Source organism: Impatiens glandulifera, chromosome 5, assembly GCF_907164915.1.
Source record: "Impatiens glandulifera chromosome 5, dImpGla2.1, whole genome shotgun sequence".
NCBI classification, from domain to species: domain Eukaryota; kingdom Viridiplantae; phylum Streptophyta; class Magnoliopsida; order Ericales; family Balsaminaceae; genus Impatiens; species Impatiens glandulifera.
The window spans coordinates 24,930,708-25,002,796 of NC_061866.1; the positions used below are offsets into that span (position 1 = coordinate 24,930,708).

Below are 72,089 nucleotides of genomic sequence, written 5' to 3' on the forward strand. Positions count from 1 at the left end.
GTTAATTTGAGACTATCAACATAATCTAAACCCTAATAAGTTAGAAATAATATAAATAATATTGATAAGTAAAATAACAATGAAATAAGATTTTCTAGTGATAAAAATTGAAACAATTGGTGTTGCGATCAATAATAATTCAATCGTTATATTTGGGAAGAAGTAATTAATCTCAAGAATTGGTTTCTGATCAAATATGGCTGACTTTTTTTTGTGTGTATTGTAATATGTTGTTAGTATAAAATATTTAAATTATTAGGTTACATTATATGTTTCTCAATGTCCATTTAAACATAATTTGAACAACTAACATGTGTTTTTCAAAGAACATCTGATCACATTTTACTAAAATAATAACCTAAATAGTTTGACGCACAATCAAATAAGGGCACTGAGGTTAGCTTAAGCACACTTTGAACATTTTTTACGGTAAAAAGTGACGTAATCTAATAATTTTTTATTTTTTTTTAATTTCAATTTACTATTTGTTATCTAATTTAAAAGTGAAAGAAGATAAAACTCATCCTATTCACTAGTTTCATCTAAAAGTGAAGAGGATAAAATTCATCCCATTCACTAGTTTCATCCCTAGTTTTCTATTTATTTTATTTTCATTCCTAGTTTTCTATTTATTTTATCACATCCTTGAAGATTACAATATATGAATGTGATAGTAATCAAACCGGATCTTCTGCTCCCGATTTTAGTGTTCTCTTGTTGCTGACCAATGAAAATACAGGAGCATTATTTTAATAATAAATCAATGCTGGGTTGAAAGGAGGGAGAGAGTATCCGGAACCCGGATTCTATCCGGGTTTACCCCAAACTCCGTTAACGGAATGTCTAGTTAATGTATGGAGTGAAGCTCCCTTCCCCCATGTTCCATTTCAAAAGGTAGGCAGCTATAAGTTTAGAGCGAAGCTCATTTCGCTCCAGGCGCCATGTAATAACAGTGTATATAGATATGAGATACGGAGAGAAGTGTACTTCGCCAGTATCCATGTAAAACAGAATGAAGAGATCCGCATATCAGAACGAACCATATTTAGCCTTAGGTATTTTCTTACCCTGACGCTCATGTAAAACCCCCAACACCTCAATGAAAAGACAGTTTACCTTTCATGTAAAAATATTTACCCATGTATGTAAATACAAAAATTCACCAAAAGTATTTATTTTTAAATTAGAAAAAAAATTAAATTTTTTACTAATCTAAAGTCTGGATCGAAGCATACTTCGTTTTAATTACTTTATATTCTTATAGAATCGGGTGAAACTCCCTTCGTTCAGGAGCCATGTAAAACGGAATGAAGAGATTTGCCTATCAGGGCGAAACATACTTAGCCTTAAGTATTTTCTTACCCTAACGCTCATGTAAAACCCCCAACACCTCAATGAAAAGACAGTTTACCTTTCATGTAAAAACATTTACTCATGTATGTAAATACAAAAATTCACCAAAAGTATTTATTTTTAAATTAGAAAAAAAATAAAAAAATATACTAATCTAGAGACTAGATCGAAGCATACTTCGCTTTAATTACTTTATATTCTTATAGAATCAGGTGAAACTTCCTTCGCTCAGGAGCCATATAAAACGGAATGAAGAGATCTGCCTTTCAAGGCGAACCATACTTAGCTTTAAGTATTTTCTTACGCTGACGCTCATGTAAAACCCCCAACACCTCCATGAAAAGACAGTTACCTATTATGTAAAAACATTTACTTATGCATGTAAATACAAAAATTCACCTAAATTATTTATTTTTAAATTAGAAAAAAAATTACAAATTTATACTAATCTAGAGACTGGATCGAAGCATACTTTGCTTCAATTACTTTATATTCTTATAGAATCGGATGAAACTTACTTCGCGCAAGAGACATAGAAGGCGGAATGAAAAGATCCGCCTATCAGGGCGAAACATACTTAGCTTTAAGTATTTTCTTAACGTGGCGCTCATGTAAAACCCCCAACACCTCCATGAAAAGACAATTTACCTATCATGTAAAAACATTTACTCATGTATGTAAATACAAAAATTCACCAAAATTATTTATTTTTAAATTAGAAAAAAAATTATACTAATCTAGAGTCTGGATCGAAGCATACTTCGTTTCAATTACTTATTTTTTTATAAAAAGAAATTTATAAGTTTTCCGCGAAGCATCCTTCGCCCATTAGCCATGTAAAACCGAATGAAAGATGTTTTTCGAGCGGTGCTTCCATCGCCCAGGAGCCATGTAAAACCGAATGAAGAGACTCTTTTCGAGCGATTCTTCCATCGCCCAGGAGCCATGTAAAACCGAATGAAGAGACTCTTTTCGAGCGGTGCTTCCATCGCCCCATGTAAAACGAAATGAAGAGATTCTTTTCGAGTAGTGCTTTCATCGCCTAGGAGCTATGTAAAACCGAATGAAGAGACGTTTTTCGAGGGGTGCTTCCATCGCCTAGGAGCCATGTAAAACCGAATGAAGAGACGCTTTTCGAGCGGTACCTCTATCGCCCCATGTAAAACGGAATGAAGAGACGCTTTTCGAGCGAATCTTCAATCGTCCATCCTCCATGTGAAATAGAATGAATAGACGTTTTTTCGTGAAGCATACTTCGTTTGAAGTTACTTAGCGATGTTTACTTCACATGTATGAACAACTTTAATATATATAAACCCTAATATCATTATAATAATAAACACTTCCGTCCAAATCCTCTCTCTCTTCCAGTGTCCTCCTCCTTTCACGGCGATTCGAATCCGGCTTCTCCGTCTAGCATATTAGAAGGTTCTATCTTCACATCTCGACAATGGTACGTACACCAAAATAGTAATCTTTTCTTTTTCTTCTCGTTCATATTTAAGAAACCCTACTCCGAAATTTTCACGTTGAACAAAAATCATTCGTATTTAGGAAAATGTACAAGGTTAGGGTTAGGGTTTTGTATATTATTTCTACGAAATCCTAGTGACTGATGTAGTGAGAACTCATTTTTGATATTAACAAAGCATATTTTTTGATATGCAGGCAAGAATCAATGATATCATCCTAAACACTATAGGCAAAGAATGAATTTTTTTGCCCAAATACATTATCTAGTGAAGATATAGTACTATTCTTGACCTATAACCATTTTGTCCATATTATGTAAGTTTTCATTGAAATTACCATGTTTGTAATAGATAATATTATTGTTTTTACACAGCGTTTGATGGTTCAATACACTGACACTTGTGGTGCGACGGTGTCAATGAGGTGGAGAGACGACGTAACCCATGTCATAGCTTCCACTGATGCAAATGGTGGATGTTGTCGATCTATCAAATTCTTAAAGGCAATATTGAACGGGAGATGGGTCCTCAAAATTGATTGTGAGACTCTATTAGTCTTAACTCAATATTTAATTTCACATATAGGAAACTAAATACAAATATTTTTTGTACAGGGATAAAATCATCTTTGGAATAAAAAACTTACGTTGACGAGGAACCGTACGAGGTTCAGCAAGATTATCATGGGACCTTGGGTGGTCAAAGAGCTGGAAGACTGCGGTATTTGAATAATGTAAGTTTGGTCTGATTCCTCCTCTATATCTTCATTATTTTCCACGATAACTGAAATTGTTTTGTTTGTTTTGCAGCTACCGAAACTGTTCGACAGTTTCACTTTTATTTTTGCAGGTGAATTCATCCTAACTTACAAACAGGATCTCATAGGGTTTGTAATTGCTGGAGGAGGTACCATTAAAGAAATGGAGAATTCATTTTATGAGCTAGAGGACGACAAAACTATAGTAGTATACGAAGAGTCTCGGCATAATGTTAATGAAGTCATTTGGATATTTGAGGCAGTGAATCCTTTGTCGGCATATTTGGATGAATATGGTGTTCCTCACACAAGATTGCTTGAATCTATTGCTGCTTGTGATTTGCATCCTTTGTTTACTTAGACTTGTAAAATACTGAATATTTGCATTGGAATTTGTTTTATATATTTGTGATTTAAAATTTTGGTTCTTAGTATTGCAATTTTAAACATTATTCATTTAATATATGAACAATGGAATGAGTTTATGGAATGAGTTTTTAATATGAAAATTACCAAATATTAAATCTTTGAACATGAAAGAATCATGTAATGTAAAGTATACGCAACTTTAGTATTTACAAATCTCAATTAAATGTGAAACGATATACATGTTTTTCAATTGTCAAAAACTATGAAGCAATCTGTTACGACTTGTTTCGTAAGGTGTGTTATGGGTTCAAGAATCAAGTTCTTGATCTCTAGGACCGGTGTAAATTCTACAATCAAAGGGCAGCAGAAGATTTTCGATAGAGAATTTGGGGGGAGGGGATAGAAGAACCAAGGGTGCAAAGAGAAATATTGTTGGTCTATACCAAACAGTCCATAGTAAATAATAATAGATGAATAGGGCCAAAGTTCAATCTTCATTATTCCATTCATGGGTCCTTCGGGAAGAAAGACCAGCCTTATATATGTGATGTCTTGCCCCAAAATATTCGGTTACAACAACTACTAGAAAATAACAGAATTCAGTTTGTAAAATAGAAAAGAAAAGCAAAATAAAATAATAATACAACAAAATAGAAATCTGGCCCATGTGCACACTAGGACCGAGAACGGGTGCCGAGAAAGATTGCTGGAATTATTCTACGACCGAGGCCTTGATGCGTAGGCCTAACATTATCTCCCCCTTCAAAATTCGTCGCCCTCGACGAAAAAGACCGTGGTCTGCCGAGCCTCTAATGCGCAAGCTCAAAATTTCAAAGAATTCGGTCGGACTTCAGCAAGTCCAGGAAGTGTCGGAGTCTAGGACCGCATTTCTTAGAAGCCCTCGGTCTTCATGCTCCACAATCAGTCCTTCCTTCGGCCCAGCACGCCAGGTGCAGAAAAAGGGCCATTTTTCTTCCGGGCATACTCTAGAATGTCTTTAAACAACCAAGCCCAGTCCTTTATCTAGACTAGAAACACATGTGCAACAACATAGCCAAGTCTTCTAACTACCTTCCTGGCTGGTGGTCGATTGTTGGGTTGCTGGTTGAGCCCTTTGATTATTTGTTGGAAATTTTCTAGAGTGTCTTCCAAAACAAGTGAAACACCTTGGCATTCGTTTTTACTCTTTGTTTGTACCGTGGCAGCAACATTATGATTTCCCAAGGTCTTTTCTAGCTGGTTGCCTTGTATTATCTTGACCCGCGACCGAGGGGTACCCTGCTGGACCGTGAAAGTGTGCAAAATAATGACACGTTCGTCCCTTGTCTCAAGAAGCAAAGGTGGGTCGTAAAAACCTGATTCTTGGACGGGTTTTTGAACTTCTTGCTGATTAGCCAGGGACATGAACAATCTGGATTTGCACCTATGATTAGGCTCCCAATTATCATTGCAAGTATAGCGTCGGTCTTCCTTGGGATCGGTCGTCCGGTTTGTGTTCGACCAGACCGTGTTAACAATGCATGGTTTGGGCAGCAGCGGCAGCTTGGCGCTGTACAAGGGCATGCGACCGAATCGCAGCAAGAGATTCCTCTTGAATGCATCCCACGTCAAGGCTACCTTTTGGTTGCGATTCTGCAAATATGTTTCATGCCACGTTCTTGCCTCTTTTGAGACGTGAGTGCGGACAATGTCTAGCTTTGTGGCATCATTCGTCTTACTCACCCTAAAGACTTGCTCAGCAAATAAGAGCCAGCCCTCCAAATCAGTCCCATCAAATTCAGGAATATTAACATTTGTGAGCCGTGTTGGAGGAAGGTAACAAAAAGCAATATCATAGGGTCGGGTGCAGGAATCTTGGCCATTATTTAACGCACCTTTTTCAATGACTGTCAAGGTTTTTCCAGCAGCATACCTTCTGTCCATATTATTGCTCAGTTCGGCCATCTGCTGTTTAAGGGCCGCATGTATGGCAGCCTGTTCGGTCATGTGTTGCTGCAGGGCAGTATTCATGGAGGCATATTGTTGGGTCAGCCCTTCGAGTAGGGTCTTAATATCGTCCATCTTTGTTGCTATCAGGTTTTTTTCATTTGAGGATCGTCTTGCTCTGATACCAAGAATGTTACGACTTGTTTCGTAAGGTGTGTTATGGGTTCAAGAATTAAGTTCTTGATCTCTAGGACCGGTGGAAATTCTACAATTAAAGGGCAGTAGAAGGTTTTCGATAGAGAATTTGGGGGGAAGGGATAGAAGAACCAATGGTGCGAAGAGAAATACTGTTGGTCTATACCAAATAGCCCATAGTAAATAATAATAGATGAATAGGGCCGAAGTTCATATCTTCATTATTCCATTCATGGGTCCTTGGGGAAGAAAGACCAGCCTTATATAGGTGATGTCTTGACCCAGAATATTCGGTTACAACAACTACTAGAAAATAACTGAATTAAGTTTGTAAAATAGAAAAGAAAAGCAAAATAAAATAATAATACAACGAAATAGAAATATGGCCCATGTGCACACTAGGACCGAGAACGGGTGCCGAGAAAGGTTGCTGGAATTATTCTACGACCGAGGCCTTGATGCGTAGGCCTAACACAATCTTCGCTATCTAATCAAGGCTTGACATTGATTAACATTAATTTATAATAATAATGTTAATTATTTTATTATTATAATCCAAAAATTATCAAGTCACTTCACCCCACCTAACACATTAAATGCTGCCATGCAGCCATGCCTGCTAGCGTTGTACGATTATCTCTCTCTCCGGTGAAGTAGTATTTCAACTTTTCTTTGCCGGAATCCGCCCATCCTTCAAGATTAATATCTTCAATAATCCATATTCCAAAATTATAATCTGGGAGTAACAATGGTACATTTTTCACTGTCATATTCTTTCTCAAGTTTTCTTCATATCGTTTTGTTTGTTTTTTGAAAATTTGACTAGAAATGTTCTGTTCTTGTTAATTATCAGGATGGAATCTACATGAACGAGAATGATAATCATGATTTGAGGTATACTGTTGTGTTTGTTTTCTCTAATACTATAAGATGTTTGTATTCATATTGAAGTAAATCGCTCTTCACTTATAGAATATTTGTATTCATATTGAATTGAAGCGCTCTTCACTTATAGAATATTTCTATTCATATTGAAGTGAAGCGCTCTTCACTTATAGGATATTTCTATTCAAATTGAAGTGAAGCGCTCTTCACTTATAGGATATCTATAAATACTAGTGAAGTGAAGCGCTCTTCACTTATAGGATATATGTAAATACTAGTGAAGTGAAGCGCTCTTCACTTTTACGATTTCTATAAATACTAGTGAAGTGAAGCGCTCTTCACTTATAGGATTTCTGTAAATACTAGTGAAGTGAAGCGTGTTAGGATCTAGGTCGCGGCTGGGGAACCGGGGTCTGGTCGGTTATCGCGTCTCACTGAAAGGTGGTGATTAATCTGGTTAAAGATTAATACCGGGATTTCAATACTACACAAACTGTTACAAACCCTTGAACCGAGTTCAAGCACGGAAGTGGTTTATTTCAGGTTGAAGCAGCACACACACAAGATAGGCAGAACCGGATTTGGGTAGGATAGGTTTGGAGATTGCTGGGTCGGTTTTGTAACTCAGTAAGTCAGTTTAGGTAGTGTTGAATCGGTTATAGCACGGTATAAGTAGGTTAGTACAGATCGGTTAGAAAGTAGAACCGGCAGAAAGTAAATAACAAGACATGTTTTTATGGATGTTCGGAGATAAAACTCCTACGTCACCCCTTCCTCTCGAAACCGCGAGAAGGATATTCACTAAGGAATACAAACACAATCCGATCGAGACTTATTTCCTGCTCGATAACACCCATACAATTTTAACCGAAATTGTAAATATACTTCAAATACGCGTTTAAGTTTCTAGAGATAGAACACAATTTCTTACTTAGGCTGTAGAAAGTTCAGAACTTGTAACCGCATTTATTCCTCTTCAGCTCCTTCTTTTATAGGTGAAATGTGCCAATGGTCACATTTCATTTCCTTGAATCTGATTGGTTGAGCAGAGGTTCAGTGATTCAGACCTGGCGGTCTAGTCTTCAGTCCTGGCGGTCTAGTCTTCCAGTGTGTAGGTCAAACCGGCTAGGTTTGTCTTTTACTCAATATGGCAACTGTCGGTTGGACAATTGCCTGTACCTGGAAGATTGCCTTTCTGATTTATCCTGGAGTGGAAAGATCTTGTAGGACGGTCTTCTGCAGCCTGCAGACTATCCTCAGACTTGTATGAATATGACAATATTAAGTATGTTCCTTCGGTATCATTCTCAACAGATACCCGAAGTATCTATTTGTGCTGGTCGGTTGTTTATGTTAACCGGATGACTTCCGGTTTTTCCATAGCTTCTGATTGACCGACTGTTCAATGATTCTGGCCTTCTGATTTGACCGATCTTGTCTTTCTTGTTTGGTCAGGTTTTTGGTCGGTTTGATTGCTTGACCGGTTGAGTTTCTTAACCGGTTGAGTAATTTGACCAGTTGAATTCTTTGCCTATTCCTGTACAAGAGATTTGTTTTTGTTAAGTTTTATTTAGCCGATCTAATTTTATCTAACAAAGCGTTCTTCACTTATATTTCATTCATTTTACAAGCATCTTTATATTATGTTGAGATGAATGTTTATTTTCTCCACGTTCTATAATTGACCAACGAATCTGCGAGTTGTCAGCGTCAATTGAATTTCGAAGAAAACGGAGAACCTTTGGAGGACATCGCAACCAACTTGATTCCACATTTATGTCGGGAATTTGAGAGGGAAGAAGATGCCTACGAATTCTATTTAGCATACACTAAAATAATAGGCTTTGGTATAAGGTGCAGTTCAAATCATGATGACAAAGATGATTTTTTACTGGATAGAGTTTTTTTGTTGTAGTGCACAGGGTGAAAGGAGAAAAGACAAACGGGATATTTAAGTGAAACGTAGCCGTTCTTCAACGAGGTTCGGTTGTGAAGCGAAATTGAGGATAAAAAGGGCAGCAAATGGAAAGTTTGAAGTGGTAACTTTTATTAGTGAGTATTGTCATCCTCTTGCAAGTCCAAAGAAAACTCACCTATATAAATGCCATAGGAATATTTCAGTATCTACAGGCTTACACATTGAGATGACAAATAATGTGGGAATCCCTCCAAAGGCATCACATGCTCTAATGGCCAAACAAATCGGTGGTAGGGACAATCTTGGTTTTATTCCTGAATATTACAAAAATTACTTGAGATAAAAAAGAACCAGAGATTGTAATTTTGGGGATATAAGGGTGTATTAGAGTATTTGCAGAAAAAGCAATCAGACGATCCAAGTTTTTATATTGCTTTTCAACTTGATGTGAACGATTTGATAACGAATATTTTTGGTGTGATTCCAACATGCGATCTGATTATTCATACTTCGGAGACGTTGTTAGTTTCGACACGACCTACAAGAAGAATAAGGAAAGTTTTCCAGTTGCACTTTTTGTAGGTGTGAATCATCACAAATAATCTATTATTTTTGGTGCAGCTCTATTATACGATAAAACTGCTATAACTTTTGAATGGTTGTATGAGACTTTCACCACAACTATGCGTGGGAAAAAACCTAAAACAATTCTTACAGATCAAGACGCGGCCATGGCCAAGGCCTTAGCGTCTACATTGCCCGAAACAAATCATCGACTCTATATTTGGAACATATTTCAAAATGCAGCCATACATTTAAGCTCTGTGTTTCATAATTTCAGAGAATTTTCGAGGGATTTTTCTTCATTTATATATGATTTTGATAAAGAGGTAGAGTTTTTTGAAGCCTGTAATCAAATGTTGACAAACTATGGGCTTGAAAACAACGACTGGTGAGGCGTATGTTTAGCATTAGGCGAAAGTGGGCATTAGTGCATGGACGATATATGTTTTGTGCTGATATGACGACAACATAGAGAAGTGAGAGCATGAACAGTGTGTTGAAAAGTATTGCTCCTACAAACACAAGTTCTTAGAATATTTCAAACACTTTGGAAGACTAATTGACGATAGAAGATATGATGTGTTGAAGGATGATTTCAAATCAATTACCAGCAAACAAAGTCTGAACTATCCAGTTTTGATCTTAAAGGATGCACCAGTGTTTACACTCCAGAGGTATTTAAGTGGTTTGAACAACAATGGTTTATGTCGCATGATTGTGGTGTAGAAATGTTAGAGGATGTCGACACACACAGAAAATATAAAGTAACCCCCCACAATAGGAGATACCCGCATACAGTTACAGTACACAATAATGATGATAATATCGAGTGTAGCTGCTGTAAATTTGAATTTGGAAGGATTTTGTGTGCTCACATTCTAAAGATTTTCACGACGATTGACGTGTTGAAGATTCCTCCTGCGTTGATATTAAAGAGGTGGACAAGAACTGACAAAGATGGATATTTTGGAACTGATCCACTAGTGCACAATAGTAATGTTGATTCGAGTGAGCTTCAAAATATAAGATACAGAGATTTGTGTGGGTTGTCCATGCATTTATTTACAAAGTCTAATGAAAGAGATGACACATATAGGCATGTGAAAGAAATTATGCTTAGCCAGTGTAAGTATGTGGATAAAAAATTACAGGAGGATATAAATATGCAAACTCCACCAGTTGTATCAGGTTCTAGTGAGGGTGCCCCCACTCGAGCGAAAGGAATGAAAACTAAGATGACAACGAAGTCTGGTAAGAGAAGGAAAGGTGGACTAGAGAAGAATTCAAGAAAAAGAAAAACAACAAGAAAAACAATGGTATCACCAATAAATCCGGTATGTAATTGATCGCTTAACTACTTTACTAATAATTGGGTTATTACTCTTCATTTATTAACAACTTTTAAATTGATATACCGTTCTAGCCAAATGCAATGCCAACAACGACAACTACTCAATTCTCAACTCCTCAACAATGGGACGAAAGTTTCAGCATGGATGCTGATACTCCTTTCACTGTTCTTTTGTCATCTCAACTCTCGAATTCCAGTTTCATGTGAAAGTTGAAATATATTTGTTTGTAAGTTTGATTTGAAACCATTATATGCATGCATGGGGGTTGATGTAAAACAATGACCAAATTAATGATTTAATGAAAACCTATTGATCAGTTCATGTGAACACTTCATTTTTACGTTTGCCTCTGTGAAACCATGAACTCCGTTAAGAAAGTAGAGATTACGTATGGTATGCCTTGAGGTTCATGGAAAACCTCTAAGACATCCATGTAAGATCATTTGTAAAACATGCGAACCATACTTCGCTTCAATTACTTTATATTCTTATAGAATCGGGCAAAACTTCCTTCGCGCAGGATACATGGAAGGCGGAATGAAGAGATCCGCCTATCAGGGCAAAACATACTTAGCCTTAAGTATTTTCTTACCCCGACGCTCATGTAAAACCCCCAACACATCCATGAAAAGACAGTTCACCTATTATGTAAAAACATTTACTCATGCATGTAAATACATAAATTCGCTTAGATTATTTATTTTGAAATTAAAAAAAAATTAAACTAAGCAAAGGACGGGATCGAAGCATCCTTCGCTTCAATTAGTTTATATTCTTATAGAATCGGGCAAAACTTCCTTCGCGCAGGATACATGGAAGGCGGAATGAAGAGATCCGCCTATCAGGGCGAAACATACTTAGCCTTAAGTATTTTCTGTTTAGTCACTATTTGGAGCGAAGATTCCCTCTCATGAACAATGTTTTTCATGCGAAGCTAACTTCATTAATTTCTTATTTTCTGTTTAGTCACTGTTTAGAGCGAAGATTCCCTCTCCTGAACAATGTTTTTCATGCCAAGCTAGCTTCATTAATTTTTTATTTTTCGTTTAGTAACTGTTTAGAGCGAAAATTCCCTCTCCTGAACAATGTTTTTCATGAAAAACCTCCAGAACATCCATATAAACACATTTGAACTTCATTGTTCAAACTTTCGTTCTACTAAGTTAAATAACTTAATTAACAAAACTCACATTTATACTGAAACAATATGTATACATTTTCATTCATATACAATATCAACTTAAATTATTTTAAAATTATAATTTCACAATCTGTATACATTTTCAAATTAATCCACTGATCCATTTCTGGTAGTCCTCGTAGACGGTTCCCCTTATTTTGTTTAGATCCGACCCAATGATACGCCACATGTACATTATCCTCAAGGAATTTATTCGTGAGCACCGTGTGTTTTTATCGTAGAAGCTAGTTCTCCAACCCTTGATTTTACCTTCATATGACTCCATGTGTCTCATGCAGTAAACCCCGCAATCAATGACATTCTTTCTATCCTTCCATGACAATTCTAAACATGTCATTGACAACTTGGAGAACTTTGCACCAAGAACGGGGTCTACTTCGTCCATAAATCGTGTAAGGTAGTGATCCTGGTACATAATGAATAACATGATGTAATGTACAATAACCAAAATTTTATGGCGACTAAACATGATGAAAAGCGAAGTTTAGTGTATTACCAAAAGGAGGACATTCTTATATCTTATCTCGTAGGGCGATTTTATCACCTTCCTGTTGTCAATTATTTGAATTTCCTTTTCTATGATGTTATAACAAACCAAGTAAAAATGGCCCTGATCAATGATTGGGAAAAACATCTACAAATACAATTAAAGCATATAAGATTTCATAGAGGTGTACATGCTATTAAATGATATGACAACGACATATTTACTTACAAGGTCCGATTTCAGGTAGTCTACTTTTTTCATCTTGAAATTCTTACATTCATTATAGAACCTCGAATCGAATGCTTCTTTAGAATCATTCCCATTTACATTAAAAGTCTGTTTACAGCATAGTTTGTATTATAACACTAATAACGTCATTGATAAACAATAGTGTTAGTACAACTTACGGTGATCACGGTTGTGAAGAACAACTTATTGTGTGGGGATTTTACTTTTCTCCTACAAATGTCATTCAATATATACGACCAAACATCAACAATCATACTGTCTACCCCAACGATCAACAGCCAAGGAAAGCATGTTCGTGCGCGTTAGGTGGATAGTTAGTGTATCAGTAAAAAATAACATTGCACTGCAGAAGACAATAAAACATGTTTGAGAATGAGGTACAAAGTACATATGAAATAAGAATGTAGAGGAAATATTACGTTTGTCCTAGTCCCTTATTATATACGAAACCCACAATTATCTTCTGCATATTTGATATATTCTTGACCTTCCTAAATATGTTTTCGAAATAGGGGGTTTTCAATACTGGGGGCAATTATAATCCATGAAGCCAGTCGCATATTCGTTCATCATTATTTGGTAGAAGAGGCAATGTAGGTTCAAGTGGCGGTGGTAGATTATAGATGCATTCTTCTTCACTTTTTACTACCGACAACAGAGGAGATGCATTGTTGGTTTCGGTGTTGATAACCCCGCTTAACCAATCAGTTTTCAGATTTCGGGGAAGTTTTCCTCCAAAATTGAAGGACTTAGATGGACCAGAATCTGTTTGTGGAAAAATTAAGGTTGGAGAAATTGGGATGTTGTTGGCTTCGACTGTGGTGGTAATGATATTGTTGTTGGCATCGGTTGTAGGAGTGATGATGTTGTTGTTGGCATCGGCTGTGGGAGTGATGATGTTGTTGTTGGCATCGACTGTGGGAGTGATGATGTTGTTGATGGCATCGGCTGTGGGAGTGATGATGTTGTTGTTGGCATCGGTTGTGGGAGTGATGATGTTGTTGTTGGCATCGACTGTGGGAGTGATGATGTTGTTGTTGGCATCGACTGTGGGAGTGATGATGTTGTTGTTGGCATCGGCTGTGGGAGTGATGATGTTGTTGTTGGCTTTGGCTGTGGGAGTGATGATGTTGTTGTTGGCATCAGCTGTGGGAGGATGTTCTTGTTCTCTTGGTTGGCGATATTTTGTCTCGTCTAAGCTCCTTGCCTAGTCTTCCCTCAAGATTGGATGGTTGTTGACGGCCGTGGAAAGAGGCTCAAAAGCAGATTGTACAATTTCTATTGCGTTAACGTGGTGCACCTCATTTAGAATTTTAGCAGTTTGTGCCAAAACTTCTGCAACTGCAATAACCTTACTCAAACATGAGGCAAGATTGGATGTGTAGTCACTCCTAGGATGCTCAGTCTGAAGCTGCACAGTCTGAGGCATCTCAATTTTATCATTTAGAGGCTGCTCATTATGAGGCTTAACATTTTGGTCTAGTGGAGACTTCTCAATATGAGGCAACACATTCTTTGGATTGTCATCCCCAGCTTCTTCTGGTGGAGGCTTCACATTTTGGTCATTCGGAATGGCTATGCGAGCAATGACCCTACCATGTCCAAACCCCCCATGGGCAGCCTCATAACCAACCCTGTCGTACATCTTCTAGTCGTTCCAGCATCCCAAAATAGGGAAATTCCTTTAGATCTTACTGTTTACCTTATACTTAACAACTTGGTCCAAGTAGCACAACTAATACATTAACATTAAAAAATATATATTACGTAAAAGTACCTGAAAAATTATAAAGCTAGAATCTACTGCATATAATTTTCTACACTCACTAGAAGAAACGTTAGTGGTCCATGGAAATATGATGTCTTTTTTTCTTCCCACTTAAAAACACTTTCAACAAGACCGTCTAAAGTAAACTTGCACCAGTTGTAATCTTTAATTTTAGATACATCCTGCAGGGATTTCAATATTTTGAATCTGTATAAAAAACACAGGATAAAATCATTTTAGATGACAGTCAGGGTAAGAAAATACATAATTACTTCTAGGTAGTTTGGGTATACCTGCATTGTGGATTTTGCGAAGTCCACAAAAAAACTGAATACAACAAACACAACGAAGTCAATCTTGAAGTTACTGTCTCCGACTGTATTCTGTAAAATTATCTTCGGCATTTTATTGGTCAAAGGACCTCCACTATTCTCGAATCCCCATCTCCTTCTCCACTCCATGAGATTGTCCTTTCCGAGCGAATTCCAACACACTCTACGATTTCTAATTCCTCTCTAGAGATGTTCAATACACATTGAACATCCTCTTCAGCAATCTGAATCTCCTCTCCACTATGTAGGACGATGCTCCTCCTTCTGGGATTGAATAGACTCACAATGCACCGTGAGAATTGAAGTGAGCATTTTGATATGCCAAGTGAAAGAAGGGAACCAAATCCTATGTCCCTCATAGCATCCTTTTATTCTTCGGATAATCTGTTAACTAGGTAGTGAAGGCCCGATGGAGAGGTTTTTCTCTTAAAATCAACATCAGGATCACGAGTCTTTCTTCTTTTTTTCTTAACCTATTTCTCAATAAGTTTTTCATTAGCAGATGTCGTCAGTATGTCCAATGGTGTCGAGGGAGTACTTGATGCCTATACTTTTCTTTTCTTTTGTTTAACCCTACATTAACATGTGTGTAATACGTTTAGACAAAACAATCGATGAACTACATACTCATAAATCAAGCAAATATGAACATTTTCTAATTTTGTTCTCCAACCGAGATTAACAAGAAGAATCAAGACACACAAATTCTATTATATCCATAATGAGCTAGGTCATATGAGAAATAATGTACCACACATAGATAAAAGATAAAGCATCAATCATAGGTAACTTGTATCCATCCTATCTATCTTGACTTGTAAGTTAAGAATACCACATAGATTATAGTGTGTAATATTGAAATTAAAGATAAATAAACACTTCTAAAGGCATTTATAATTACATACAATCGATGAATTACATACTCAAAAATCAAGCAAATATGAAAATTTTCTAACATTAGTATAATTACCTCAGTGTTTTAACTTCCGTCGTCGATTCAGTATATGGAACTAATTGCTTATTCAAATCCTGATTCTAAAATGATATATTCACCTTTAGATTCAAACGAATAAAAATAAGAAAACGAAAAAGACCAGCACCTGAAACCGTAAACACTTCTTACCATTTTCGCAACAATAGAAGATCGAATCCGGAAGAGAAAAACCTTCAGAGGTGAACGAACGGAGACAACGGAGGTAGGCGAACGAGCAGAGAAGAGTAACCCTCCTTACTCAGAGTGAATGGATTTACGTTCGTCCGTTTATGTTTTTACAATAATGTGTTTGTGAGTTTAAATGAACTTTAGATTGAAAGAAGCAAGCTTCGCTCAGGAATTATTATATTTGAAAGATAAAAGAACCTCGAATAGGGGAAGAAAGCTTCACTTGTTACCGCTCGATTATGTGAAGCAAGCTTCGCTCAGGAATTATTATATTTGTAAAATAAAAGAAGCTCGAATATGGGAAGAAAGCTTCATTTGTTACCGAAAGCTTCGCTCAAGAATTATTTTATATACTTGAATATTGTGGATTGACAATTGATTGGATGGTAGCAGTTGGAATTGACATGAAGTACACATTTCACTATTTCCCACACTTTTTATTTATAATATAAAAATGTATTTCTCTTTAATCAATGTATATCCGTACAGATACTGCAGTACACATGTCTATTGAAGGGACAACACAATTTTTGGAGATCTCCAAATTTTGGCGCTTCACAAGCTAGCTATCAATGATGACATTGATGAAATTTAATTTCAATTTTAGTAAGAATTGGATGAAGCTTCGTTCCCTGGAATCATTGTGAAGCTCGATTAAGTTAAGCAAGCTTCGCTCGTAGAAGGTTATTTATAAGTTCATATTGCTTCAATGAAATTATATATATATACATAATTAATCAATTAATGCAGATTGACTGTTGATGGGATGGTAGCAGTTGGATAATAGATAAGTCAAAAGGACTGCAGACTTGTCCGCCGATGTGATAATTCATCACGAGAGTGAACGTAATATAATATGTTTCTTTTCTATTATAAAAAGGAGGGTCTTCAAATCTTTCCAACCCAAATGAAATTTTTCAACATGAGCATTGTGAGTGTGTTGCTTAAGATCTTTTGTTCAGATCTACTATACGGGAGATTCTTTGTGGTGGAAAACTTGTTCAATGAAGATGAAGAGTGTCCAGTTGTGGTGGAAAACATCTTCAGTTACTACGACATCTTCCTAGTTGAAGTTGAAACTACCGACCAAATAAAGATCATTCATGTCCACCGCTGGTGGGAAGAGCCAACTTTAGGAGATTCCCTGGGGTGGAAAATATTTGAAGAGATATCTCTATAAGTGGAAAACATCTGAAGAGATATCTCAACATGTGTATTTCTGAAACATTGTAATGCAGATGCCTATTGTTATAATGTAGAACTGTATTTATGAAACATTGTAATGCAGATGACTATTGTTATAATGTATAATTGTTTATCAAACGTAGTTGTAATGGAATGGAGTTCATCAAATTCGATAATAATAATAATAATAATAATAATTGTCATATATATTTTAATTCGGATTTAATTATGTCTATTATAAAATAATGAATAAAAAGGAAGGAATATATATATTTTAAATTGACAATTGAAGCAATATTCGTTCCCTAAAAACATTGTAAAATGTATTTAACAAGCGAAAAAAACTTCGTTCTCTATAAGCATTGTACACGGTAACTATCAAGCGAAGCAATCGTCTTTCTTTATAAACGGTAACTACTTACATGAACCATTTATTTGTTTTTTCATGAATGCATAAGGGATTTTTCATGAATTCATTTAGGGGTTTTACATGAATGCATCATGGTTTTTTTTCAATATATTGTACACAAAAACACAAATGTTTAATATTAATTTATTACTATTATAATAATTTAATAATAATAAAAAAAATGAAAATATAATTATTTCATTTATGAGGATTGAAGGTTGATGGGATTATGTCACTTCAACATAGTCATACATACTAATTACTCATCCTCCGAGGTTAAAACAATCATCACAAAAAGTGAATTGACGAAAAAGCGATGAAAGATTCGTTCTATATAAGACTTGTCAACGGTAACTATGAAGCGAAACAAGCTTAGTTCTTTATTTTTTAATGAATGCATAAGGGATTTTTCATGAGTTGTATAATTGTTTTTACATTCTAGTCTGAAAAGAAAATGATAATTATTCAAAGTGTAACTTGACAATAATTTATTTGCATTCATTTGGGTACACAAAAACACAAAAAGATTTCATAATCGTTATAGAAAAATTATACAGATGAAGCAACCAAATAGTAGTTCAAAAGCTACAACTTGTACATAAATAAATGAAGCCCTAATCGATATCAGTGCTTGACTCGTCATTCGGTCCTATCATAGCTAAGACTTCTTGTTCGACGACGGGTGGAATGTATAGCTGAACTGCTTTGTTCACAACATTGATCCATCGATTGGGGAAGAAAACTGTAACAGAAAGCTCCATTATTGATGCGTACTCGAGGTAAAGATCAGTAGAAATAGGCATCAAGTCTGCCATAGGATTGAGTGCATTCGAAGGTAGGGGATTCCGTAGGCCAAATTGTCGATATATGATAGTTGTGCAGTAGGAGGTAGATCCCTCTAGGCCCAACACAATGATGAATGGAGAACACATCACCTCGTACATCATTTGACTAAAGAGATACCAAAGAACAATGAACTGAATTGAGTGAATATTAGAAATATAAATCTCAAGTCCTATTCTAGCAATCCTTTGCAACTGTAGATTTGCAAAGGAAGGGTAAGGAATTGAAGGACGGGGCAACCAATGCAATTTGTCTAACAACTAGAGGTATAGAACTAAAGGTGATCCACGGCGGGAATAATTATTTGGTTTTGGAACAAATTCGTTGAGACCAAGGAGTGTCTCAACGAGTACAAGGCCAGCCAAACATTGGGCATTTCCCATCAGTGCAAGAACTACCTCCAGGAGCCTATCCGAAGGCCGTAGTCCTTCAGCCGGACACAAAAAAAATGAGCAATAACCACAAGCATTATTAGTTTGCTTTGTGTGTGGCTGATGGTCCTTTCAGCTCCCTGGACACGCCAAATGTAATCGTCTATGTGTGTCATATTGAGAAATCCATGTTGGAGGGTAAACAAAATAGCGTCAAATATTGTACAACCATATAAGTTATGGAAAGTTTCGAATGCAAAATGAGGTTCATGATTGATAGAAAAAACAATGAGTGCAAGACTCCCACACCTAAGGATTGAAGCGAAGTCCTCAATTGTCAAGCATATGTGCATGTCCCCAATAACAAAAGAACGAGTGTCCGTATTCCATCTGCTTTGCATGTGGTCCATCAGCCCGTCGTGAACGTTTATTCTGATAAAAGGTAGAATATCATATACATGATAGATACCAAAAGGGATAGGGTCATCATTGATCAGACTTAAGTATTGCTCCAACTGTTGCTGTGATAAAACTGGCATCTCTGGCTCCATCTTTACCTCCTAAGTATCTACTAAATGAATGAATGAGGTACCTGTTTGCCAGTAGAGACTTTGGAGGGAGAAAGTCAAAATAGAAAGAGAGCGAGAGAGAGACTAAATAGATGATGACACTAGCTCTCACTACAGGAATAGGCGAAATGAATCAAATTGTAGTGCCCTGTACTTTAGTTATAATTGATTTTTCATTCATGTATTAACATTTTTACATGAAAGGACCAATGTGAACTTAAAATCATAACTTGTGAAGCTATCTTCGTTTATGATATTATAAACTCAACCTTGTGAAGCTAGATTCGTTTATGAAATTGAAAACAAAAATTGTGAAGCTAGATTCGTTTATGATATTATAAACTCAAAAGCTAGCTTCGTTTATAAAATTGAAAACAGAACTTGTGAAGGTTGCTTCGTTTATGAATTTAAGAACAAAAATTGTGAAGCTTTCTTCGTTTATGAATTTATAAACAAAACTTGTGAATCTTTCTTCGTTTATGAATTTATAATCACGGGACCTTTCGAAGCTAGCTTCGTTTAGAATTTATAAACAGAACTTGTGTAGCTAGCTTCATTTATGATATTATATACTCAAAAGCTAGCTTCGTTTATAAAATTGAAAACAGAACTTGTGAAGGGTGCTTCGTTTATGAATTTAAGAACATAATCTGTGAAGCTTGTTTTGTTTATGAATTTAAGAACAGAAATTGTAAAGCTTTCTTCGTTTATGAATTTATAATCACGGGACCTTTTGAAACTAGCTTCGTTTATTTTTCAATACCTTTGTCCGGTTATTACGATTAAAAATATGGGTACAAGAAAAGCAAAATATGAAATATAATCAATTAAAGTTTTCTATTATAAACATAAATAAATTATAAGTGCATAATGTGAAAGTACACTAATTAAAATTCATTTACATACGACTCGAAAATCTTAATCTAATTAACTTCTTTATGTTAAACTTATTGACATTGTGGTTTGACATAAGAATTCGGTATAAATATTTGATCCTCGGTGTAATGATAACTTCTTCAACCTTCAAAACAACAAGATAAAGTATAAGAAAATATATAAAAAATTGTCATAGACTAACATATGTTTAACACTTACATTATCGCTATTGAAGTCAATATCCCACTTCTTCGTCTCTCCTTTATATGTTTCCATATGTCTCATTAAATATATACCACAGTCGACTTTGTTTGTAATATCTTCCCACTTCAACTTTGGAGCCGTTTTATTCATTTTATGAATTTTTTTAGCTACTCTGAATAGGCCTATACTTACCAAGAAAGCCCCAAAATTCATAATGTGCCAACTCAAATTGGTATACTTCTCCAGAAGTTTAACACTCTTAGGATGTCCGACGTTGTCTAATACTTAGATTTTTTAAAGAGACATATTGACACATACAAGGAAGTAATGACTTTTATGGAGGACCGGTAGGAATATCTGTAAAAAGAATACAAACATGAATTATTTGATATCATTGCATATATATAAGCATAAACGAAATTCGTTAATTGGAATGGTTCATAACATACCAGGTCAGCGTATCTTATGTGTTCTTCTGTTATTTTGAAGTTATTCACGTCTTCTTTGAGGCAACATGCAAACGATTCATAATCAAATTGCATACTAACCTGGAAATTAACTCTAAAGTATTAGAGTCATGAACATTGAGTAATACATAGCACAAACCCAAGTGAAGAGCACTTACATATGATATTGTGGAAAAACAAATTATTTGTTTTTCATGCCTTGCAAACCTATTAAACTTGAAGTGCAAATGAATGGCCCAAACGTCCACCACTTCGCTCGCAACTTCTGCTTCATCTTTCATTGATTGCAATTGTGCACGGTTTATATTACTTGGAAACCCTTCGTACAGTACCTCCTTACAAAATAGATTCATTTAGAACATAACTACTTTAATATTTAAAATTTATAAAAGCATGGTTCACTTACGTTGTATTAAGGCCTTCACAAAACACATAATCGACCAATCTATATTCCTTGTTCTTTATTTTATTCAACTTCTGCGTAACAACTTGCATGTAGGGGGATTGAAGGTACACCGGAATTTTTGAGATCTTCCTCTTCGGATGGTCTCTAATGTTGATGCGTCCCCCTGATCTTCATCTTTAGAAGATTCATCAACTTTAAAAGCTTCGCAAGCTTTGGTTTCCTCAACCTCATTTTTCCGTTCAACAACGGGAGGATCAGGAGATTCTTCATTGTGCTCATCTACTGCTTTCTCACGGGGTGGACTATTCATTTTCAACCCGTCACTCTCTATAGTGTCCCCAAGTCCCTCCTTTGGATCAGTAGGATCTTCATTGTGCTCTTCTGATGCATCCTCACGGGGGGACTATTCATTTTAAACCCCACACTCTCTAAAGTGTCCCCAAGTCCCTCCTTTGGATCAGGAGGATCTTCATTGTGATCATCTGTTGCATCCTCACGGGGGGACTATTCATTTTCAACCCCACACTCTCTAAAGTGTCCCCAAGTCCCTCCTTTGAATCATGAGGATCTTCATTGTGATCATCTGTTGTATCCTCACGGGGGGACTATTCAATTTCAACCCCACACTCTCTAAAGTGTCCCCAAGTCCCTCCTTCGGATAAGGAGGATCTTCATTGTGATTATCTGCTGCATCCTCACGGGGGACTATTAATATTCAACACGGCACTCTCTAAAGTGTCCCCAAGTACCTCCTTTGGATCAGGAGGATCTTGCCTACTTACACAAACCTCACATTTATTCACTTTCAAGTGTTTCAAGAACATTTTAAACTTTGTTAAGTTCAGTTAACCGGCCTCAAAAATAGCCTTAGGATTGATGTTACATTTCTCGAACTCATCTGATAGGCAATTCAACTGTTCTGCCTATCTTTAAAAGTTTGTAAGACTTTGGATGTTAACATCTATAGATTTTAAAAAATATAATTTATTAGTCTAAAAAACAAGAAAGTATAGGAAAATGTGAGTCAATTTCTTATTTCAATATACCTTGTCATTGTCTTCTAGTAATTCCAATATATTAACTAGAATTTCATGTTCTTCATCTGTTAGGCATGTCCTTTCCCTGCGCGTGCTTCTAACGTGGTAATCTCTAACAATGTGGTGTCATCCCAGCAAGAGATGATCGGTACAGACCTTTCATAAGGATGACGTACACCATCAACAAAAACACCGTCTAGGTAGCAAATCTGAACCAAAGGAATGGGAAACATTTAAGTGAATATTAAATATCTATAAATTATATACAAGAGAGAAATTATTTAGCAATAATAAGGTTAAGGTTCATAAAAATATGGTATTTTGTCTTGTTTATCTTTTTTTTGCCAACTTTCCACATTTTCAACTAATCTTTGTAGTGTGAATGAGCACCAGTTCAGATTCTTTATGTTATCAACATCCATTAAGGATTTGAGAATTTCCCTCCTGATTTAATATAATACATGGGTAAGTATTCACAAATAAAATAGATATATAATAGATATATTAAAAAATGATTACCTAGCTCGTGGATTTTGAACTGGACATAAAAAACTCGAGACAACAAAGACTACAAAGTCGATTTTGAAATTGTTGTCTGCACTTGTGTTACTTAATATTTTGGGTATCATATAAAGTGTTTCAGGAGATGAAGTTGATTCTTTCCCGGTCCATCTGACCTTCCAGTCCCTCATAAAATTAAAATACTCAGGGTCATTATTCTTATCCACCCCAGCGGCCCCTACTATGTTCATTGTCCCTCTTGGAAGGTTCAGCACAAACTGGACAAGGTCTTCATTGATAAGGATCTCATCACCGTTGGCCAATACGAGAGAGGTCTTCTCGAGGTCGAAACATCTGACTACGTGTTTCGAAAAATGACCAGGGTGATGCAGCGTGCGTGGCTAGGATGAACCTTTATCAAGATTCGTTGATTCTTACAAATACCGAAAGTTGATAGATATTGAGGAAACCTCGTTTTCTGATTAATAATCTTCCCCTAACAAAGTGTTTTAAGATTCTTTAAATACTCAAACCCTAGCTTGCAAAAGAAATAAACAACTTTTAATAAATTGCAAAAAACACCCGAAACTAATAAAAATGCGATTTTGAGCCCCTAAACGTCGTCAGATGGCCTTAAACCATCATACCTCATGGCAAAACCATGACTTCTTCACAGCACCACGTTTCCGCCCGAAAAACACTAGGCAATCGTCGAAATCTGACACTTGCGAGATATTTTCGGATGCTGCAACTTTCGCATAAACGCCTCTTCGACTCGCACCGCATCATTCCCCCCAGGGTAGAAAAGATTCGTCCTCGAATCTGGAACCGCATCATCCTCATCAGAAGAAGACTCACCCACAAAAGGAACAAGATGCTTCACATTGAACACATCAGAGGTACGCACATGGCTGAGAAGGCGTAAACGATAAGCATTGGGGTTGATCTTCTCCACAATCTCAACAGGACCAATCTTCTTAGCAGCAAGCTTGCTATATTCATGAGCTGGAAAACGATCCTTAGTCAGAATAGCCCACACAAAGTCACCAACTTCAAAATCAACAGCACGCCTTCTCGAATCAGCCTTCTCCTTGTACTTGGCAGTAGCAGCAACCAAACGGTCATGAGTGGTCTGATGAACCTGAGCCAACTGACCAACAAAATCCGCAGTAGTGGAATGAGGACGCACCTTGCTGGGCAGCGCTAACAAATCAAGAGGAGCACGCGGAGACAGCCCGTAAATCACATGGAAAGGACTGAAACCAGTGGAGCGATTAACAGCATGATTGTGAGCAAACTCGGCCTGAGGCAGATTCAGATCCCAAGCCTTAGGATGATCCCCAACTAAACTGCGCAGAAGGTTCCCCAAAGACCTATTAACAACTTCAGTTTGGCCATCAGTTTGCGGGTGATAGGCACTGCTAAAATTCAGCTGAGTATTAACCAAACGCCAAAGACTCCTCCAAAAGTGACTCACAAAGCGAGTGTCCCGATCAGAAACTATGGAGGCAGGAAGTCCATGAAGGCGATACACATCCCTGAAATAAAGCTGTGCAACAGCCACAGCATCAGAGGTTTTCTTGTAGGGATTGAAATGAACCATCTTCGAGAATCGGTCAACCACCACAAAAATCGAATCAGAACCACGCTGGGTACGTGGCAGCCCAAGGACAAAATCCATACTGACATCAGACCATGGTTGAGTGGGAATAGGCAGAGGCAAGTATAACCCGGCATTAGTCGAAGCGCCCTTAGCCAACTGACAAACACGACAGCGAGCAACAAAACACCCCACCTCTTTGCGCATCGAATGCCAGAAATAAGAAGCTGCAAGAAGCAGGAAGGTACGATCACGCCCAACATGCCCTTCTTTGTGGAGTTCCTGAATCATCCTCAAACGCAGGCTGCAATCTGGAATGCACAGCTGCACACCGCGGAAAAGGAACCCATCCTCCAAGACAAAGTCCCTCGAATCCCCCTGTTGGATGCGAATGAGGACCTGAGAAAAGAAAGGATCATCACGATAGAGGTCCACAAACGAATCAAAGCCGGGTACATGGACACGCATCTCCACCAACAGCCCATGACGACGACTCAAAGCATCAGGCACGCGATTAGACACACCAGCCTTGTGTTTAATCACAAAAGTAAACTGCTGTAAATAAGAGACCCACGAAGCATGACGATGAGAAATCTTGTCCTGACCACCAAGATGCTTGAGGGAATCATGATCCGTATATAAGACAAACTCCCGCTGAAATAAATAATGACGCCAGTGTTTGACTGCCTGGACAATAGCATAGAACTCAATATCATAGGTACTGAAACGAAGTTTAGCGCTAGACAGTTTCTCACTAAAATAAGCAACAGGACGCCCAAATTGGCTAAGTACAGCCCCAATACCCAATTTCGAAGCATCACAATGTAGTTCAAATGGCTGGGAAAAATCAGGAAGAACCAAAATAGGGGCTGAAGTGAGTCGGTGCTTGATCTCAACAAAGGCAGCCTCGGCATCATCCGTCCAGAAGAACTTAACCCCCTTCATACAATCAGTGATAGGAGCCGTAACACTGCTGAAGTGAGGAATAAAACGCTGATAGAAGGAAGCCAAACCATGAAAACTGCGAACTTCAGTGATCGAAGAGGGGCGGGGCCACTGATTGACAGCCAGTACCTTACTCGGGTCCACTTTCAGGCCCTCCCGAGACACCACATAACCGAGGAACTGGGTAGAATCAGTAAGAAATGTGCACTTCGAGGAAGCAGCATAGAACTTGTCACGCCGGAGAACAGATAACACCTCACGAAGATGGGAGAGGTGTGCTACCTCGCTGTCACTGTAAATCAAGATGTCGTCGAAGTAAACGACTACAAACTTCCCAATGAAAGGGCGAAGAGCCTGGTTCATCACACGCATAAAGGTGCTAGGAGCATTCGACAGACCAAACGGCATAACCAGCCACTCATATAAGCCCTCACGAGTCTTAAAGGCAGTCTTCCACTCATCACCCATGCGAGTACGAATCTGATGGTATCCACTCTTGAGATCCAGTTTGCTAAACACAGAAGCACCACCCAACTGATCCAAGAAGTCATCCAACCGGGGAATAGGAAACCGATAACGCACTGTAATCTTGTTGATAGCACGACTATCAATGCACACACGCCAAGACCCATCCTTTTTTGGGGTAAGAAGGGCCGGGACAGCACATGGACTAAGGCTCTCTCGAATGTGTCCCTTAGCCAGCAAGTCCTCCACCTGTCTACGCAACTCTTCATGTTCTTTGGGACTCATGCGGTAATGAGGACGGTTGGGTAGGGCAGCACCTGGAACCAAGTCAATGTGATGCTGGATATCACGCAAAGGAGGCAAGGCACAAGGCAGATTCTCAGGAAAAACATCTGCAAACTCCTGTAACAGCGGCTGCACTGGAATAGGCACCTCAGAACTAGCACCACAGGTAATCAGCGAACAAAATAGAGCAAACACCATGCCAGATTCGACCATGGCGGTCTGAAAAGGACCCCGAGACAACAAGGTGGCAGGGGGGGACGCATGATGAGTGGGGGCAGCACCCTTCTTGGGCTGATTTGGCATCAACACAATCTTGGTACCATGAAATAAGAACGTGTAGGTATTAGCACGCCCATCATGTATAACAGAATGATCAAACTACCAAGGGCGACCAAGTAAAAGGTGACAAACATCCATAGGAACCACATCACAATATACAGCATCACGATAATGGGAACCAATGGAAAAATTAACAAGTACGCGCTTGGAAACTGTAACATCCGTACCTTGACTCAGCCAGGACAGGCGATAAGGCTTGGGGTGAGGTTCAGTGGACAGACCCAGCTTCGAAACTGCAACCTCAGAAATCACATTCTCACAACTCCCAGCATCAATGATGAAGGTGCAAACTTTGCCACCGATGGTACAAGTGGGATGGAACAGATTATTGCGTAACCACTCGTTGTCAGGAGCACGAGGGGTTAAACATGATCGATGAATCACCAAAAGGGGGCCAACATCACCAGAAGCATACTCCTCCGCTGCCTCATCATCATAAACATCATACACTGGGGCTGAATCTGAAGGAAGAGCAGAGTCAGGATCATCCACCTCAGTAAAAAGACCACGATTGGTGGACTTTGGGTTGCGACACTCTGCTTGGCGATGGCCAACTTCACCACAATTGAAACAACGCAAGCCACCGGGACGTCCCTGCGGGGGGCTGTAGTGCCGCGAGGGGGGGCTGGGGTGGGATGGGCCGGCTGGGAAGAAGAACCAATGCCACTAGTGGGGACAACCTGTTTTCCAAAGCTACCCGAACCGCGCCTGGCTAGCTGTTTCTCAGCCTGTGAAGCACGCTGATGTGCCTCAGAAACAGTCAAGGGATCAAACATATTCAAAATATCCTGCAACTGGAGGCGAAGGCCACCAATATAGCGAGAAACCAACTGGAGAGGGGACTCAGACAGGTCAACACGAGCCACAAAGGTGTAAAACTCAGTGGAATAGTCATCCACGGAACGAGAACCCTGACGAAGATTCTGGAACCGCTGGTACAGGTTACGTTCGTAATTATATGGTAGAAACGCAGCCCTAATATGCTTCCTAAATTTGTCCCAATTCGTGAGCTTTGCCTTACCATGACGAACACGTGTCTGTTTCAACTGCTGCCACCATGCTTGTGCACGATCATGTAAGCGGATCGTAACAAGGGGTACACGACGATCTGCAGGAACTTCCTTGAAATCCAGAATCTCTTCAACCTGAGAAAGCCAATCAATAAACTCTTCCGGTGGTAGACTACCATCGAACTTAGGGATGTCCACCCTGAAAGCCTGCTCCCAGCGATGATTGGGGCGTTCAGGGGATCGATTCCGAAGACCACCGAGAGGGTTTTCATCTGTCACCGTAACATCATCTTCAGGGTGGTGCATGTGCATAGATGCATCCATCCGTTGCGTCAACCATTCAACCTGCCGCCTCAAATCGTCGTTATCACGGCAAAACTCAGCGTTTTCACGTCGCAACTCAGCAAGGTCACCATCATCAGCACCAGGGGTAGGGTTGCGCGGCTGTCTTCGGGGCGGCATACCTCAGGGTCGACTGGAAACTGATACCAACTGATGCAGCGTGCGTGGCTAGGATGAACCTTTATCAAGATTCGTTGATTCTTACGAATACCGAAAGTTGATAGATATTGAGGAAACCTCGTTTTCTGATTAATAATCTTCCCCTAACAAAGTGTTTTAAGATTCTTTAAATACTCAAACCCTAACTTGCAAAAGAAATAAACAACTTTTAATAAATTGCAAAAAACACCCGAAACTAATAAAAATGCGATTTTGAGCCCCTAAACGTTACCGCCCGAAAAACACTAGGCAATCGTCGAAATCTGACACTTGCGAGATATTTTCGGATGCTGCAACTTTCGCATAAACGCCTCTTCGACTCGCACCGCATCACAGGGCAATTGGAGACACCCAATGTAAGAAGAGAACCGAACCCGATTTCCTTCACAGCTTCCTTCTGTTCTACGCTCAATTTAGGAATCATGTGAAAAAGGCCATGAGGGGATGATCTTGTTAGAAATGCTACTTTCCTTTTCTTGATGGTTTTGGGGGGAGGTGGTGAATCTTCATCGACGGGTGTAGTTGTAGCAATATTAGTAACTTCTACAACAATTTATCAGTCGATGACTTCGTCTTCGTATTTCTTTTCCTCTTCCTTTTATATTTATTCAAGTAAAGCCTCCAACGGATTATTTTCAGTGAGATAACAAAAATCAGCATTTTACAAAATATATAGAATAAACGGGTGTAATATTAATCAAAATATATAAACACAATATGATTAACCTACCTCTTTGGTTTATTGCCGGGATTGTCGTTGGATATAGGATTGGGGGCAGTTTCGTTTATGTTGTTACAAACCGCCATGACGATCTCTCGAGAGTCGGAAGTAACCACTTGCATGTCGTTGGCTTCGTTTTGTGACATTTTCACAAAAAATGATTGTGGAATAGAAGAAAACTCTAGGGTTTCAGAGTTCACACGTAAATGATCGCTGTGAGAAAGAGAAAGAGAGAAGGTGAACAGTTTCTTATGAAAATTAAGAGTGGGATTTGTAGCGGGAAAAATATAAATAATCCTTCACAGAAATGAAGCGATTTCAACTTCACAAAAATTAAAAATTTAATGAAGTTAGCTTCGCAAGGTTGATTTTATAATTTCATAAACGGAGCTAGTTCCGCACGGTTGAGTTTTAAAAAAAATAAACGATGCTAGTATCGCACGGTTGAGCTTTTAAAAAAATAAACGATGCTAGTTTCGCACGGTTGAGCTTTTAAAAAAATAAACGATGCTGGCTTCGCAAGGATGAACTTTTAAAAAAGTAAACGATGCTAGTTTCACAGATTCTGTTTTTAAATTTATTTATTATATTTTGCTTCTTTAATTAAAACATACATTAATGATTAAATGTTTTTACACGACAATTAAAAGGTCTTTACATGGGTGTGCTGGCGGTTTTACATGAACGTTAAGGGATTTAAATGAATTGAAACGAAGTATGTGTCGCTCGAAAAGGGTCTATTCATAGAGTTTAAAATGCCGCCTGGGCGAAGGAAGTTTCGCCCAAAAGTATAAGCATATAAAGTAAAAGAAGCGAAGTATGCTTCGATCCAGACTCTAGATTAGTATAATTTTTTAATTTTTTTTCTAATTTAAAAATAAATAATTTTTGTGAATTTTTGTATTTACATACATGAGTAAATGTTTTTACATGATAGGTAAACTGTCTTTTCATGGAGGTGTGAGGGTTTTACATGAGCGTCAGAGTAATAAAATACTTAAGGCTAAGTATGTTTCGCCCTGATAGGCGGATCTCTTCATTCCGCTTTCCATGTCTCATGCGCGAAGGAAGTTTCGCCCGATTCTATAAGAATATAAAGTAATTGAAGCGAAGTATGCTTCGATCTAGTCTCTAGATTAGTATAATTTTTTAATTTTTTTTCTAATTTAAAAACAAATAATTTAGTTGAATTTTTGTATTTACATACATGAGTAAATGTTTTTATATGATAGATAAACTGTCTTTTCATGGAGGTAATGGGGGTTTTACATTAGCGTCAGGGTAAGAAAATACTTAAAACTAAGTATGGTTCGCCCTGAAAGGTTGATCTCTTCATTCCGTGTTACATGGCTACTGGCGAAGTACACTTCTCTCCGTATCTCATATATATATACACTGTTATAACATGGCGCCTGGAGCGAAATGAGCTTCACTCTAAACTTATATTTGCCTTCCTTTTGAAATGGAGCCTGGGGAAGGGAGTTTCACTCCATACGTTAACTAGACATTCCGTTAACGACGTTTGTGGTAAACCCGGATAGAATTCGGGTTCCGAATAGTCTCTCCATCCCTTCAACCCAGTTTTGATTTATTATTAAATTAATGCTTCTGCAATTTCATTTGTCAGCAACATGGGAACACTGAAATCGAGAGCAGGATCCTGGTCGGAAAGTAATGACATGGTCTATATGTCTACACTAATTATTTAATTATTAAGATAATTAATTTGCATTTGGAATGTAAAGATTTGAACTTACTTTAAAAACATTAATTATTGTGCTTTACTGTTTAAATTTACGCATCATTTTTTTTTAATACAAGTAAGATATATCATAATTAGTGTAGTCAAATGAGACCTAATTTCCATCTAACTTATCAAGTTATCATGGATTAAAATCATATATTTATATGCTTAACATAACTTTATTATATATATATTTTTATATGACTACAAAAAGAAAAAAATTATTCTAAAATAAAATTGCAATTCTTAGAAGGATCTTTTAAACGGTCAATCGACATAATTAGGTGAGTCAAAACTGATAAAAAAAAAAGTGTAAATAAAAATAATAAATAGTTCAAGTGTGGATATGAAAATAGACTAATATCCGATGGAATTTAAAATTGAGCAATTGACACATTTTGGATTTTGTGGCATGGAATGGGCTAAGGCTCGTCTAGCAACTCTGTTCTAAAGGTTTATCCGACAAGGTGAAATTGTACCAAATCAACTGGAATCTTGATGACTGTTTGCGCGAATTCAAATCATCAATGGCATTCGACAACACTCTCTCTGTTTCCCAAATGCAAAACACTAAGAGACGTCCAACAAATTCATGCTCACCTAACCAAGACCGGTCTTATCAACAATCAATCTCTCACCACCAAGCTCATACTCAAGTTCTGTGCTTCTCCGCACGCACCCGTCGTTCGATTTGCTCGTTACTTGTTCTTTCGCAAAACCCTTTTTGATCCCTTCATCTGGAACGCCATCATCAAGACATTCTCGCACGGTCATGATCCACTAGAAGCCATGCTCATCTTTTCCCTCATGCTAGAAAATGGTGTTCTTGTTGACAAGTACTCCTTTTCTTTGCTCCTGAAAGCGTGTTCGAGGATGGCCTTGGTAAAAGAAGGAATGCAACTTCATGGGTTGATTGAAAAGTTTGATTTTGGGTATTCTGATGATGAGTTGTTTCTAAACAACTGTTTGATTTGTTTGTATTTGAGGTGCGGCTGTCACGGTTTAGCACGCCGGGTATTCGACAGAATGCATAACCGGGATTCTGTTTCGTTTAACTTGATGATAGATGGTTACGTTAAGAGTGGAACCATCGATTCTGCTCGTGAGTTGTTTGTTCAAATGCCTGTAGAGATAAAGAATTCAATTTCCTGGAATTCCATGATCAGAGGATACATGAAATATGAGGAGGAAGAAGAAGCATGGGAGCTGTTTAACAAAATGCCTGAAAGGGATTTAGTTTCATGGAATCTAATGTTAGATGGTTATATCAAACGTGGGCGAATAGAAACAGCTCAAGCTTTATTCAACGAGATGCCACAAAGAGACGTCGTTAGCTGGGCGAGTATGATTGACGGTTATGGTAAACTAGGCTGGACTAACATAGCACGATCCCTTTTCGATAAAATGCCAGATAGAGACATAGTTTCATGCAACACAATGATGGCTGCATACTTACAAAACGGAAATTTCACAGAAGCACTAAAACTGTTCCACGACGTTCAAACTGAGACAAATCTATCTCCAGACGAAGCGACTCTCTCCATCGCGCTCTCCTCAATTGCACAATTAGGTCTCATCGACGAAGGTGTAGCAATCCACAATCATATCGTGGAAAAAAGATTCTCTTTGGATGGAAATCTTGGTGTAGCCCTAATAGACATGTATTCAAAATGTGGCGATATAGTGAAAGGCATTAAGATATTCGAAAACATTAAACACAAAAGAAGAAGAAGAAGCAATAATGTTGATCACTGGAACGCAATGATTAACGGTTTGGCAATCCATGGTTATGGTAAATCAGCTTTTGAATTGTTTATGGAGATGATGAGAAAACAGTCTATTATAAGGCCAGATGACATAACTTACATTGGAGTGATAAACGCTTGTGGACATTCGGGTTTGATAAAAGAAGGTTTAATGTGTTTTGAGATAATGAGAAGAGTGCATCGGTTAGAGCCGAAGCTTCAACACTACGGGTGTGTTATTGATGTTCTTGGAAGGGCAGGTCATATAGAAGAAGCTACAAAGTTGATAAGGGAGATGCCAATTAAACCAAATGAGGTTGTTTGGAGAACATTGTTAAGTGCTTGCAATAATTACGAGAGTTTTAAGATTGGGGAGCCGATAGCAAAGCATTTGATTGAATTGGATTCGTCTAAATCGAGTGGGTATGTGATTCTTTCCAATATATATGCTTGTTTTGGGTTGTGGGATGATGTTAGAAAGGTTAGGGAAATGATGAAACAGAATGATATTAAGAAATTGCCTGGTTCTAGTTGGATTGAACTTGATGGCCAAGTTCATCAGTTCTTTGCTGGAGATAAATCATCCTCTTAAGCATCTATACTTTCTTACTTATTAAATATGTATTCCTTAAGGGGGACTAGCTTATACCATTTTTTAGCATATTTTCCAAACTTTCATAACTTAATTAAATCCAAAGAACATCATATCTTGTTGCTTTAATTGATCGACTGGACTTCAAATTTAGTGCCAAAAGTGGGTTTGCCTGATCACTGTCCATTTTAAAACACTTTTTTTTAACAAAAAGATGTATACAGCCCAATGCAATTTGGTTATAATACAATGCTTAAATATATGTATAATTAAGTTAGGTTAAATAATATTATTTTATCCAAATCAATGAGATACTTCACACATAAAAAAAATGTTTGTAAGAAAATTTATTAAACATTTTTTTCCATATACACAATTCTAGTTCTAAAAAGTGTTTGCAGATGGACCCGGCCAATATGATTCGTGGTGTTATTATTTTTGGTGTGAGATACTACTGATTTTGCTCATGCCAAGATGAAATTTGTGATTTGTGCTCCTCCATTTTATAACCTCCCTTCTTATTTAATTATGTGAATTTTGTAGGCGTATTTTCATCTAAGAAAATCGAAAGCATTTTCAATCATCCATCATATTTTCATCTTAGAAAAACAAAAGCCATCTTTAGGCTCATTCATTGTACTCTTCAAGAACAAAGCTCATTCTTTTTTAAATCAAAATGATTTACGTAGAGCTTTCATGAATGGCTGAATTGGGTTTTGACAAAATTACGTTATAGAATCTCAAAACAACAAAACACGTTGCAAGATCTGTCAAAATCCAATCCAAGACAAAATCTATTGTAAAAACCTTGAAAAACCAGTGGAAATATCCATTGCAAAAAAGCATCATTGTAATTAGCAACATCCTAGAAGGATGGAGCATTTTATTCAAACCAAAACAAGACTATAATACTCCCAGGTGAACACCTATTATTTGAGAAGTGGAAAATGAAGCAAGATTTAACAGTCATAAACTACTCACTCAGCTCACAACCATAAACACAATGCAACATTAACCTGTGTTCTGCAATCCAGCAGCAATACCCTTCATGGTCAATATAAGGGTATCTTCCAGTCCAGGTGGGTATTCGCTTTTTGGGTTAAGTGTGATCAGTTCTGCAGTTTGGGGTTTTGCAGATTCCATCACTTCCTTTGACAGATGTGGCCTCAGGCTCACGTTATAGTTGGAGTCCCGAATTCTCTTCAATGTGTAGGCTTGGCACACATTCAGGGTTGTTATATATGCATCTCGAAGTTTCAGTCTCTGTTTCAGGTACGGGTCACCTTCCAATAGGTCTTTGTGTCCCGCTATCTGTTTTAAAAAAACAAATGTTTTGTTACAATTCACTTTTGTCACTTTCCAAAGCATTTTATCAGCTACATGTATTTAAGGGCTTATCTCTAGGTTTTTGTTTATCATACCTGAAGGAGAAGACTTTTAGTCTGTTCATAATTATCCCTCAATTTTTCTCCAAATTGCCACAAGTCTTCTGAAACAAGGAGTTTGTCATACAAAGATGCAATCCCTGGATCACCTTTGGCAAACACCATCTCAACCAGGTCCATTGTAACTCTAAAGAAAGGCCAACAGTTGTACATTTCCTTAAGCATGCTCAAACTTTTCATGTCCTTATCAATTGCATGCTTGAATGCAACACCAAAGCCAAGCCAAACTGGAAGGTGGAACCTAGTTTGGGTCCAAGCAAAGATCCATGGGATTGCACGAAGAGATTCTATTCCACCATCTGGCTTCCTTTTTGATGGGCGGCTGCCTATATTCATGCGGCCGTACTCCAACTCTGGGGTTGCCTATCAACAACATTCAGGACAGTAAAATAAGTTTCCATCACAGATAATTCTACTCCTAAATTGCACAAGTTACTTCTCTAAGAAAAATTCAACATATGGAAATGAAAAGAGAGAAACTATATTCTAAAGAATGAATATGCAATTTGATCAGCCCAGCCTCCTTATGTAAGGGCATGTTTGTTTGTGAGATTGCCATAGGAATGTAGAGTCTAGCATTTCGGGCATTGGTTTTCAATAAAACAAAACAGAAACTAAAACCAAAACCATTTTGATGTTAGGGACATAAGTTGCCGCTGCAGTTACAACTGCCTCCAAACACTTGGCCCCTGTTTGATATGGGGTTATTTTAATAACAACCTGGTTATTTTCAAATAACCCCGTTTGATGTAGGTAATAAAGTCATTTATCTGTGGTAAAGAGATGCTAGGATAAAACAAAAATGTAATAGATAAAAATTAATTAAATTGAGGGTGTTCAGGTTGACGAACTTGAATGATGTGATAGGTAGATTAGAAGGATTCCGAATAACCCACATCAAACAATGCCTTAGACTCAATTAGGCATAGACCAATTCACCCTTTTTTTTCTAGACCCTACAAAAGATATGGAAATGGAAAGGAATATTTTCTAGCAATTATAGGCCCCAATTGGAAACACTTCTTGTTTCTTTTATTTATCTGCTTATAAATACATAAACAGAATAAATTTTTGAACATGTCTAACTAAATTTAATTTCCAAACGTTTCTATACGTGGAAAACAATAAGTGTTTCCAAATGGGCCGTCACAAGGAACAAGATATAAGAAACGAGGTTAAATAATTGAAAGATACTCACAAGGCGGAAATATTCAACGAAGCGGGGCTCCTGAAAGACAACAGATCTGTACTCTTTAGTAGCTTGAACAGCTATTTCATCCATTAATTCACGCCATTCTGATCTAGGTGAAACTGGAGGATTCATTCCATGCTCTAATGTGGCCGCTGTAAACCTCTGCAGTGTTCTAAAACATAAATGCTCCTCCCCAAAACATTGCTCAATAACTTCTCCTTGAACAGTCACACGAAGTGAGCCATTAATAGTTTCAGGCGGTTGAGACAATATAGCAAGATGTGTGGGACCGCCTCCTCTTCCAACCGTCCCTCCTCGACCATGAAACATAGTAAGCTTCACCCCAAATTGCTTAGCAACCTTTACAAGCTCCTCTTGTGTCTTATACAACTGCCAAGCAGCAGATAGACGTCCTGCATCCTTCCCAGAATCAGAATATCCTATCATGACTTCTTGTTTACCATCTATCCTGTTTCGATACCAACTGATCGAAAAAAGGCGTTCCATCGCAGCCGGGGCATTTTCAAGATCTGCGAGCTTTTCGAACAATGGAACCACCCTTAATGGGTTCTTGATTTTGCACTCTCGTTGGAGAAGTTCAACAGCAAGCACATCGGATGGAGCTGTTGCCATTGAAATAATGTAGGCACCGAAATTATCAGAGGGTAGTTCTGAAATAACGTTGAAAGTGTCGAGGACCTCGGAAATTTCTTCGGTCTTGGGAAGATCGAGCCCGAATAGAGGGCGCTTTCCGCTCAGTTCAGATAGAAGCCATTCTTGTCTTTGCTCTTCTGACCAATCTTTGTATGATCCAATTTGCAAGTGTCTTGTAATAGCATCCATAACATCAGTGTGCCTTTCAGATTCCTGTCTGATGTCCAGTCGAACTAACGATAGCCCAAACGTGGAAACTTGTCTCAAAAAGTCGAGAAGGCTCCCATCAGCAATAGGCCTGTCGCCACATACACACAGTGATCTGTAACAGAGCTCCAGAGGCTCCAGAAACTATGGAAAAAATAAGAAGTTAGTCAACGAGAAATCTGTATTCCATGGGGAAAACCAAACAATACAATTTATAAGTCATAACTTTATAGATTAGCAAAAATAAAGTCGTGACAACATTTGTCATGAGTTAATCAAAGATGCAAAGTGAAAGCAAAAAAGACCTCAAAGACAAAATATAAAAAATCATTGCTCCAATCCGAGGTTCTGAGCTCAGCTCACATTTTATTAAAAGAGCACTAGGCAATTGGAATACCTGTTGAAGATTGGTGAAGGTGGCCTCTTCGGGAATATCAGACATTCCATTGGATAATAACTGACGAGCACGTTCACGCGTATTATATAACTTGTCCCTTATATCACCTAGGATAACTCGATACGGCTCATTTAGCGGAACCTGCTTCCAAAACTCTGGAATAACAACAACAAAAATGATATCAATACTTGGAGAATAACTACTTGTTTCCCTTAAAAAAATATTTCGAAACATAACTTAGTCAGACATTAAAAAATTCATTGACGGTTTTCTTATGGATTTGGATTCAGAAATAGAAACAAAAAGTATTTCCAAATATGCCCAAAGAGTTGGGTAAATCTGACAGAAAAGCAAAAGGCCTACCAATATAATGTTTTGCATCTCGTTTTGAGGATAGATGAAGTTTATCTGCACGGACACGAAGTTCATCGTTGCATCGCCACATAGATAACTGAAGATAAGATCGCATGGAAAAGTCATGAATACTAGGAAACTGAAGGAATTCTCAACGACAAGGAGACTTGTATACTAACCTCAAACATAAGATCATCAATTTGGGAGAAATACAAGTTAGCAGCCATCATTCGAGCCAACAAGCATACATCTCTTGTAACTTCAGGAGTTACCCTTGGATTTCCTGCAACACATTTGATGGTTATTTTATCATACAAATGATCAATTAGATCATCAATTTTCATAACACCAGTGCAAGTAAGGAAGCATTTTGCATGGATGTTTTTGTAAATGTTGCTCATGAGTTTGGATGTTTTACAAGACACACATTTAAGAATAAATTTCAAACTAACATTGATATTTTCTCTTAGATTAGTCAACATCCATATGGACCTATACATTATGGTTATGTTTGTTTCATTTGTTTGTATGTTGGTTGGTTGGTAAGCAAGCAAATAGATATAGAATATTCACTAGTAACTGCCACTAGAGAAGAATTATATGTACCATCACGATCTCCACCCATCCAGGAAGAAAATTGGATCAGAGGTGCATTGTAAGGAACACGCTCATTAATTCCTATGTTCTTTAAAGCAGTATCAACCCGGCGTAGGAACTTGGGGACTCCCTTCCAGATTGTCTCATGAAAGTAGCTCATTCCTGCTCTCATCTCATCTTGCGGAGTTGGAGGTGTCCTCCTGATTTCATCGGTGCGAAATGCAGCTTGTATCTACAGAAACATGTATTGATTCATTACAGTAGAAATTTGTTTTTTGAAATGGGGCATATAGAGTCAACAAACTGACAATGATCCGTAGACTTAGTGTGGTGTATGTAAATATAAAGGGATAATGAAAGGATTGATTGACAGAGTGTTCTAGGGTAATAACATTAACTGAATGAGACAAATTATTTCCACTTGGTTCTTTATTTGACTAAGATATACTCTTATGGAGTTTCTTCTATGAGTTAAATGATATTGCTGTTTAAATATAACCCTCACAATATGAAATATCCATGAAGGGAAAAACTTGGATTTTGTGCCTGGATCTGGTTATTGATACAAAAACGTTTGAAAACTAAACTTAGTCTTAGACAGATTCAGACCCAGATTTAAAAGTGTTTCCATATGAGGATACATATGACATCATCACGTGGAGATTAAAAGGGCAACCACTGGTTTGTACGACATCATAACGTGGTAGGTGGTTATTACAGCCTGAATGATTGTTACAACTTACAAGAGAGATTGTAGAGACAGTTAGAAATAGGTCCATTGCAAGGAATTATATGGCTATTTGAAGCTCTAAATAGCAGAACAAATATATTTGCTAATATTAAGAACTAAGAAATCAGCAAAAGAACTCCTAAGGGGGCGAGAAAAAAAACAGAACTGTGGAAATCTTTACAGAAAAATTGAACAGAATTGGGATGAGAAAAGGAGTTAGTGCCAAGGCAAGGCAATGACACCATTGATACAAAGAGAACTCTTTCCTGAATAGGGTTGAGAAAATATTAAAAATGAACCAATGCCTTGTTTTTTTTCCATCAAATCATTCAAATAATAAGAATATAAAAATGCCCTACTTTATTCTTTAAGACTTAAAAATATTAAATACTAATGAAAGTTTAGTCATTTAACCTAAATAATCCATTTTTCATCAAACAAGGATTACAAAAACAGATTATTTCAAAATAACCTCAGATCAAAGAAGCCCCAAATCGTTATTGATTCAAAGAAAGAAATAGGTTACATCTTTTCATAAAAACACAAACCATTCAGTTCAACATACAGGCAGGGCCGGCCCCAGGGTGAGGCGAACTAGGTGACCACCAAGGGCCACCCCTTCTCCAGGGCTTTCAAAAATGTTTTACAAAAAAATACTCACAGGATTTGGACATAGGGTCTAAAACTATTTAATAAATCAATTATCAACTACACTATACTAATTTGTTTATAATTTTTAACGTTATAATGTTCTACATATCAACTTTTCTTAAAAATCACAAAAATATATAAAAACAATATTGTCTCTTAGGGTACCTCACAACTGTCGGGGGCGTTAGTCCGGTAATGCATACAAGGGCACTACAATTTGCAGAGTTCTAACCATGAAACTGTTAAATAAATCATTTAAAAAATCCCAAACTCAAAAAGGAATAACCCAACCCATTTATTGTCTCCATAAATAAAATCCAACTTCAGCCAGAAACCAACATCCTAGTAAAGAACAAACAAAAGAAGAAATTCCAATTTATTTACCTCTCTCTGCAATGCCTCGTCAAGTTCTTGCTTATCATCAGGAGTGATATCTTTGACATACAATTGGGTCAAACAGTTCCTGATCCTGAGAATAAAACAGGCAAATTTTCAGACACACTCAAGAAATGTAAACATCCAACAATGATTACAAAAGGACTACATCAGACCTTCCATGCTTTTGCAGCAAAGACCTACGGACAGACTGAGTGGGATGGGCAGTAAGGACCAAATCAACTGTCTGGTTCTTGAGCGCATCAAAAACTTCTTCAGGAGATTTATTCAGTTTCACCACAAGCTTCTTAAGTGTCTCTTCAATATCTGATTCAGTTGTTGCAGATGCCTCATCAAGAAAACCTCCCTTCTTTAGCTTTATCCTTCGCCTATATGCTATCTGAACCTCCTCAGCCAAATTAGCTAGGCCAAGCATGTGGGTGAAGGACTTAGCAATAACAATTGAATCCCCAGCATCCAAACTCATAAGCAAATTTCCAAGCTCCTCCAATTTCTTTGGATCGCGCATCCCTTCATACTCAGCAGAGACTTCGTAACACTCTTGAACCTAGCTCGATCAATTTACCACATCACATGCAAGAACTGGATTCAGCATTAAGTTGCAGACAAGAACAAAAGCAAACAAACTACAATCTAGAACCCTAAATTAAACAAACTTGATGCATTAAAAGAAAAACAAGCTCCAAAGAGGCTGAATCAAGACATTTACGTCATATGCATGAAACGAGATGTATTCCAATGAAAGATTCAACATCTTATTTGCAAACGAAAAAAGGATTTGATATGTATATATATATACTTACAGTTTCCCGAATATCCTCCCCATGCAAGTCCTGAAGAATATCGAGGAAGCGGTCCAACAAGAGAGCATCATATTCCACAAGCTTGTCATCTTCAGACACTTTTCCAGGCGCTAAGAGTCTCAGCTGGGCGTCAATAGAAGTCATTTTCTCTAAGTTTCGAGAACCCATCTTCTCCCGTAAGTCAGTAAGTCAGTCGTCTAAGCTCTCTTGTTCACTAAGCTCTTATAGATAGTATAATATGAAATTGAGATGGGGCCGGAGAAATACATAGAATCGCAATCAGTGATGACTTGACAGCGGCCATTGATAACAAGTGTAATGGCGATCACGGATGAACCGATTGCGGCCATTAATAACAACTGTAAAAGATGACAGATTATTTGAGATCGTGAACGAAGCAACCAAAAAATAGCAGAATTCTGCCGCTTTGATACAGATGACACTTGACAGGGAGGAGAAGAGAAACAGGTAGAACTGAAAATTGAATCACGGACGTTTGATTGTTGATAAAAAAAAGTGAGAAGTAGTAAATCCATATTCATCCCTCATCTTCAACCTATTATTCAAATGAATCCTTTTATTTCGAATTCTATTTTTTTATTATCAAAATTATATATATTTTATAGTGTTTACAAATACAATACAATTTAATTGGTAAGGTGGACTAACCTACCTATGAAAAATTAAATAAAGTTAAATTAAGTCATATTTAAGAGTTTAAAAACTACAGTGAGCGTGTACTTTGAGTCGTTCATTAATGACATATTTTTGATAGGAATAACAATGGAGTGGATCGGAGTGGGGAATTTGTTTATCATTCCCGCCCTATTCTACTTCGAGGATTTATCTTCACTATCATTCTTGTCCCGATCGATTTCAGTGAATCACCACGGGACACCGTTTTATCATATATTAAAAAAATATATTCTTTAATAAAATTATATAAACGAATTTTGTAATATTATACATTGTAATATATAAAATATTTATAATATTATAAAGAAATAGACTTAAATATTTTTTAAAATATGAGTAATAAATAAATATTTAGTGTCCGTATATATTTAATTATGTTTATAGTGTTCGGGGAAAATTGGGGTTAGATTGAAGCGTCTTCCGCCCCATCCCTGGTCAACTACCGGTGAAACCAGAAAAAACCGCCCCTAATAGGGAAATTCGGGTTAAAAACTATGGGGCGATTTATAATTGCCATCTCTACTTCCCGGTGAGCCATCTCTCACTTCATTTGTTATTGTTTTATTTTCTACACTGTTTCGTCGACTGCTATTTGTGTTCAAATTTAGATCTGTTTGCTCGCTTTGTTTTATTATTTCCTTAGTTCTTTGGATCGTCTAAAGGTCTTGAAAGAGTAAGAGTTTAAATACATCAAGATCTTGTTCGGTCCACTCTTCTGACATATTTTTGCTCTTTGCGTCTTTTTGCGATCCAATATGCATTGAGATTTTTAGTTCTAGGAGTATTTGATTATGTATTCGTAATTTTGTTGAAGAGATTATTGTATGTCATGAATGATTAGTTTGGTTTGCTAGTAGGAGAAATTGTTCATATAATTTATATCATTAACAACTTCTTGACAATTTGAAAAAAATTGAACGTTAGTAAGTTCTAAGCCTTTGGCGGTGATGATCGCAAGTTTGATTGCTTCTATTTCAACAACGTTTTTTCCATTAATTTTTTTTATCTTTCTAGCAAACAATTCCCATTTGTTTGTGCTAATAATGACTACAATATGACTTGTGTTTGCATCCTTGTTAATGTCTGCGTCGATATGTGCAATTAATTTGTTATTCCCGACCTGAATTTTAACTTATGTTCGAGGTTTTGCTATTTTGGATAGTTCAAATATATTTGCATTCTAAAAGGTAGTGTGCTCTTGTACATCCAGGTTCAAAATTCTGTCAATATTAATTGTATGTCCTCTAAAAATAAAGTTATTCCTTACTTTTCAAATTTGCCAACAAAGATGAGTAATATTTTCATTTCGCTTGTCTCTTTTCTTAAAGTTGTGACTGATACAATACTGAAAATTAAAATAAGCTAATGTCAGGATCCGTGGTATGTAAATTTGTCTTTAACAAAAGTGCATTCAATTAAAGAATGCCTTGTTGTTTCATGGTTAGGTTTACATTTTGTGCATTGTAAGTCATTTTCAGATTGACCTTTATTGCAATTGCTTCTTCAACTCTCCATATAATTTATTTATTTATTTAATTTTGGAGCACATTTTAAATCACAAATATCTTTCTAAATTTGATTTTGATTTTGACTAAGTTCTTATCCATGTCTTAGTTCCTTAAATTAAAAGATTTTTGATAAATTGTTGCGGATAATTACCTGAATTTTGGAGAGGGTTACCTAAAGGAAGTCACTTATGTTCCCAAATTCGGATACTTTTACCTAAAATGATTTGTCATCTTTATTTATTTTAATAAATGGATTGCCCCACCCCACACCAATATTTTTCATGTCCATGACGAGTTTGCCCCGTTACTTGAGTTCTAAAAAGTTTTGTTCGAGAAATAAATGTCTTTAAATGTTTTGGCCCAAAACAATCTAGGTTCGTTTGTCAATCTCCAAGCATACTTTGCAAGTATTACCTTGTTTATAATTTGGATATCATTAAACTCATTCCCCCATTACATTTTTTTTAATCATTTTCCCATTTAACCTAATGAATATATTTAGTTTCGCTTTTAGTTTTTCACCAAATTGATTAATCAATGCTGTAATTCTTTTAGTAATCGAAATTGGGAATTTGAAGATATTCATTAGATAATTTGGTAAACTTTGAATAATACTTTTGTTAGAACTTCTTTTCCTGCTTGAGACAAAAGTTTTGTTTTCTATCCTCTCACACACCCTTTAAAATTTTCTAACAAATTATTAAACATCTATTTCATGGATCTTCCCCATTCAAATAGAATTTCAAAATAAATCCCACATATGTACTCAAAAATATGTTAACAAGTCTAGTTAGATTTGTTAGATTTCAATGGATGTATTAGTGCTAAATGTAATACATTATTTTTTCAAATTAGCTAACTTAATATTTAACAACATTTTTTAAGAATGCTCATGAATTTTTGAATTTCTTTTTTATTTATTTGTCCAAAAATTAATGAATCGTTTGCAAAAAGACGATGTGATATATTTTGTCCGTTTCTTCTCACATTTCTTCTTGAAATTTCACCACACTGAATAAAGTTAAAAATAAGTTTTATAAGACTTTTTGTGGCTACAGAAAAAATAATGTAGGAAATAGAGTCTCCTTGCCTGATTCTTCTTGTCAATTTGAAAGACAACAATGTTTTCCCATTGAGTATGATATTGTATGAAACTATTGTTATACATTACATTATTAACTTGATATAATGGTTTGAGAATCCCATTTTTTCTATTATCTTTCTAATAAATTGTCATTCTAGTTTGTCATAGGCTTTTGTCATGTCCAGTTTTAATGCGAATTCATATCTTTTATAATTTTTCTTTTTTCTAAAATTATACATGACATCTTGAGCTATGGATATATTGTATTGAATCTCCTTCCTTGAAAAAATCCACTTTGTTGTTTAAAAACCAGTATATGCATAAACGGTTGAAGTTTGTTGGCTGTCACTTTTATTATAACTTTGTAAACAAAGTTACAAAGGCTGATTGGTCTCAGTAGTGATACCATTTTTGGAGTTTTAACTTTGGGATTAAGACAAATATTAATGGAATTAATCTTATCTAGAAATAAAAATTTTGATACTACTTGTACAATGTCACTTTTCATACTTTCCCAAAAATGTTGATAATAAAGTTATGGGAGTCTATCTGGTCCTAGGACTTTATTTGGTTTTAAAAAAAACCGCTTTCTTAATCTCTTATTTTAAAGGGGTTTTGGTTAAAATAATGTTCCACTCTTCTGAAACTTTTTTTTCAATACAATCCATGACATGATCTATGTTTATAGTTCCTTCAAAAGTGAATATTCCCTTGTAAAACTTGGTAATTTGATGTTCAATATCTAATTGTGAATAATACAAATTATTATCATCTTTAATCTTGTTCATGCGATTTCTTCTCTTCTTCTCATTGTGAAAAAAAATTGAGTTTCTATCACCATCTTTTAAGGTATTGGATTCTTGCTATGTCTTTTTAATATTTTTTCGTTGTTCCATAATTTCTCTAGTTGATTTTTTATTTCCTTGATTTCTTGCAGATGAAGTTGAGTTGGTGATGAGTTCTGGAGCTTGGTGATACCGGTTTGTAAATGTTTGATTGTTTTTTTTTATTTCTAGTATTATGTCTCTTTCTAGTCTTTAAGCAATCCTACATTTGCCTACACTTTTTTTTCTAACAAAGAGAAACGGTAAATAAACCATAAGAAAACTAATGGTTTTTTTTACAGAATAAATAAATGATTCATAATCAATCCAAAATGATTCAAATTAACATGAGTATTGTTGATTATAGATAATACCACTAAGTGCGAGCTCAATAGGAGAATGATCATAATTTACTACTACATAAGTAAAAATTGATGCTTGTGGATATGTTTTTCTCCATTCTGTATTTTGAAAAAATCTATCGAGAATTTTTCTCACATTTTGGTTTCATTCTCTTCCGTTAAACCATGTATACAAACTACCTCCATGTGACATTTTTGTAAGATTGCATGTATTTATAAACTCCCTAAATTTGGCCATTCACGAGTAATGAATTTGCTATTGTGTAACAATATCGAATGCATACATTGTTTCATTAAAATCTCATCTTATCAACCATAGTTTATTGCTTAAATGTATTGTTGATTCGATTATTTCAATAAATTTTGCTTATCTATCTTTTTAGGGCAACCATAGATAATAGATAGTCTCAATACATCCTCTAACCCAGACCATTGGACATCATTATCAATAAAGAATTGTGTAACACAGTTGAATGAGATGTTAATGTTATTTGACTAGAACACACTACTACTCCTCCAACCATTTCAATCAAAGGTAAAAATTTTGAGTTGAGAATTCAGACTTTCCTTTCTATTTATTAAACTTTATCTTCCGTCATTCGTGTTTCTAAAAGACATAATTTTTTTGTTCCATATTCCCACAGATCCTTGAGATGTGAAACTATTAGGGTGGATCCTAACCCTTGACAATTTCAGCATATTATAGTATACTCATTGTCCACCTTGAAGCCTTAAGGAAATGTCTCTATCAACCTTAGTGTGATTTTCTTGTATATGTTTCTTTTCAACTAATTTATTTTCTACTTCATTTTCTTTTTTTTACAGATCTCCATATATTTTTTTCCGTTTTCCCTTTTTTTTCTTCATATTTTCCTCCCATTACTTCCTCTTTCCTCCCTTTTTGATTTCTCTTGAATAATCCTCTTTCTTTGTGGGTATCTACCAACTTTTGAATCTCCGTTTCAATATCCGAAATGTTGTGTTCCTATTTTTTCCCGTATTCAATTACTTTACTTCCTTTATGACAATGTGTTGGAGGCGCACTGTTATCATAGGTGGTATTCGTCTCGAGTTTTGATGTTTTGAGTACTATTTTTGAAATAATTTGCACTTTTCTCTTGTTTGATCTCGCCTCAGCTACATTATCTAGTTGCATAGCTTTTGTATACTATTTTAAAGTCACACTTGCAGAATTTTAAGATGTATTGTAGAAAATAATTTGATAGATTATAAAAATAATCTTTATAATTGACTGTGTATTAGATTGGTTTCCCCTTTATTTATGTGTGTTCTGTATTTGGAATCACACTAATAACTTTTGGGTTGTTAATCTCTCTGATAAATTTTGGATGGTGGGTTTATTATGGCAACACAAACCTTTTATTTTAGCTCATCCATATGTTGATTTATATTTACTTCCATTGTATTTTCCATAATAAACTTCCTAAATTCTCCTTGATATTTTTCATTTTTTAAAATTGTTTTTTCGTAAATTACTTGAGTATCTTTTTGAATATTAATAAGGTTTTCTTTAAAAATAATTGTATCAAGTTTAAATAAAGCATATGGTTTAATTAGAATACATACCTCACTCTGTTGTTTCATCTTTAGTTATTCTTTGAAGGTTCGCGTCTTTTATCTCCAAGTGATTTTATATTCTCTTATGTTCTGTGCATGTTAACTCATTTCTTGTTTGACAAAATTGATGTGTTAGCTCATGGGGGCTTAATTTGGCATAATGGAATATGATTGGTATAATATATGCTCTCATCCAAAAGTTATATAGAGATTCTACATGATTATTATATTTTTCCAGTCGTGCCCTATTACTCCACATTTGAAACATACATCTTTGTGTTTTTCTTTATTGAATGCTCTCTAAATACTTGATTTTCCTTCTCAAATTATTTTTATGACTATCTAGATCGATGATGTGATATCTATTTAAATTACGAGTTTAACAAAGTTAAAGATGCCTATAAAAAAATCTCACATTCATTTTATATTGGGACAATATTATTAATATTCTTCTACTTGATTCTTCTATAGTTAGTCTATGTGTGAGTCCGTAGATGTGCATCCATATGAGTGTTTTTGTTAAGCCAATGTCTTGAATTAGGCCATCTCCACCCCATTCATTTGTTATCAAGTTGGTTATTGATCACTCATGAATCTTTTTGTATAAAGTTATTTCGATCATTCTCTTTATTAAAAATGAAAGATAATATATTGTCCTCTCTTTTTTGGATCACCAGAGCGTTGTGTTTCCATCCGCCTTCCATAATTTCTCATATAAATGATTTTCTTATTTTTTTTGTTGCAAGAATTTTTGCGGCTGCATTGTAAACTACTATTCACTCTTTTTTGGATGATTCTACATTCATGGTTGCTATATATTGTTGTATTATCAATGTATTGATTTCTTTCTCTATATTTGATTGAGAAATTTATATTACTAGATGAAATCTTCAGAAGAATTCACTAGAGAAAAGTCTCATAGTCTATTGTAATGGTCAATTAGACGTTACAACTTTTTTTTAAAAAGTAATTCTCCGTCAAAATTTTATAGAGAAATAAAGTAGAGAAATAAAATCATCCCAATGTTTTGGCTGTCCGAAATTGTTTACGAGAATGACTAGTATGACACTACAATATGATTTCGAGCAATAATTTGATTATATTAGTGTTATATAGAGCTAGTTTGAGCTTGCCTCTGCTCAATAGGATTGTGAGAATATATTAGTGTTATAATATATTCTGTAAATATATTTGTGGAATATATCAATGAAATATATTATATTATAAGAATAATATATTATATTCTAATGATGACGAATTAGAGAGGGGTTAGGGAATTAGGGTTTTTACTCTTTCAATTTTTGTGCAATATGATATAATAATGTGTGTTTACATATGGACTTTGAATAGAGAAATAATAAAAAAATTATATGTTTTAGATTTTAATATTAAAATAAATAACAAATATGGTTATATGGTTTAGATTTGTAACCCTCAGGAATCAGCGCGGACCTAAAGTGACTCGAGGTTATATGGTTTCAACATTGGTTTGCGTGCTAGGCATCATTTTAAAATAAAATATTTTTTTAAAAGATATTGATAACATTTGTGATCCTTTAAAATTAATTATAAAAATTATTATTTTTTGTTCAAATTTTAATAATTTGAGAATTTGTATTAATCAAATGACGATTTGATTTTTATGAAATCATGATTTAAATTAATTAAACACACTTAATTTAAGAAAGATTATTTATTTGAAGACAAAGTTGCCAATTAATTTTATGAAAATTAATAAAAAAAAAGGTGTACCTATACAAACGTATTTTTCACTAGAATTTCGTTTTGTTTTAAAGTTTGGTGATACTCGGGAAAGGGCTTTCACGCATCATCTTTTGTACTCGTTTTAAAAACGATCTCTACTTATAAAATTGGCTTCTGAAAATCAGTTGTATAACGTTTGAGTTTTAACCGATTATTCTTCTGGTCTTAGTCATTTTTCTAGGTTTTAGCATTATTTGAAATATTAAAACAACAATATTTAAATGCTGATATTTGTTACTAATGATATCTAGGGAGGATTATACCTGAAGACTATTAGTCATTTTAAGAGTGTTAAAGTTTAGAAATAAATGCCCAACAAGCCCTAGTCAAAATATTTTGTTGTGGAAATATCCAAAACATATTTTGATCCCTCGGGATTTTTAGAAAGTGGATTGGGGATTCCAAAATTACAAAAATAATATTGGCTTTTGAAAAGTGGAACCAAATAGATCTTAGGACCAGAGTCCTAGGCCTTGGGTCCAATTTTATCGGTCGGGGTCCGAAGACCCTCTGTCTAGGTCGTAGAGCCTCTCAGTTGACGTTTGAGATCTCCGATCTAGGTGTAGGAGTCCCTCAGTCAAGGTTCTAAGGACTCTCGGTCCTTGGCTCAAATCCTCAACCGAGGTGTATAAACCCCTTGGTCTTGGGCTAGCTATGGGCTAAGTTCCTCGGTCATAGGTTCGAGAACTCTCGGTCCTGGGGATAGACCTCTCGATCCTAGAGTTTGGGAGTTTGGTCCTGGGTTTAGACTTCTAGGTCTAGGAGTTTGGGAGTCTTGGTCCCGGGTTTAGACCACTTGGTCCTATGGTTAGACCTCTTGGTCGTGGGGTTTAAGAGTCTCGGTCCAGGGCTTGGACCTCTCGATCCTAGGTTAGACCTCTAGGTCCTAGATGTAAAAATCATCAGTCAAATCTCTTGGTCCTAGCTCAAGAACATCGGTCGGACCTCTCCTTCACGTTGAAATTCTCAGTCCCAAGTTCGAGTTTTCTTGGTCTTGAGTCTTAGCCCGGACCGAGGGTGTTTAGTCAGACCTCTTGGTCCTCACGAACATCAATGTTACAAGTTATGCAACTTTTATTTGATATTGGATTCTTTGATCTGAGGGCTTAAGTAACTTCACAAACTCATAGGAGTATGTTGATCATCATCTCATAGGACTTAGAGGTCTAAACCTAGGACGGAGACTTCCAAACTCCAGGAACGAGAAGTCTAAACCTAAGATCAAACTCCCGAACTCTAGGACTGAGAGGTCTATCCCAGTACTGAGAGTTCCCAAACCCAGGACCGAGGGACTTAGCCCGTTGCTAGCCCATGACCAAGGGGTTTATACACCTCGGTCGAGGATTTCAGCTAAGGACCGACAATCCTTAGAACCTTAATCAAGGGACTCCTACACCCAGGTCGGAGATCCCGAACCCTGATCGAGAGCTCCCTCGGCTTAGATCGAGTCTCTCTAGTTCCCGACCGATAAAAATGAACCAAGACCTATGACTCTGGTCCTAAGGCCTATTTGGTTTCACTTTTCAAAACTCAAAATTATTTTGAAATTTTAGAATCCAACCCATTTTTTAATGATCCTGAGTGGTCGAAAAATGGTTTCAAAATATTTTCGAAATGTTTCCCAAACAAATATTTTGACTTATGCTCCGTTTGGTGTTTATTTCTAAACCCTAACATCCTTAAAAATGACTGATATTCTTTAGGTATTCCATCATAGTTACTAAACGCAACAGGTACCAACATTTAAATATTGTTTTTTCAATATTTTAAATAACGCTAATACCTAAAAGCATTACTAGGACCAGAAGAATAATCAGTTAAAACTCAAGACGTTATAAAACCGATTTTCAAAAGCCAAGTTTATAAAGTAGAGACCATATTCAGATGAGTACAGAGGATGAAGCGTGAAAGCTCTTTCCCAAGTATCACCAAACTTCGAACCAAAATAAAACTCTAGTATAAGACACGTTTGTACACATGTACCTTTTTATTAGTTTTTCTAATAATCAATTGGCGACTCTGTTTTCAAAAAATAAACTTTGCTCGATTTAATAATGTTTGATTAAAAAATTAAATTGTCATTTAATTAAAGCAAATCTCCAAATTATTCAAATTTGAACGAAAATTAATCGTTTTTACACGATTATGTTTTTAAGCGTCCATGTATTATCAAAATCTTTTAAAATAATGTTTTATTTTAGAATGATGCCTAGCCTGCAAACCGATGTTAGATTTATCAAACTACTCTAGTTCCATATTGCCACATACAATCGCATGTGCAAAGCTATGGGATTCTCGAGAGTCACATGCACGCCAACCGAGGTTAAATCCGTCGAGCCATTGAGCTTCCCTAAGGGCGCGTGCTAAGCTACGGGTTGTCTCGTGGGAGGGGGGTTATAATAATTATAGGTATTGAAACATCAACTCCTTTTGGGCATGAACATCAATACATTATTCATGTTTTTGTTATATGCAAATGGCTAAAGGTTATTGTTTAAGAGACATGTAGGGAACATGAAAGTTTTAGTAACCTTTTATGTGAGTTACTAACAAGTAAATTCTTTTAGGATGATCATAAATATATGATTGTGAGACTATCAACAAATGAGTCTTGGTGTAGGCTAACAAGCTTACCTAGAGGTCTTATTAGCAAGTAATACCTAGGGTAATCATGTGATTGGGGTATCATTAACGTGTATGTTTATTGCGGGAGTTAACAAACTTTCTACGAGGTTACCAACATGTAAGGTTGAGAATGATCACATACAAATGATTTTGGTGCTATCAACATATAAACTTTTGGGACTTAGGAGAATACCTATCAATAAAATAGGATATTTTTTAGAATACCTATCGAGATAGGGTTTGCTTGAGTATTTATTAAGAGATAAAGGGTGTTTTGTTTTACCCATTGAGTGATATGGTTTTGTTTGAGGACCTATCGAGGGATAGGGTTTTGCTTGAGGACCTATTGAAAGATTGGGTTTTGTAAGAGTATCTATCAAGAGATATGGGTTATTGTGCTTTACTTATCGAGTGATAGAGTTTTGTTTGAGGACCTATCAAGGGATAGGGTTTTGCTTGGATCATATACGAATGATCTTTGTGTTTGTTGATGAACAATGCTTGATTTTTGTAGTGGTTCGAGTGATGTTGCGAAAGGAGATATCTATCAAGAGATAGAGCTTTGTTACATATCGAACGATAGAATTTGGATTACCTATTTGGATGATAGGGCTTTGATATCTATCGTGCGATAGGGTTTGCGATACCTATTTGGACGATAGGGTTTTGATACCTATCGAGCGATAGGGTTTGAGATACATGTTTGGACGATAGGGTTTTTATACGTATCGAGTGATAGGGTTAAGGATACCTATTTGGATGACAGGGTTTTGATATTGCGCGTAGCTTGATATCATACAAATATCTTTTAAGCACGTCGAGATTGCTTGGTACAATGAACTCTTCGCTATCTATTTTAGATAAGCGGACAACTCCTCTAGGGAGGATTTTCTTGATTAGGAATGGTCCTTCCCATTGGGGTTGAAACTTGCCCCTAGGGTCTAAAAGTTCCCGAATTCGTTTGAGAACCATATCACCTTCTATTAGGTTTCTAGGTTTAACATTTCTATTGAAGGTGTGTGACATGCGTTTTGGTAGGCTTGTGTCTGGCACAAAGCATTTAACTTTTTGTTCTCCCTTAATGTTAGTTGGTCATATAGAGATTTGAGTCAGTCATCTTCACAAACGTGGGTCTCTAAGAGTACTCTTAGGGTTGGAATCTCGATTTGTATGGGTTGTATGTCGTCCATGCCGTAAACTAGGGAGTATTTTCCATCGAAGTTCGAGCGGTTGTAAAATATCCACATAAGGCATATGACATATTTTCGTGCTAGTCCGTGCTGGTCATCTTCTTGATGATCCTAATCATGTTTTTGTTTGACTCTTCGACCCCACCATTAGTTTAGGGTTAGTAGGGCGATAATTTATGGTGCTCGATCTTGAATTCGTCGAGCAACTATAACACTTTTCATTAGAATTGTCAACCGTTGTCTGAAATCAGAGCATGAGGTACTTCATATTTAGCAATGATGCTAGTTTGGATAACTTTTCCACTTGAGACAATTTTAGGACTTTGTATGAGGCTGCTTCAACCCATTTGGTGAAATAATCTATAGCTACGAGTACGAACTTGTGTCAATTTGACGCGTGGAGATCCCAATGACGTCAATGTCACATATAGAAAATGGCCTAGGGGATGTCATGTTGTAGAGGAGTGAGGCTAGTGTATGCTTTAGGTTAACATATATTTGACACTAATGATATCTCCTTACATAACTCACACATTCTTGTTTTAGATTTTGCCAATAATGTTCTAGGTAGCGTATTTTCTTGGCTAAAGCCAATCCATTCATATGTGGGCCGCATGTTCCTGCATGTATTTCTTCCATGACCCTCTTAGATTCAGGAGTATCGATGTAGATCATGTTTTAACCGTTGAAAGATTGACGATAAACTCAATTGGAAATCCAAGCGTATTTGGTGGAATATTGTCGTAGTACATGTCGTTCCTTAGCTCGGAAGTGGTGTGGATATTCTACATACTCAATGTTCTTCTATAGTGTATTGTACTAGAGTTTAATAGCATTCTCACAGGAAGTTACTGTTCCCTTTTCAAAAGTAGGTCGTTGTGTTTGTTGAATTCAGAAGGGTTTGACCTTGATTTCCTCGGGAATTTGGGTCATGGATGCTAAAGTAGCCAGGGTGTGCACATAGCGATTTTGGCTTCTTGGAGCATGAACAAACAATACATGATCGAATTTGTCCATTAGTTTGGTTAGGTGGACGTGGTAGGGTTTCAAGTTTTCCCCTTTCACTTTCCACGTGCCATTGGCTTGGGATATAACCAAGTTAGAATCACCAAGACTTCTAGTTTGGTTGCTCCTTTTTTATAGGTCAACTTGAGACCCGAGAGGCTTGCCTCGTATTCGGCCTCACTATTGGTGACGGGGTATTCGAGTTTTATGTAGATTGGATTGTACGTCCATTTAGGGTCAACTAATAAGATTCCAATTCTATAACTATAATTTCCAGAAGCTCCATCAAACATCAGTTTCTATGTGTATGATGTAATACTCATAATTTCCTTATCGGGGACTCGAGTTTGTCTTCTAACTCAACAATAATGGGTTGGTCAGCAAGGAAGTTCGTAACAAGGCTTCCTTTGATAGACTTCTATATCGTCTAGTCTATGTCGTATTCGGATATCATCATCATCCATTTAGCAAGCCTTGGTGACAGAAGAGTTTGTTGGAACAAGAAGTGGATCGGGTCTAGTCTTGATACCAACTTGATAGAGTGTGATTTCATGTAGTGTCTCAATCTTTTGGTGACCCATTCAAGTTCCATACAAATTTTCTTAGTTGAAGAGTAATTAAGTTCACACCTAGTCATCCTTTTAGTGATGTAGTATACAATCATTTCGAGTTTATTCTCGTTTTCTTGTGCCAACAGGCTATCCATGGTTGTGTCTGTTACAACAAGATATATGATGAGAGGAATGTCGGCTCTAGGCGACATAAGTATGAGAGGGGATTTTAAATAATCCTTGATTCCGGTAAAAGCTAGTTTATAGTGTTTTTAACATATAAACCTTTGGTCTTTCTTCAGTAGCCTAGATAGAAGATCGCATGTATCAACTTGTTGATGGATTGGCTAATGTATTGGATTTTACCCCAAAATCCTCAGACCTCTCTTTAGTTTCGAGGGACTGACATAACCGTGATGAATTCTATATTAGAGGGACCAACTTCGATAACCCTCTGTGTGATTAGAAAGCTGAGCATTTTACTAGTTGTGACCCTGAAGGTGCATTTTTTCGGGTTGAGCCTTAATTGGTATTTCTTGATTCATTGCTGGTCATTACCAATCCTTTGATTTGATGATCATATCGTCGACATATACTTCCACTTCCTTATAGATTATATCATGAAGGATCATGCTAGTTTCCCTTTAATAGGTTACTCCTACATTTTTAAGACCGAAAGGCATGACCTTATAACACAGAAAGTTCCAATTTCTATTATGAATGTGGTCTTTTCCTTGTCTTATGGAGTCATCTAGATTTGGTTATATCCTGAGAATCTTTCCATGAATGATAACAGTTCATGACTGACGACATGATCGACCAATATGTCGATGTGTGGTAGTGGGAAGTGATCTTTAGGACTAGTCTTGTTCAGATCCGGTAATCTATGCACATGCGTATTTCCCATTTTTTCTTTAGGATGGGTACAATGTTGACTATCAGAGTAGGATATTCGACTACCTTGAGAAATCCAGCTTCGAGTTGCCTTTGGACTTCTTCTTTTATTTTTACAGGACTTCCTCTTTCATTCGTCTAAGCTTTTGCTTTATTGTCTTAGTGTCTGGATATAGAGGGATGTGATGTCGTGTGATCCTGGGATTTCACAGCATATCCTTGTATGACCAAGCGAAGACGTCTTTGTTGGATTTTAGTAGCTCAACAATTTCTTGAAATTCTTGCAAGTTTAAACTTTGGTTGATTAATACGATTTGCGGATCGTCGGCCATGTTTAAGTTTATTTCGATTGAAAGGATCGGTGACACCAATAGAGACAGGGGTCTAACTATTGATGACAACTTATGTAAACGGTTTAATAAAAATCTTGTTAGGGATTTATATCAATTTCTATTCTTCACAAACATTTTCAAACTTTTAAAGCGTTTCAAGTGCGGAATCGTTTGCTTGGGTTTGAAGCTAAGAACGAATGAAAGAATGAGGGATAGAATGTAACAGACATAGAGAGTTGTTTATGGATGTTCGAAGCAAAACTCTTCTACGTCACCCCTTCTTTCAACCACCGGAAGGATTCACTATACTTTTCTTAGAATCAAATATAGTTTCAAGGCTAGCTAACTGTTGAACAGAACAAACTCTATTCAACTTACAGACAGTTTAAGAATATCACTCAGCTAGATAATACTTGATTCTATCTCTCTCTTGATGTACAAACACAGTAAGTAAACAAGTGAGCAATTCGTAAGATCTATTATAAGTTCGGCAGACTGGTGGCTCGTCCGTTGTCCTTGAGGATCTTTAAATAGAGAACAGGTACCAACGGTCGAATCTTCTTCATTGACACGCATGAAGAATTCATTGGACAACCTCCATAGTACACAGGTACAACAAACACTGTGCACAAAGATCGTGGCCAAACCAATCTAGTAGTACGCCAAACATTCTTCTAGGATTGTCCTGCAAGAAACAAGTAGTGGGAAGAATATTTGTTTACGTGACATTCATTCATTGGATGCAACTGGATATCGTACTGATCTGCACGGATTAATGGAACAGGAGTAGAGTACAGCTAGTTGATCATGGGTAGACGAATGCTAACTTCAAGCAATTGATGAAGCGAGGCATTAGACGTGCTTCATTAGACTACCAAGTCTAATGAAGTTAGACGCCCCCGTCTAATATCAGGATCCATTAGACCACCAAGTCTAATGGAGTTAGACGGCACGTCTAACTACGTGTCCCTTCAGACTAGTCTGAAGAAGTTAGTTTTCCTGCGTCTAACTTTCATCTATTAGACAACACGTCTAACTACGTCTATTAGACTGCACGTCTAACTACGTCTGTTAGACTACACGTCTAACTATGTATCTGTTAGACTGCACGTCTAACTTCGTATCTGTTACACTGCACGTCTAACTACGTATCTGTTAGATTGCATGTCTAACTACGTCTGGTAGACTGCACGTCTAACTACGTTTGGTAGACTGTACGTCTAACTACGTCTCTGTTAGATTGTACGTCTAACTACGTCTGTTAGACTGTACGTCTAACTACGTATCTGTTAGACTACACGTCTAACTACGTTTGTTAGATTGCACGTCTAACTACGTCTGTTAGATTGCACGTCTAACTACGTATTTGTTAGACTGCACGTCTAACTACGTATCTGTTAAACTGCACGTCTAATTACGTCTGTTAGACTGCACGTCTAACTACGTATGTCTAATAAATAACACGTCTAATGAATCTGATTCAGGATAAGTCTAACTTAGCACGTTTTGATGCACCTACACAAAAACAATTAGACGGCTTAGTTTCATTCTTATTTAAGTTTTACACAAGTTCATCATGAAAATACTGTTAGTCAAAATAATTTGACCCTCAGTCAAAATAATTTGACCCAACAATTTCCCCCTTTTTGATGATGTTATAACTTAAATAAAAGATTATAATAGTGTAAGAATATTCAATAATGCAGTAGATAACAACAGACTGTTCATATTTCAAAGAAAATGATAGCTTGATTCGAAACAACAAGAATATTTTTCAAAAATAACCAAAGAAAAACATCAAAAACATCAAAAGATTTCCTTCCCCCTAGATCTAAGACTAATATTTTCCCTCTCTTTCCCCCTTTTTAACCTCATTCGGAAAAGGAGTCTACGGCCAAGTCTAAGGCTAAACTTAAAGCCGAGTTAGAGGCTTCCCTGTTTCATTTCTTTGACATGAGCCTACCCACCCGAAGAACATAGTCAAGAACCTTCGGACTGTTCAAGACTTTAGTTGGATTGAACTGAAACCTGTGACCAAGTTCAACGGGGAGACAACAAAGGAGTGCGCTAAGGGGAACATCGTATCCGTAGATCTTCTTTCGAGAGGAAATCATTTTTACCAGATTGTTGAAGAGGAATTTCGACCAGTTGATGGCTACACCTCTTGTGATTTCCACCATTATTTCAAAGACTTTCATACAGTAGATGTAGGAAGAGTCCTTCGCAAGAATGGATTTTGAGATGATGTTATTGAGTAGGTCATACTCAACCTTCAGACAGTTACTCTTTCCGTGAGAGGCGACCGAAAGGAGTTTCCCTTCAAAGTATTGATCTAAGAAAACGAACATCATCTCAGACAGGATTTCATTGGAAGAAGAAGGAAACTCATAGATCCCTTCGATTGAAAGTCTGAAAAACATCAGAGAAGCAGATATTTTTGCCAATTACATTCGCACGAATATACTTGTTGTGATGAAAACCAGCAGTTTCGAAGAATTCACAAAACGTCTGTTCGTAAAAAATGTAGTGGGTACGAAGAAATTTCTTGAGCCCAGAGGCTTTTAGAGATTCAAACATTGAAATCATTTCTGGAATCACTAAGATGGAGACAAACTTAAAGTCTATTTGCAGAGATTTTGGAGAGAAAAGACATTTTAACAAGATGAGCACATGATCTTGGCGATTTGAATACTAGAGAGAGAATCGAGGATTCAGAGATACTCAATCCTTTGAGTATTACCGTTTATTAAATACATGAAAGCTAACATGTGACTATTAACTTCATGATTATACGAACCGTTAAAAACATCAGAAACCTATTCCCAAGAGACGCAACTATCATTTAATATTAATCATGAATAATTACTATTAATATTAGACTTGTAGTGGAAAGTTATCAGAAATTTTAGTCACTCTTTAAACATTGAGAGACACATGTCTTCAATCCATTTGAGAAGTGACTGGTTTATTTTTGGCGGGAAACAGTGAATGGACAGATACAGTGGCAGTGGACAACTGTCCCAATAGCCAGAAGATGAACAGTCTAAGTACACAAGTAATTAGAAGTCTAATTTAATTTCAACATTCTGCACTTCTAATTTGGATATGCGTCTATTAGACGTCAACGTCTAATCACGCTTGTCTTATAAAGACGGTCACAAGTATATTAGACTTAGAACATCTAATTGCGCATAAACACCACGTGCTAGACGTGTGTTCGGTTAGACATGGGCATCCAATTGCTCTTGACTTATAAACGTCTAAGCGTCTATTAGACGTCGGTGTCTAACCGCGCAGGTTATTAACCAAGACATGAATCCAAATGAAGATAAAAACTACTTGAGTAGACATACGACTAAGTAGTTACGCTTCTTATATTATTGATCCATTGGACGTATTGAGACCTTTGTCTTATTGTCTGTATAGGTTCCCCCTCAGTTCATGCATATAATAAAATCAGTCAAGATCAACAATTCCTAAAATATTTCTAAAGTGAGAAAACTTAGTCTCGAGTAGAGGCTTCGTGAAGATGTCTGTAGTTTTTTGATATGTTGGGATGTATTCAAGACGAATATGCTTCTGATTGACATGCTCTCGGATGAAATTATGTCTGATTTCGATGTGTTTTGTCCGAGAGTGCAAAACTAGATTGTAGGTGATCGCGATAGCACTTGTATTGTCGCAGAAAATTGGAGATTCTTCTGCCTCAATCCCATAGTCCCTTAGCTGTTATTGAACCCACAAGAGCTAGGAATAGCAACTACCTGCAGCAAGGTACTCTACTTCAGCTGTAGACGTAGCAACCGACGTCTACTTCTTGCTGAACCAAGATATAAGACGATCTCCAAGGAACTGACAAGTTCCACTCGTGCTCTTTCTATCAATTTTACACCCTGCATAATTTGCATCTGATAAGCTAGTTAAATTGAAACTGGAATCCTTCGGATACTACAGTCCCATATTTTGAGTTCCCTTCAAATATTTTAGAATGCATTTAACAACAGTAAAATGAGAAAGTTTAGAATTATCTTGGAATTTTCCACAGACACCAACAGCAAATTGGATGTTTGGCCTACTAATAGTGAGGTAGAGGAAAGATCCTGTAAGACCTCTATAAGCGGTGATATCTACACCTTGACCACCATCATCTTTGTCTAGCTTACTAACGAGCTCATTGGAGTAGCTACGGTAGAGCAGTTTTCCATCCCGAACTTCTTCAGCAACTCTTTAGTGTACTTGGTTTGATTGATGAAAGTTCCTTTCTCTAGCTGACGAACTTGAAGGCCGAGGAAGAAGGTTAGTTCTCCCATCATGCTCATTTCAAATCTATCCTGCATCAGCTTGGCAAATTTCTCACACAATTTAGGGTTAGTTGATCCAAATATAATGTCATCAACATATACTTGAACAAGCAGGATGTGAGAATCTTTAGTAAATCTAAATAGTGTTTTATCAATAGTTCCAATAATTAAATCATGATCAAATAAAAATTTAGTCAAAGTATCATACCAAGCTCTAGGAGCTTGTTTCAAACTATATAAAGCTTTGTCAAGTTTAAAAACATGATTTGGTAAAGTATGATCTACAAAACCAGGTGGTTGCTCAACATAGACATCTTCATTTAGTTTACCATTTATAAATGCACTTTTCATATCCATTTGAAAAACTTTAAAATTCTTAAATTATGCATAAGCCAGAAAGATTCTAATTGCCTCGAGTCTAGCTACATGTGCAAAGGACTCATCAAAGTTGATGCCTTCCTCCTGTTTGTATCCTTGAGCAACTAAACGGGCTTTGTTTCTAATAACTATGTCATTTTCACTAAGCTTGTTTTTAAAGACCCAACTTGTTCCAATGGCCGATTGATTAGTCGGTCTTGGAGTTAGATGTCACACTTTATTTCTCACAAATTGGTTTAACTCCTCCTACATAGCAATGATCCAATCTGGATCAAGAACTACTTTACCCATTTTCTTGGGTTCAATTTGAGAAATAAAAGAAGAGTTGACCATTTCATCCATCAATTGATGTCTTGTCTTATGTGGAGAGTTATGATTTCCGATAAACAATAATGGTGGATGATTCTTGTTCTATCTGAAGTTGGGTTCTAAAGGATTAGTCATCTGATCAGATGGCTCCACGACGTCCGAACTCTCAACGTTTTGTTGAACAAGAGTTTGTACGTCTGGTTGGATTTCAACCAGATCAGCCACATGATCAGACAACGAAATTTGTTTAGCTAGAGCTTCATCCTCACTCACAAACTCAAGACTTATCGCTTCTAATCTGTTAGCAAGGTCGATGGGATCGATGGAATTACTTTCAACAGACTCATCAATAATAACATGAAGGGACTCATTAACAATTTGAGTTCTGTTATTAAATACTCTGTAAGCCTTGATCACTGAAGAGTATCCCAGTATGAATCTAGCATCTGCTTTAGCATCAAGAGCGGTTAGATAATCCTTCCCATTGTTATGGATAAAACAGTTACACCCGAATACTTTAAAGTACAAAACTATAGGAATGCTTCCGTAAAATAGTTCATAGGATGTTTTATCAAAACGTTTGTTAATTATTGACCGATTTTGTGTGTAGCAAGTTGTGTTTATGTCTTCTGCCCAGTATCTTTGAGCAACATCTGATTCAGCAAGCATAGATCTCGCTGCTTCCTTCATAGTCCCCACTCTTCCCTCAGCAATGCCATTCTGCTGTGGAGTTCTAAAACTAGACAATTTGTGCCTAATACCAGATTCCTTGAGATAAGAAGATAGGCGTCTGTTGGTGAACTCAGTTTCCTGATCACTTCTAATGCAAGCAATACTTAAAGATTTCTGATACTTAATTCTTCTAAAGATTTTAATCAAATTTTTAGTAGTTTTATCCTTTGATTGTAAAAATGCTACCCATGTAAATCGTGAGAAATCATCAATAACAATTAGGGTGAACCTCATTCCTCCTATGCTCTTTACAGGAACTGGACCAAACAGATCCATGTGTAACAGTTCTAAGTAGAGACTAGATTGAGATTTCCCTTTACTTTTGAACGATGATCTTCCCTGTTTGCCTAACTGGCAAGTAGGACATACCTTGTCATTAGAGAACTGTAGTTTAGGAAAACCGAACACTAAGTTATTTGAACATATGTTGTTGATGTTTTAAAATTTAGATGGTTTAATCTTTTATGCCATAACCATTTCTGGTCATTCTTGGCAATCATGCACATAAGGTCAGATGTTTTATTTTGCCAGTTCATTTTATAGGAGTTTCCTACTCTGCTTCAAGTTAACAAAGTATTAACATGTTTATCCTTAACTAGGCATGCATGAGTTTGGAAATCAACTGACAAACCGTTATCACATAGTTGACTAATACTAATCAAGTTATAGCACAGATTGTCAACAAGTAACACATCATGAATGGTTAGATTACCATGGATAATCTTACTCTTACCCATGGTTTACCCTTCTTGTTGTCATCAAAAGTGATCTTAGGACCTGAGCAATCTATTATATCAGTAAGAAGTCGTTTATTTCCTATCATATGTCTGGAACAGCCGCTGTCCAGATACCAGACAAAATCCTCCAGGAAATCACTTACATGTACCTACACAAAATAATATTTACAATCGTTTAGTACCCATATTCACTTGGGTCCTTGGTCAATTAGTCCCTTAGGAATCCATATTTGAGTTATTTTGATGGATTTCCTATTTTGAGTTGTGATTGATGCGTATGATTTTTACATAGCAGACGCCTTCCTTCCAGCCTCTGATCCCTTAGCTTTTGAAGATGATTTTCTTTTAAAAATCCTTGACTTCTTGTCATGTTTTAGATTGCCAGACTTGCTGGCTGCATCTAACTTATTTTTCAGCCAGCTAACAGTCGGCGGAACATAAGTTATTTCATTCTTCAAAGCTAACTCTTCATGAATTGGATCAGGTTCAATGTCAGTTAAACTCCCTTTGACAAAACATATTGGCTTAAGCTTGTCGATTGTTGAGTTTAACTTTTTGTAGGACTGGTTTGGGTCATTGCTATCAAATCCTAAACCAGATTTGGATCTAGTAGGTTTCAACAGACTAATCTGATATTTGACAGCTTCTCCAGACCTTGTCCAAGCAATAATAACATAATTTAACCTTTTGTTTTCAGAAGAAAGAATTTGAATCTGTTCCTTGCGCATCTCATTCTCAGATAAGATCTCGACCACTTTCTTTTCAAAAATATTTGATTTAGAAATTTTTTGTGAAGAAGAAATATTGGTCTCATACTTTGTTTTCATTTCATAAAAAGAATCTGATAACTTCTTGTACTCAATGACCATGTCATTGAGTGCAGTAGTTAAATCATCATTGGTAAATTCTTGTGAGGAAAGATCATTTACCTTGGAATGATCATCTTCCATCAAGCATGTGAAGACTTTTGTATCTTTTTCAATAGGAGAATCCTCTGAATCGCTATCGGCCCATTTAGACTTATTTTCAGCACACATGAAAACTTTCTGGTTCTTCTTAGTTTGAACGTTACGACCATAGATCTGAATCAGCTTCTCCCAAATATCATTAGCAGAAGAACATGATTTGATCTCATAGAATATGTTCTTGTTGATTGATTGATACAGGATATCTTTGGCAACGTTGTCTAAATTGTTGGTCATCTTATCTTTAGTTGTCCACTCACATCTTGGCTTTGCAATTTTTATAGGACCATCAATAATGACACTCCACATATCACAATCAAGAGAAGCCAAGTGCGCTTGCATTCTCATCATCTAATAATTGTAGTTTTCTTTCGAAAGAAGAGGGATCTCGTTGATGATAGACATGATTCAAGTTCTTAATGCTTGAGAATAGAAAACAGGGCTCTGATACCAATTGAAAGGATCGGTGGCACCAATAGAGACAGAGGTCTAACTATTGATAACAACTTCTGTAAAACGGTTTGATAGAAAGCTTGTTAGGTATTTATATCACTTTCTATTTTTCACAAACCTTTGCAAACTCTTAAAGCGATTCAAGTGCGGAAACGTTTGTTTGGGTTAGAAGCTAAAAACGAATGAAAGTATGAGGGACAGAATGTAAAAGACACAGACAGTTGTTTATGAATGTTCGGAGAAAAACTCTCATACGTCACCCCTTCTTCCAACCACCAGAAGGATTCACTATACTTTTTATTAGGATCGGGGATGCCCTTGGAGGACCGGGGTGTTTCCGGTTTCAAGAAGGGTGGCCGCTTACAACACACACAACACTTTGGTGATAGTCCGGTTAAAGATTAAAACCGTTCTCAGCACTGCACAAACTGTCACAGACTGTTGAACCGAGTTCAAGGGCGGAAGTGTCTGTTTCAAGTTGAAGCAACGTATGCGACTTTTAGATGATTTTTTAGAAGGAGTCGGTTTAATGGATATGAGTGACCGGTTTATGGAGTACGATTAGTTTGAGGTTAGATAATGAAAGCAACGAAAGAACACGAGATAAGGATTTTTATGGATGTTCGGAGCAAACTCTCCTACGTCACCCCTTCTTCTCAGATTATGAGAAGGATCTCCACTAACTTTTGTAGTTACAACAACACCTCCGGTCGAGCCCAACTTCGCTACTCGCCGGTTACACCAAACTCACTCTTTTTGATGTAATACAACAACTCAACACAACACAATACAGAAAGCTTCCGGTTTTAGACACACCGGTTTGGAATATGAAAGTTTATCTCTCTAGAACTTATTGCTTTTATGATACGCTTTTTGTAGTCCGTAACTTGCATTTAATGAAGACGTTTGATCTTCCTTTTATAGCTGAAAGTAGCCAACGGTTACTTTCTTCTCTCTCCTTTGGATTGGTTGATCGTTATCACGCCGGTGCAGAGAGGTTGCTTGCACGCTTCACCTTCCTCAACACTTGGCAGTCATGCAGGCAGCTCTGAGCAGAAGATGACGTAGCCGGTTTTCAGATTTGGACACGTGTTGGTCATGCACCTCAGGTTGTCAACTTCGGATCAATAAAGCATCATTGCTTTCCTCGCATGCTTCCAATCGGATCCGATCTTCTTTTATTCTTTCAAGACACGTTTCTTTCGTCATGGTACGTCACTCTTGAAGTTTGAATCTTCCGGTTTTTGTGTCTTGTGCTGTATGATCCGGCTGGTATGTAAGCTTTTGTCTCTGCTGACCGGTCGCTTGAGAAATTGAAAACCGGTTCCTCTGATTTTTAACTTGATCACTTGGAACTGGTTTCTTTGAGGTATAGCAGCAACCGATTTTGATACACCAACCGGTTCATACGGTTTTGATCTGTACCTGCACATGAAAGTTAACAACTGTTTAGTTCATCTGGCCGGTTCCACAAAATTAACTTACTTAATTTTTCTATCAATTTCTCCCTTTTTGATTATTTAGAATAAATATTCAAAACTTGTAATGAGTGGCCGGTTCCAAAATTAACTTACTTAATTTTTCTACAAAATTAACTTACTTAATTTTTCTATCAATTTCTCCCTTTTTGATTATTTAGAATAAATATTCAAAACTTGTAGTAGGTGGCCGGTTTCGAAATTAACTTGAAAGATTTACTTACTAGCCGGTTAGAAAAACTAACTTTCTTAATTTTTCTATCAATTTCTCCCTTTTTGATTATTTAGAATAAATATTCAAAACTTTGTAATAAGTGGCCGGTTTGAAAAACATGGGTTTGATTTGATATGAGAAAGATATGTGTAAACTTGAGAAGATAAATATGATAAAGTAGCCAAGCTCAAAAACATAGTTTAAACACAAATTGTTTTGAAAGAACAGAAAAATATTAAGGTTTGGATGGTCCCCCATTATGAAGCTCCTTTTCAAGTTCTTTCTCAGACCGTCTTCTTTCTTCCTCTTCTCTTGCCTTCCACTCCCTTTCGCGTCTTGCAGCGTCAATTAGCATTCCGGCCCATACACTTGTGTGACCGGTACCCTTTTTCTTGAACCCAAAATTAGCACAGATTGGTTTCGGTGGAGGAGGCGGTGGAGCAGTAATCGGTCTGAAGCTTGGAGTTACGGTTGAGCCTTCAGTTGCCCTTCTCTTCCGCTGGTTAAGTTCATCAGTGTCTTCTTCTTCTTCTTCATCAATTGGTTGCACATTCAGCACGACTGGTACAGCTGCTCTTTGTTCTGCCCGCTTGATTACGTTCTTAACTGCGCTCCGTTTCTTCTTATTCCTTGTGTCCATTGAGTGGGACGATTGAACCGGTGGGAGTTTCTGGATGTTGGCCTGTTCCTCCTCGTTGCACTTTTGGGCAAGCTCGTAGTCTTTGTCTTCAATCTCCTTCTGCACCCGTTCCCTTTCCATTTCTTCCTCTTGCAGCCTTTTAGCGGTTTCAGCATCCGACTCGATTTGTGTTTGAGTTGTGCTGACTTGGACTTTGGACATCTCCCCAATTTGTATGGCCATTGCCTGCAGCATGTCTAACAGTGAAGCGGTTGCGGTTTGGATGGACTCGGCAATCAAAGTTTTGACTGAGGTCTGCATAGCTGTATCTATCATGGACTTTATAGTGTTGGACAAATTAGCTTCAGCCGTCGCAATCCTCTCATCGGTTGCGGTTTTATAACTCCCAAGGCATGAATCAATTTTATCAACTACCGCTTGCTTAATTAGATCAATTTCAGGAGCCTTGGCAGCTTGAGAAGAGTTTTGTTCCAGGTTTTCCGCTGTTCCGGATGTCTCATCGACCACATAGAATGGCTTACTTTGATGTAGGTCGGTATTATTGAGTTGGCTTTGGCAACCTTTCCTCCACTGCATGTCAAAGTGAGCGAGATTTTGTACGAGCTGTTCTCGCATCGCAATAAACCGTTCGGCCATTCTCATTTCAATCGGAGTCAGCGTCGATCCTTCAGTTTCTTGAAAAGCATTCTCCACAGCTTGTAACCGAGCGTTTTCAAGGATTACTGCGGTTTTGCAAAAGGCAGGTTGAATAAGGTTGGTGTGAGCTAACTGAAGGGCCCTCTCTTCCAGCCTGATGAGCCTGTCCCAATATTTGTTGCCGCTCAAACCTGGAGCCATGTCGGATATCTTTGTTTCACACCGGAGCTTCACCCACATGAGATATGGAGTTATCGCTTCACTTGCACCCTTGTTCATATCCCTGAGAAGTTCCTCGAAGACTTCATCTTCATACTCTGCGGTAAAGGGAACCTCGTCCCCGGTTGCGATTTCTTGTTGAGGACCGGTTTGCAGCGTACCCTTTCCTGTTACCGTTGAATCTTCGATGAGAACCCCTTTCCCTTTGTTGACCTGAACAAAACCTTCAGGAATTGTGACTGAGTCAGATGGCCCATCTTGAGCCGATTGGTTTTCTGGAGCTGTCTTGCCTCCTGCGGAACCGGATGGTTCCTGTTCTTCAAGATTATCCTCCTGAGCGGGAGGTGTAATATCTGCTGTTTTGGCCGTTTCTTCGACCGGTTGTAGTTCACTCTTATCAGGTATCTCAACCTGATCAACTAGCTTGCGACGACATGACACATCGTCCTCTTCGGTTTCTTTTGCAATGTCTTGGATAACATCTTCAATTGCTTCAGAGGTATTTAAGCCCACGATGGCTATTACCTCTTCAATTCGTTTGCTTGGTGACTTGGAGGTTTCAGAGTGTATACTAACCTCTGCTTCCTCCTTGGAAACTGACTTGTTTTCTTGGCTCCCCGAGGATTCGGTTTGCCTTGGAGAATTAGATGGAATGGGGGTGGGGACAACGGTGTTGATAGGAGTGGGTTGAAAGACGTCTGCGGTTCTTTCTGGTGGATTATCCGAGGAAAGAGTTTTCTCGGAGTCCGCCGGTTTGTTGGAATTCTGACTTGCAACCACCTTCTTCCTCCTCTTCGGTTCTTGTGGGGCTTCGGTTTCAACTGCTTTTCTTGCCGGATTCTTCTGTTTGGTTACTTCTTCAGCCGGAGCAGAGGAGCTAGTCCCTTTGGACGACTTCGTTCTTGATGACTTGGGTTTGATTGTCTTCTCCGGTTTCTCGATCACTGACTCTGAGTCAAGAATATTGGTGATTGGAAGCGGTTTACCTTCACCCAGTTCCACATTAAGGAACTCAAGGATTTTGACGATCTGCATTGCAAAGGCCTGAACCCGGCCATCTTTCTTGATCACCATCTGGCAAAATTCTTCGAAAATGACGTATCCCCAATCCACCTTGTCACCGCGGACAATGGCCAACAGCATTCTAAGTTTAAGTTTCGTCAGGTTGTCGAAGTTACCTCCTCTTCCCTGGATTGAACGGGCGATGACAGTCAGCAGCCATCTGTATTCCGGTTTCAGCTTATTCCTCCGGCTAGAGTGGATCACCAGATCCTGACCTGAGAAAGAAACCACTAACCGGGCAGCGTTTGATTCTGCATCGGTTAGATCAATCTTTAGGTCCAGACCGGTGTTGGGCAGACCGAGAACTTCAGCAAATAACTCCTCGGTGATTAGAATGGCCTTCCCGTTGACTGTGGCTGAGACCTTCCTCTTCGAGAGCGTCGCCGTCGCCAGGAACTCCGTCACCGCCGCCAGATAAATGGTGAACGGACCAGATAGAAATTTCTCCAACCCAGAATCTCTTAGAAGTTGAAGAACAACCTTGTTTTTGTCATCGACATGTTCATCAATATCCGCGAAATCCACTTGCAACATCCATTGGAAAGGAGCCTTGCTTAGATCCATGATAGTTTGAGAAGAGAGGATAAAGAACGATGAAGATTCGAGAGAAGAAAGCTTTGAAGATCTGGAGATTTATAGAGAGAGAAAACACAAGTGTCGAATGAGATGATGTGAACTTATATAGATGGCGGTTCCGAACGGTTGGAAGACGAACCGTCGTTTGATGTTTTTGGCGCCAACTTTGCCTCCAAAAGTTACTGTAGTAACTTTCGGCGGTAATTGCGGAAAAACCCATGGGCGGTAAATTTGGGAGGTAAAACCGTGGGCGGTTAAGTTTTTCAAACTTTACATTTTTGCTCGAAGTTCCGGTTTTACTTGAAGACTTGCTAACCGGAAGTTTTTAGGTTAATCTTAAGTTTTTGTGTATAAGTTTAGGAAACCGGAAGGATAGATATGAATGAAGACGGAGACTTTGAGGATTAAATATTTCATAGATAAAGAAAATGATGAACATTGAGCGGTTTTGGTCGTACAACAAAATGACCAAAAACCGGAGAGGAAAGACAAAAAGAAATTTAGTCTTCTGTGAACCATCCCCCTTCCATCCTCCTTTCGTACCACTTTTTCATGGTATTTTCGGGTAATCGTTCCTCAATTCTTGTTATCCACCTGTGTATCATGAGTATGGTGATGGTGTTGGATGGTCCAACCGGAACACCGGTTCCAAGGTTGCGACGTTTGGACAACATGAACCGGGTGATTTGAGGGGCGAAACTGATCCTTCCCCTTGCAGCGGTCATGAGCCGCTTCAGTTTGTTGAAGAGGTAGGTTGCCCAGTTGATCGACGAGTTTCGAATGATGGCTATCATGATGTCAAATGCCTCCCGGTTGTAGTTTTGGTTAGGCATTTGGCCCATGATAGACCTGTGAACCAAGTCATGCAGGACTTGGTAGTGAGGAGCGAGGGTTTCTTTCTTTCCAAAGTCCTTGATCGGAGCGTAGGAAGAAGAGAAAATCTGGAAGAAGTCTTCCTTAGCCGGTAGGAACGGCGTTGGGAAGTCCGAAAAGCCTTCGGTCGGAAGGTGAAAGAAGTTGGCGAATTCCTCTTCGGTAAACTGAAGGAATTGACCGTCGACGATGGTGCGGATGCTGCCATCATCTAGAATATGACCGTTGTTGAAGAATTCACACACCTCCTCCACGAGGATAGTGTCCGAACCCTTAAGAAAGCCTTGGAGTCCTGAATCTATGATATGCTGAAAAATGCATTCATAATATGCACTATCTTTGATATCCTCGAAATCGACGATAAGTGTATTTCTGAGTTCGGCAGACATGATGATGAGGATTGAGGAAGGTGTTGGAAGGATTTTTCTGAACTTTCAAATTTTAGAGAGAAGGAACGCAGGAAATGTGTTTTGAAAATGGAGGAATGATCCTCCTTTTATAGCATGGAAGGGTTGAGAGCATTTAATGAGGATATTTTGAAAAATCTAGCCGTTTATGTCTAGTCATTAATGACTTTGTGATTTTCCAAGAGAATAAAGGCATGTATTGTCGAAACAGGTCAGGCATGCTTTTTGATAATGAGAGTTTCTGTTTCCAAGAAATTTGATTTGATTTTATTTTGATAAGACACGTTGAATATTTGATCATTTATGATTTTTAAGTTTTAGCTTAAAAGAGGAAGGAAATCTGATTCATGATTTAGATACAAAATCGGTAGTACAGCAAAATTACCGGTTTTGGAAAAGAGATAAAATAGGACAGAGGAAAAGATAGGCTAGACGTTAGATGACTCAGCCGCTTGACTTCTTCTAGCTTTCACCGCTTCCCATCGGTCGATCATCTCTTGTACTCTTTCCTTGGTGAGCACATGCCTTGGGTGGAGAGTTACGAATGGTCCGGAGTGGATGTCCAGACTTGCACAGAAACCGCTCAGCTGAGGAGCGTAGCCGGTTTTGTTGGAGAGGAGCATCTTCTTCAGGTTGCTGAAGATGATCCAGGACCAGTTAACCGGTGTCCTAACCGTTACAGCGATCATCATCTCGAAGAGCCTTTGGGTGTAATAGTAACTTTTCTCTCTGCCCAACACGGACTTTCCCAGAATCTCACAGAGAAGCTGGTACTTATGAGAAAGTTGGCTTTTAGCACCCCAGGGTTTAACCGGGATGTCAGATCCTAAGAACCGGCGACACATCTCTTCCATGGTCACCGGGGAGTATGTTAAGTCGGTTACCCCTTCATTGGGCAAACCGCAGTATACAGCGAAATCCGTCTCGCTGAATAAGAACTTCTGACCGTAGACTTGTGCAACGATGATATCTCGATGCACTTCTTTTCCGGTCTGGAAGAATTCTTCGACTACTAGGTAGTCAAGAATGAATCTGTTTTCGAGGAAGCTTCTTAGCCCGCTTCTTTCTATGGCTAAGAACATTTCTTTGACTTCATGATCTTCATATTGGTAGATTGAGTTATAATCTGCCAATAGAATCTTCTTTGCTAGGGAGTTGGTGTTCATGTTCTTGAGAGAGAGGGTTTATTTCAAGAGTGATACTTGTGAATAGTGATCTTGTGAAGTGTTGTGAAGGTTTAAGGGTGGTTTATATAGCCAGGGGTTCGGCTAGATTAATGAGTTTTAAGCATGCTTGATGATGTCATCAGTCATTTAATAGACTTTAACTTGTTGAAGTAACTAATGTTTATTTTCAAGATAAAATCTAATTATTACCAAGATAATAATGATGACAAATATCTATTGACAAGATGTGAGTCTCCCTCTCTTGATGATGGACACATGTCGTCATCTCGATTGTGGTAGACTTATTTTTATTGATTACAGGCTTCATTTTTTAAAATATGCATTAAAACTTAGTCAGTCATCCCAGGTTAGCCGGAGAAGTTCATTCTATCAGACCAGAATGCATTTGTACTAAGCGGTTTTCCATGACCGGTTTTAGTAGGATATTTTGTTCCGATTGTGAAGAAGAGTTGATTTATGTCAACATTTGTTCAACTTTGGATTTATTATATCTACTTCAACCTGGTTATTTCAACCGTATAGTGAATATACACGTGATTTGAAATTATGAAATAATCGGGCATAACCGGAGACTTCCTCCTGGTTAGCATTTTTGATTTATCAATGGCCTATTTGAATATGGTTTGAGAAGCGAGAGATTCTCCCTGAACACATATCCCGGTTTTATGCATGCATAATCATGATATCAATTGATTAAGATTAGTAAGTCCCAAAATATTTCGAAAGTGAGAAAACTTAGCTTCCTGTAGCGGTTTTGTAAATATATCCGCTACCTGTTGCTCGGTTGAGACATATTCCAGCCGGATGCGTTTCTCCTGAACGTGCTCCCGGATGAAATGATGTCGAATATCGATATGCTTTGTTCTTGAGTGCAACACCGGATTGTATGTAATCGCTATGGCACTGGTGTTGTCACAGAAGATTGGAGATTCCTTGGCTTCTATCCCGAAGTCCCTTAGTTGCTGTTGGATCCAGAGGAGTTGTGCACAGAAGCTTCCAGCCGCTATGTACTCTGCCTCTGTGGTTGATGTTGCAACAGATGTTTGTTTCTTGCTGCTCCAAGTGACTAACCGGTCGCCCAGGAACTGACAGGTTCCACTTGTGCTCTTTCTATCGATTTTGCATACTGCGTAATCGGCATCTGAGTAGCTTATAAGATTGAAGCTCGAGTCTTTTGGGTACCAAAGTCCCACTTCTTGAGTTCCCTTTAGATATTTCAGAATTCTTTTGGCCGCCGTATAATGAGACTGCTTTGGGTTTGCTTGGAACCTTCCGCACACTCGGACCGCAAACAAAATGTCAGGTCGGCTGGCTGTGAGATATAGCAGTGATCCGATCATTCCTCGATAGGCTGTGATGTCAACGGCTTGACCATCATCATCTTTGTCTAGCTTTACTGAATGACTCATTGGCGTAGCCGCTTCGGCACATGTGTCCATCCCAAATTTCTTCAACAGTTCGGCTGTGTACTTCGTTTGACTTATGAAGGTTCCGGCTTCAATCTGCTTAACCTGAAGTCCTAGAAAGAAACTCAATTCTCCCATCATACTCATTTGAAATCTATCAGTCATCATTTTCGAAAACTTGTCACATAATTTTGGATCGGTTGATCCGAATATGATATCATCAACATAAATCTGAACAAGTAAGATTTGTTCCTTTCTTTCAAATTTGAAGAGTGTTTTGTCTACCGAACCTATTGTGAATTTGTGATCAAATAAAAATTGTGTCAATGTATCATACCAAGCTCTTGGAGCTTGTTTCAAACCGTAAAGGGCTTTATTCAGCCGGTAAACATGATTTTCGTGTTCTGAATTTTTAAAACCTGGAGGTTGATTAACATACACTTCTTCATTTACTTTACCATTTAGAAAAGCACTTTTAACATCCATTTGAAGAACTTTGAAGTTTTTAAAAGCAGCATATGCTAAAAATATTCTGATTGCCTCAAGTCTAGCTACAGGGGCAAATGATTCTTCAAAATCAACGCCTTCTTCCTGCTTATAGCCTTGAGCCACTAACCGGGCTTTGTTCCTCGTAACTAAACCGTCTTCATTGAGTTTAATTCTGAATACCCATCGTGTCCCTATAACCGGTTTGTTTTTCGGTCTAGGGACTAGGTACCAGAATTTATTTCTCTCAAACTCGTTTAATTTCTCTTGCATTGCTAAGATCCAATCTGGATCTGACAATGCTTCATCCACCTTTTTCGTCTCAATTTGTGATATGAAAGCAGAGTTTTCATAGTGATCCAAATTTTGTTGCCTAGTTCGGACGG

At 37.3% G+C, this 72,089-nt stretch overlaps 2 protein-coding genes across 2 annotated transcripts; one reads left to right on the top strand and one right to left on the bottom strand.

Annotated features, from left to right (window-relative positions):
* The first annotated feature begins 30,865 nt into the window (after positions 1-30,865).
* LOC124938392 (pentatricopeptide repeat-containing protein At2g45350, chloroplastic) lies at positions 30,866-32,934 on the top strand. Its single transcript, XM_047478821.1, has one exon. The coding sequence runs from the start codon at positions 30,967-30,969 to the stop codon at positions 32,803-32,805; it is 1,839 nt and encodes a 612-aa protein (XP_047334777.1). The 5' UTR covers positions 30,866-30,966; the 3' UTR covers positions 32,806-32,934.
* A 679-nt stretch (positions 32,935-33,613) lies between these two features.
* Positions 33,614-40,639, bottom strand: LOC124940752 (phosphoenolpyruvate carboxylase 2-like). The gene is made up of 10 exons (XM_047481291.1): positions 40,232-40,639; positions 39,584-39,975; positions 39,417-39,501; positions 37,661-37,883; positions 37,234-37,337; positions 37,064-37,151; positions 36,701-36,855; positions 35,449-36,447; positions 34,227-34,613; positions 33,614-34,116 (listed from the first exon to the last, which is right to left on the bottom strand). Exons 1-10 carry the CDS (start codon positions 40,397-40,399, stop codon positions 33,817-33,819), a joined length of 2,901 nt encoding a protein of 966 aa, XP_047337247.1. The 5' UTR covers positions 40,400-40,639; the 3' UTR covers positions 33,614-33,816.
* Positions 40,640-72,089: the final 31,450 nt, after the last annotated feature.

Excerpts from the sequence above, each read along its gene's own strand:
- LOC124938392 (XM_047478821.1), top strand. The coding sequence starts at position 30,967 with ATGACTGTTTGCGCGAATTCAAATCATCAATGGCATTCGACAACACTC.
- LOC124940752 (XM_047481291.1), bottom strand. The coding sequence starts at position 40,399 with ATGGGTTCTCGAAACTTAGAGAAAATGACTTCTATTGACGCCCAGCTG. Across the intron at positions 39,502-39,583 it reads TTGCTGCAAAAGCATGGAAG|GATCAGGAACTGTTTGACCC; the intron begins GTCTGATGTAGT and ends TTTTATTCTCAG. Across the intron at positions 34,117-34,226 it reads CTAAAAGTCTTCTCCTTCAG|ATAGCGGGACACAAAGACCT; the intron begins GTATGATAAACA and ends TTTTTAAAACAG.